The sequence below is a fragment of the Glycine max genome, chromosome 7, assembly GCF_000004515.6.
Source record: "Glycine max cultivar Williams 82 chromosome 7, Glycine_max_v4.0, whole genome shotgun sequence".
In the NCBI taxonomy this organism is placed as follows: Eukaryota; Viridiplantae; Streptophyta; class Magnoliopsida; order Fabales; family Fabaceae; genus Glycine; species Glycine max.
Window position 1 is genome coordinate 27400464 of NC_038243.2, and position 72089 is coordinate 27472552.

Here is a 72089-nt window from a genome sequence, read left to right on the forward strand (position 1 = left end):
AACAATCTAAGTGCCAAAAGTTGCCCTTATGGATTGAAATCTTCATCTAATTTTTTCTTGTTTTTGGCCACTTGGTTCATGCATTTTTTTTATCTCACTTACAGGTCGAATTTATTTCATACCCTTATCTACTCATATTAGGGAATCCGATGCTTTACACCCTCATTTATTCAAGCCAAGGAATCTAATGCTCCAAATCCTAACCCTTACCCTAGGTAGTAAACCCTTAAGCCTAACACCAGACCCTACACTTAAGAGGAGATAAAGCCTTTTTTGTATGATGTTTCTTAAGCTCTTCTTTTTCTCTCCCTCACAAATGTATTTTCAGAGCCTTATCTACTCATGTCAAAGAATCCAAATTATTTCATACCCTTATCTACTCACGTCAAGGAATCCATGTATTTCAAACCCTTATCTACTTAAGTCAACGAATCTAATGTATTTCAAACCCTTATCTACTCACGTCAACGAATCCAAATTATTTCAGACCCTTATCTACTCACGTCAACAAATCCAAATTATTTCAGATCCTTATCTACTCGTGTCAACAAATCCAAATTATTTTAGACCCATATCTACTCACGTCAGAAAATCCAATGTATTATACTCATGTCAGGGAGTCCAATGTATTTCAAACCCTTATCTACCCACGTTAGTGAATCCAAATTATTTCATACCCTAATCTACTCATGTCAGGGAATCTAATATATTTCAAACCCTTATCTACTAACATCACAGAATTCAATGTATTTCAGACCTTTATTTACTCACATAAGGGAATCCAATTTATTTCATGCTCCAAACCCTAACCTTTAACTTGACCCATATATATAGAACTTATATCCACCTTCGTTGAACACATCCAAAGAACACTTCCTTACTCTTTTAGTTTCTTCCAAGTTTGCAAACACAAACCTTGTGTCACATTTGTTTCTCTGTTCTTTATCTATTACACAATATGTCTTCCTCATCTATCAACCACTATGATGGTCAAATCATCAAAACAGATGAAAGGGGTACTTTTCAAAGCTCTAACACATTGTTCTTTGAAACAAATCCAGGCCTTACACTTTGAGGCCTTGAAAAGAAAAATCCACCAACCCCTCCGTCTTTAAGCATTGGATCAAGTATGCAATATTTCATTTTGATACCCACGAGTAGTGGGGCGCAAAATGTTGAAATTTACAGCAATCTAACTTGTTGACGACGAAGATGTGAAAGGTATGGCTTTAGTTATTCACCAAACTAAGATTCTTCAAAATTGCAAATTGTATGCAAACATCGAGCGCAATACAATTCCCACCCCAAACCCTGAACCAATACCTTATCGACCACAATATTATCTTCAATCTCATTATTCACAATTATCTGATACAACCCAAGAAACTTTAGCTTTATCCCAACAAGAACAAAATATATTTGAGTCAAACACATCTTCTTTTTGCACTATTTTCCTCTAATTTTTTTGAATCACAACCATTTGATGCTACTAAGGATCATCTTCACATGTACTTCAATGCCCCTGCAGTAGAGCCTTCCTCATCAACCCGACCAAACGAGCTTGAGTTCACAACTGAGCCAGGATTACCTAACAAAGAACTTGGTCCCTTTAGTGAGAATGAAGGCAAAGTTCTTCACAATCAACCCTATGAGGAAGATTATAAGAAAGATGCTCGGCTTGTTTCACTAATCACAACCACAACACTCCATATGAAAATTTTTGAAGAAACCTATTTTCAAGATTTTGAATACAGGCATAGCTTGGATCATGAAGAAGTCCAACATCCGGTGGGAACTCTCTTCGAAGGGATGCATCTCTTGACAAAACAAGACGTACAAAATGCTTTGCAACAGTATCATGTGAGCAAAAGAGCTAACTATATGACACAACTATCAAACTCCACTAAGCTAATTTTCATTTGTAATGATGATAGTTGTGCTTGTTAGAGATAGGGGGAGCAACATGAAGACTTAGCCTTGAAGCTTGAAGAAGTTTTTCCTTTTACATGCCCAACTCTCTTGAGTGGCATTTGTATTGATTGTTGTATTATGTGTTGCATCTTAGTCTCTATCTTTTGATATGTGCATCATGCATCATTGTGTAGGAGTAAGAAAAAAGGTTCTAAAGTTAGAAAATTTCTTTTGTGTTTAAAGCTCTATGTTTTAATCAATTATAGGCTGATCGTAATCATTTACACAAGTGTTTGTAGCTTGTGGAGAAGTTTTCGTATCAGTTTCATCGATTACAAACTTATCATAATTGATTACACAGTTCTTTTTGAGACAATGATTGGTTTTTCAAGAGTCTCTTCTTTAATTATGATTATGCTTTGTTTGTTTGTGTCTCTGATTAAGAAGTTAAGTTTTATGATAATAGTTTAAGGTTTAAGATGTAATGTTTGAATTTGTGGAGCCAAAATTTCCCTAATTATGATTAGTGAATTTTAGCTATGGTTCAGTCCACTAATCCAAGATCAAGTCCAAGATTTTCCACTAAGTGTGCTTAGGTGTCATGAGGCATGTAAAGCATGAAGGACATGCACAAAGTGTGACTATATGATGTGGCAATGGGGTGTAGCAAGCATATGCTCAGCTCCCCCTCTAAAATATAATTGGATTGGGCTTCTCCCAATTAAATTAAATTTATTTCCCAACACACACATCAAATATTCACTTAATGCATGTGAAATTACAAAACTACCCCTAATACAAAAACTATAGTCTAGGTGCCCAAAAATACAAGGGCTGAAAAATCCTACATTTCTAGGGTACCTTACCTACATTATGAAGCCCTAAATACAAGGCCAAAAAATAATGAAACCTTAATCTAATATGTACAAAGATAAGTGAGCTTATACTTAGCCCATGGGCCTGAAATCTATCCTAAGGCTCATGAGAACCCTAGGGCTTTCTTTTGCATCTCTGGCTCAATCTTCTTGGAGTCTTCTATCCAATGCCCTAGGGGGGTAGGATTGCATAATTCCCTCCCCCTTGAAAAGGATTTGACCTTAAATCCAGAGGTTCTTGAAACTCTGGGCTTCTTTCCTCAACACTTGTAAAAAGAATAAAAACATATATATTAGTGGTGTTTGGTATGTTGGAGTAAGGTAAGGTCTGAAAACCCATTTCCTGGGCATCTTCCCATGAGGGAACATGGTTCCTCACCAACTCAATGAGTGGTGCTACAAGTATAGAAAAATATGGGACAAACCTTTTGTAAAAGTTTGTTAAGTCATGGAAGCCCTAAATTTTCCTTATACTTGGTGGAGTGGGGCACTCAGGAATGACCTTTATTCTCTTAGTGTTTGTGGAACCCCTTGATTACTATTTAAAAAATTAAAGAAAGTAATGCAATAAAACATACCTTTTTCTATATTTTCATGTTGATTATTCCTACCAAAAAGTATGCCAAACCTAAGGTATCCCATATGAGCACCTAAGTTTGTATTGAAACTAAAAATAAGAACAAACCTATCTAATGAGTCACTATCTACACAAATCTTGAAGATGTTGGGCGCATGAGTGATTTTACAAAAGAGGGTTGCACCACTCAACACATTCATCATATCACCTATTTTAGGGATTTGATGCCTAATAATACCTATTTTTGGCACCAACAAAGCACAAGGATTTAAGCTCTTACGAATCGAACCCTCATCCAACAACTCCTTTACTTGAGGAATAATATCAAGCCCAAGAGGTGTGGCAGTGCTAACAAATGTCTTTTTACAAAGGAAAAGATGTGGAGGTTGTCTAAGAGAGGAAGATTCTTTAATATTGGTCTTTATTTCAAAATCACTTTCCTTATTAACTAACCTCTTGGAGGACACACTTACCTCCTTATACTCCTCCTTAACCATTAAAGGTTGTCCTTCTTCTTGGGGGTAGATTTCTTCACTAGATTATCCCCTTTTTGCTTCTTCACTTTCACTAAAGGAAGGTGAAGTAGTAGCCTCATCTTGGCTACTATAAATGTGTTGGCCCCTCATAATCATGGTTTTCTTGGTGGGGCATTGAGAAGTAATGTGTCCTCTTCCAAGACATTTAAAGCATATTATAGAGCTAGTCTTCTCTTGCATATTAGCCTTAAGGGGTTACTTTTCTATTGTCTTCCCCTTATCATCTTTGGGCTTAGAAGGTGTCTCCCCTAAGATGCCTTGACCTTGGTCTTTCTTTGAATAAGAGTGAGAGCCATAAGATTTTGAAGTAGACTTCCTTTTAAGTTGTTGCTTTACCCTTATTTCCTAATCTAAGTAAGCCTCTATGTTGTCCATCCCATGGAAGTATAGGAGGTTAATGTTAGCCTCTTGAGGCTTTCTTTCCTTTTTTTCTCCTATGGGAGTGAGGTCTAAGATGTGACCTATGCCTTCCTTCATAATATTCACGAAGTTCTTCACTTAGGCTCTTGCAAGAGTTATGACTACTATAGGAGGCATGTTTTTCTTTTCTTAACTCTTTCAGTATTTTCCTTCTTTCTTCTTTCCTTATTTGTTCCCTCTCATATTGATTTATTTTTACCCTCTCTTTTCCTTTTTCTTTTCTTTCTAGTTTTTCTTTCCATAACTTGAGGGAACTCAACTCATCTAAGATTCTAGATAGAGGGTCCTTATGACTAGTACCCTCGCCATTAACACTAGATGAATGATGACTCATGTTGGTTCCTAAGTTGTGGTTCTTTTTCATTCGGGGTTTGAAAAAAGGTAAAAGCAAGGGTTCCAAAAGAACTCGAGATAAGCGTGATAAGCAAGAAGAAAGTATTATGCAATAACAAGATAAGCTAGGTGTGACTAGTAAAGAAAATAAGCTATGAAAGTAAGCAAGAAATTAAAGTGAAAGAAATGTAAACTAGGCGGTTCCTAAGAGTGTTTGGATGACCTTATTTATGGTTCCCAACAAAACACTCACTATCCTAAGGAAAAATTGGCTAAAATTATTACACACAAATGGAAGTAAGGTGACTTATTGGAGGTTCCCAACTTACTTCCAATGAAAGGTCTTTTTGTTACAAAATTTTAAAGTAATGAAGGTAAGTAAATTGTCAATTACAAAATTACAAAAATGTCCTCAATTTCGGTGGTTGTTCTCTCTTTGGTGATTCACTCAATTTGGAGTGTTTCTTAGTCCAATAGCTCTTATGGTGGTTGGCCCCTTGCTTCTTGACTCAAATTCTTAAAGGGATGACATCAATCCTCCTTTGCAATTCCCTATATGGCAACTCACAAACAAGAAAACAAAGAGACAAGCAATAACCAAAGACCAAAAAGAATGAAATGAAAGCTAAACCAATAAAGTTTTAACAAGACATTTTCAAGGATTATTCAACAATTAAAGCAATGAAAAGCACATAAAAGCAAGCTAGGACTCAAAGGGAAACCTAAAATGGCTCTAGAGTAGAGTAAAAAAACTAAAAGAAAAATAAGACTCAAGAAACCTCTAGTTTTGGCACTTGTTTTCACACTTCCCTTTCACTTTTTTTTCCTAGACACTGATTTTCCTGCCAACTTGTGTGATTTTTCATATTTTTTTCTTTTATCTAAATCACTTGGTTCTTTTTTATAATTGTTTTCCAGATTTATAGAAAATGAAGTAAAAATTTAAGCTCAAACTTCGTAGTGACCAATTCCCATTAATTTTTACAAGGTCGTATGTTCAAGCTTCCACCACCAGTGATTTCAACCTAGAAATCAAGAGTAGTGTTTATGTTGCTTAAGGCTTGGATAATTACAATTTTTGTTTGCTTATGCTCAAATGTCTTGAATAACACAATTCAAGAGAGCTTAAGACTCATTTTGATTCACAAATCCAGCCACAACTTGGCACCACAACTCAATTTCTTCATAGGCATCGTATAGGAAACTTAGAAAACAAAACAAAGTTCAACAACAAGACTACTTCTAGGAATTGATTTAGAACATGTTATGAACTAAATAACATGCATGACTTAGACTCAAAATTCAAAAGATAGGCTAAGAATGACAAGAATACATGAACAAATGTATCTAGAATTCAATCAACAAAATCAAAATTCAACACAAACTTAGAACATAATGAGACAATTATTATGACTAAACATGAATCTAAGACAACATGAATTAAGTGATTTACACTTAGATTTTTGTGTTTTTTTTTTCTAATCAATATTTTGGAAGAAAATTTAGATCTAAAGGTTCAGGACAATAAGATTATGACTGAAAAATGATAGAACCTAAAATCAACACAAAAACATGATTCAAGAGTAGATCTATAAAATTTGAATCATAGAAATGCAAGAACAAGTGTATATCTAAGACTTAATCAGTTTAATTTTTTGAATCTACTCTAAACAGCACCAAACCACAAGACAATGGAGGATATACATGGAGAATAAGATAAAGAACAAGGAATTAAAGTGAATTGACCAAACAAAAAGATAGAGGAAGTAAAAGAACATCACCTAGACGAAGATGCTCTTGATACCACATGATATAGCTCCATGTGGAGCTTGTAGGCCTTCGATCTTCTTCACCAATGGAGTCCTTTGCTTCTTGAAGATCAATGACAGCAGAATTGGAGATGGAATAAAGATGATTGGAGATGCCACTTCGAGGTGAAGATGAGTCAAGAAAAAGCTCACCATCATAGGAAGTCATTGATAAGAGCTTGAAGGTAAGAGAAGAGGAGTGGAGGGAGAAGGAGAGAAGGAGCACGAAATTTTGTGCCTCAAAAGAAGTCTGAACTTTTAAGTTTAATTCTCAAATGATCAAAGTTGAAAAATGCACACACATGGCCTCTATTTATAGCCTAAGTGTCACACAAAATTAGAGGAAAATTTGAATTTTTATTCAAATTTGACTTGAATTTGAAATTGAATTTGTGGAGCCAAAATTTCACTAATTATGATTAGTGAATTTTAGCTATGGTTCAGCCCACTAATCCAATATCAAGTCCAAGATTCTCCACTAAGTGTGCTTAGGTGTCATGAGGCATATAAAACATGAAGGACATGCACAGAGTGTGACTATATGATGTGGCAACGGGGTATAGCAAGCAAATGCTCACCTCCCCCTCTAAAATTTAATTGGATTGGGCTTCTCCCAATTAAATTAAATTTATTTCCCAACACACACATCAAGTATTCACTTAATGCATGTAAAATTACAAAACTACCCCTAATACAAAAACAATAGTCTAGGTGCCCTAAAATACAAGGGTTGAAAAATCCTACATTTCTAGGGTACCCTACCTACATTATGGATCCCTAAATACAAGGCAAAAAAAATAATAAAACCTTAATCTAATATGTACAAAGATAAGTGAGCTCATACTTAGCCCATGGGCCTGAAATCTACCCTAAGGCTCATGAGAACCCTAGGGTCTTCTCTTGCATCTCTGGCCCAATATTCTTGGAGTCTTCTATCCAAAAGGGGGAGATATATAATTGCATTAGTCTTATGTAGGGGGAGATATATAAGTGTGTTAGCACAGGGGGACCCTCCTTGTAGCAGTTGCACAAGATGACAACAATAAAATCCTTCCAATAGTCTTTGTTGTTGTTGAGAGTGAATTAGCAAAAGCATTGTTGTTCTTCCTCTAACATCTAGAAAGGCATGTCACCCCACAACATGGTCTGTGTTTGATCTCAGACAAGCACGAGTCAATCAAAAGTACCTACTCAAGATGTGATAGTTGGTGGATGACATAGAATTTTGTGCATGTGCTCTATATTCAACTCATTGCACAAAATTACATAAGGTACAAGAACAACTCCCATTAAAAAATTAACTATCAATATGGGTGAGTGTCAAACTTCTTTCTCTTCATATTAAATTTCATTTCATTTTGTATTATTCACAATAATAAAATTGAATGTTTATAACTACTCAGCATATGCAAAGACGGAGCCTATGTTCAACTACTATTACAACATGCTGAGGGAGGAAGCAGATGTTGACCGAGCAATTAGTTAGCTCGGTGAGATTTCACGATAAAGATGGACTCTCACATGGGATAGTGGCTGACGATGGGGACACATGACCACCAATCTTGCTAAGTCGATTACTTTCATACTCAAGAAATTAAGAAATATGGCAATAGGCATGCTAGTAAATCCACATATATAAGGTGTAATGCATTGTTCAACAAAAGAGGGAGAGAAGCTGCAACAATGCTTGCATCTAGCTAAGTTTATAGGAAGTACTAAACAAGGTCATCGAAGACGCACTTAGAAAGGCAAACACTCACAATATTCTTGAGTTCGATCGACGCGACACACGGTTCTTGGTGAAAGAGACAATAAACCTGAGAGAGGTTCAACCCGTTGGAGATTTCACGGTCAAGTTGGATGAAAGGTGATGTGGCTGTGACAAATTCCAAAATTTGCAAGTGCCTTGTTCTCATGTTGTTCCTACTCATAAGCTGGCTCATCATGAGTGTCATACCCTAATTTCATCCGGGGACCATTGTTTGGTGGCATGCAACCTTCGCTTGACCGCTTCGAGGTACTTAACACCCATCGTTAGGCAATCCGTGAAGTTCCGCGACATGTCGGGAGTCGAAAGGAAGCATTGTTGCGCAATCCGTAAAGTTCCGTAACATTCCGGAAGTCAAAGAGGGGATGGTTGCGTAATTCGTAAAGTTTCGCAACATTACGGAAAGAAAACAAGTGTCGTTACGTAATCCGTAAAGTTTCGTAACGTTACGAAAAAGAATCAGCAAAAAAGGCAAAAGGGGGTGTATTTAGTAAAATGGGGGTGCAAATAGCAATTATCAAATCTGGGCCCTTCCAGAGGATTCTGGGCATTTTCTTACTTAAGGTGGAAGCAACCTAGCTCGCCTGGGCGAGCTGGGCAGCAACCACCTCCCCCGTTTTGTTAAAATATGGCTTCCGGGGCTTACGGGACTTCCGTAATGCTTCCGTAAAATTCCCATAACCCTAAATAAGCATATTTCACTTAATATGGGTGAGAAGAAAGAGAAAAAAAGAAGAAAATCAAGTCCTATATGCTTCCGTAAGGCTTCCGTAACATTTCTGTAAACTATGAAAGAAGGGGGTGAACTTATCAAAATGGGAGGGTGAAAATAACAATTTTTGAAATTTTGAATTTGGGCCTTCCAGAGTGTTTCCGAAGCAGGGTTGCTTCTGGAGGAAGCAACCTAGCTCGTCTGGGCGAGCTGTGCGGCAACCTCCTCCCCCTTTTTCCTATAAAAAGGCAAAAGGGGGTTGTTCCAATGAACCCTGATCCCCCTGGCTATGCATTTCAGCTGTTTTGGGTGAAAAAAATTGTTTCCGTGAAGAAAATTCAAGCCAAGGTGCTTCCGTAACGCTTCTGAGACGTTTCCGTGAGCAAATCCGTGAAGGTTTTCCGTCGTTCTTCATCCGTTCTTCCTTCTTCAACGGGTAAGTTTTCGAATCCGAGACTTTCAATTCATTTCTTGTTTTTTAGATGTCATCTTTATTTCGTTGATTTCCGGTTTTATTTTCTTCCGTTTTTAATGAGCTTTAACCGATCGTTTAAGCCGTTTTTCAGCTAATAAATGATAAAATGAATTTCAACCAGTCATTTGTGTTGTAATCTCGTTTAATCACTGTTAAAACAAAATCTAATCGATCATTCATGTTGTAACCTCGGTTAAACAAAAAAAAAGTAAAATAATAATAAAATAATCAAAATATCATTAAATAAAATAATAAAAAAATCAAACGGATGTTTTTCTTTGGAAGTTTCCTTGAATGAATTGACTAATAACCAAAGTAAAACAAAGGCTAAAATCAACTCACAAATCAAGCTTGTCCGCAAAAAATCACTAAAAACCGTTTTAAGGTCTGACGCCTTAAACGGTCCTCTTTGCTTTTATCAGTTAGCATGGACCGTTCAAAAGCATAAAATCAACACATCACTTTACTGCCTTCTACGAGAACTACGTAATTCTGATTTCCTCTTTGATGGAGGATACGTAGGAGCAAAAGCCCCGCTTTTGTCGACCTCGTGAGATGGTTAGAGGTCCAATGCCTTAGCTTTTCTCACCAAGTAAAATGGATCATTTTAAGGTCCAACGCCTTAAATGACCACCTTCCAAGTAAAAAGAATCACTTGATTCGCCCATTTTGAAAGAACTACGTAGGTCTGATTTCCTTATCACAATTGAGGAATACGTAGGAGCAAGGGAAACACCCTTGTTGACCACAAAAAGATAAAAAATACAAAAGGCATAAAAAGACATAAAAACATAAAAGGGAAAATAAAACAAATTGAAGTCATGTTTGCACACTCGATCAAAGGCTGTCGTCCCTTGTGACGGACGTGTGGGGTGCTAATACCTTCCCCGTGCGTAAAAACAACTCCCGAACCTTTCACGATTAAAGTTCGTAGACCACACCTTTTCCGGTTTTTTTGACGTTTTCCTCGAATAAACGTTGGTGGCGACTCCGTGTATTTTCCTTTCTTGGAAGACGCACCGCCTTGCCTTCCCGCCGAAGGGTGGGTTGCAACAGTTGGCGACTCCACTAGGGACTGTTTTTAGAGAGTTAGGCCAATCAATCAGTGTGCTTTCCTTACCATGACTTCCCTTTTGTTCTTTTTCTTTGTCTTTTTTCGTATGTTCTTGTATATATAAACTCTTTTGATGCTTTTATTGTGTTTTTTTAAATGTGTGCATGAGGTAAATATTTATTCATTTGATGCACACAAACACTAACACTATTTGCACACACGGTGAGTTGAAAAGGGGCCCTATACCCGGGTCTGTGGGAACATAAGGAGTGGAGGTGAATCTGTGGTCATGCTAGGTCTCCGACTTGCTTGATAACTGTGAACCCTCATCTAGAGTTTTTCTCTTTGATAACATATCGATGCTAGTAGTCCCTACTGCCGCAATATGTTCTTCGAAGGGGATGATACCTCTAGAAACCATCAAGAAAGATATGACCACCTTGGGGATTATCACTAAAAGCCTTTTAGTTCCTCCTGTTTAGGTCCCTAAAATATGGGCGCGAAGCGAACACGTTGCGTGCGTTTTAAACACTTCCATGCATATAACCTAAATGTCATGTACGCCTTTGTTGTATGATTATTTGAGGATATTGCCATGTTGTGTACATCCCCCTGTTGCGCTTTTGCGCATCTACATCATGTTGTCACACATGCGTTGCATGTTTGTCTCGTCTTTTGTCACGGGAAGCTAGAAGGTCCATATCACCTTCTTAACTGCACACATGGGGCACTACGCCCCCAAATGCGCAAGTAAGAAGAGATAATTTTCCGAGCTCTCACGTCTGTAAATGCATTTATATCATGCATCGCATAAGCATCTCTTCATGGCATCGTAATGGACGTATCGTTCCTACATTTGTCACTTATCATTTCATGCATAAGTCATTTCATCACCATGCATCTAACATGTTTTTTGCATACCATTTGTTTTCATGTTTACTCATGCATGATTCTTGCATTTTCCTCTGCAAAACAAAAACAAAAAAAGGAAGCATGAAAATTCATGATGCATTCTTAGTTGCATATGTTCGGTACCATGAGCCAACCATGTTGGGATCATAAACCCATTTCTAAAAAAAAGAAAAACAAAATAAACAAAATGATTGAGCATGGTACCTAATGCGTGGTTAACTAGGAAATGATGTTTCTTGGGGCATCTCAATCTCATAATTACATTTTCCATGCGTAGCATGCATATTCCCGAGTCTTTCATCTCTATGAAATATTGTTGAAGTATTGGTGATCAAAATTGTCATTCCTTGGATTACGGGGTTGAACCAAGCTCATGCTTTTACGAAAAGGTTCATCAAGTCAAGTTGAAGCATGGAAGTAACCATCTTGCAAAAATTGGGGCAAAAGATGGATCGAGTTACATTGCTGTTTCGTCTATTGCCAAACACATTTAGGACTGTTGATGTCCTTGTTACTTCCAGCTTCACCTTGACAAAGATGTCATGGACCATGTTGAAAATCTAAATTGATTCAACCCCATGTCCTATGTAAAAATTCTCAATACTTCAATTGTGCATCATTCGCATACATCCATGTTGTTCATTTGTTGCATTGCTCATTGCATTCTTTCCTTGAAAAAAAAATGAACTTAATCATTGTTACCAAACGAAACGGAACCCGCTTTACGACGCCCTTACCGAACTCGTGCTAGAGCTAGAGTAATGGGTAAAGCGGAGGAGGTACAAGAGAAGATGAAGGCCGACATGGAGGCCATGAAAGAGCAAATTGCCACGATGATGGAGGCCATGATGAGCATGAAGAAGATAATAGAAGCCAATGCAGTTGCAGTTGCCGGTACCAGCACTGTCGCTAAGGTGAACCCGATGCCCCCATCTGGCCTCAACAAATGAATCATCCAACCTCAGATATGGTAGGCAAATATTTGGGAAGTACGGATGACCCCATGATGTGCAAATTTAAAACGAGCACGCCTTCCCGCCATACGGCTTGCCTCCCAACCATACACCACCCAATGTGGCATACACTCCCAATGAGAATGCCAATAACTCCACTCCGATACTCATTGAGAGCCAATAACCTCAATCTGATCAGGCACATGTCTCTCAAACCATGGGGGAGACACATGAAATTCCCCACCACAATCTAGCCGACTTCGAACCTTGCCTCGGATATGCCACTGAAGGGAAAGCATTTGGTGGTATACCCCTGCAAAACACTTTGGAGAGCCCTCAGTATCACCCACAACCACACCCCTTGCATTCCACAGCGGGTAAAAACCCTCATGCTATGGCAGAAACGGGAGAAATTGGATCATATAGAGGAAAGGCTCAGGGCCATTGAAGGAGGTGAAGATTATGCCTTTGCTAACCTAGAAGAGTTGCTCCTAGTACCCAATATCATCACCCCTCCCAAGTTCAAGGTGTCGGACTTTGATAAGTACAAGGGGACTACTTGCCCCGAGAACCATCTAAAGATGTGTTGTCGAAAGATGGGGGCATACACAAAAGATGAGGAACTATTGATACATTTCTTCCAAGAAAGTCTTACTGGGGTAGCTGTTACCTGGTACGCTAACTTGGAACCTTCTCGAGTCCATTCTTGGAAGGACCTAATGGTTGCCTTCGTTAGGCAGTATCAGTACAATTTTGATATGGTTTTGGATAGGATGCAACTACAGAACATGTGCAAAAAGGGGCACGGGTAGCTGTTACCTAGTACGCTAACTTGGAACCTTCCCGAGTCCATTCTTGGAAGGACCTAATGGTTGCCTTCGTTAGGCAGTATCAGTACAATTTTGATATGGTTATGGATAGGATGCAACTATAGAACATGTGCAAAAAGGGGCACGGATCTTTCAAAGAATACGCCCAAAGGTGGAGAGACCTGGTAGCTCAAGTGGCACCTCAATGACGGAGAAAAAAATGCTAACAATAATAGTAGACACATTACCAGTGTTTTACTATAAAAATGGTGGGTTACACACCTTCAAGCTTTGCAGATTTGGTCTTCGCAGGCAAAAGGATTGAAGCGGGTCTGAAAGAGGCAAATTTAATCATCCTGCTTTGATGAATGAGAAAACTGGGGCAAATCAAGAGGGTGAGAATGAGGGAGAAACCCATGTTGTGACTGCCATTCCTATACGGCCAAGTTTCCCACCAACCCAACAATGTCATTACTCAGCCAATAATAACCCTTCTCCTTAGCCACCACCCAGTTATCCACAAAGGTCATCCCTAAATCAACCACAAAGCCTATCTACCAAACTTCCAATCACGAACACCACCTTTAGCACGAACCAAAACACCAACCAAGGAAGGAATTTTGCAGCAAAAAGCCTGTAGAATTCACCCCAATTCTGGTGTCTTATGCTAACTTGCTCCCTTATCTACTTGATAATGCAATGGTAGCCATAACCCCTGCTAGGTTTCCTCAAACTCCATTTTTCTGAGGATACGACTCGAATTCAATGTATGCTTGTCATGGAGAAGCCCTGGGGAATTCCATTGAGCATTGTATGACCTCGAAGCATAAGGTGCAAAGTCTAATTGATGCGGGCTGGCTGAAATTTGAGGAGAATCGCTTGTGAATCCTAACGTTGACAAGCGACACCACACATGGGGAGATTTTGAAAGCTGTTGTTAGATGTCTCTAATGACTCATCAGGATTTTCAAGTTTACTCCATTATTATAAACCACAGTTACAATGCTAAATAAAATGGATAAATTTGACTTTTTTGTCCCTCATCCTCTCACAAACACATATTTGCTTCCACTAGCATGTGGGTGCAAGCCATTGGTTTGTTTGCTCAAGCGACCTGCGCTCCTGAGTTTGGACTTCCAAGACCGTTCAATAAGAAATTACTCGTGCTACACATTTGGTGAGGGTGCCATAAAACGACGAGTAAAGCAAAAAAAAAAAGTTCAAAAAGAAAAAGAGAAAAACATTTGATTGACTGTGTTTTCAAGTAAAAATATAGACATTCATGTGAGCTCATTTTATCATTCCTGAAAGTTTGAGAGAGAAGTGAGTTGTCAAGAATAAGAGTCATTTGACTTAATCCGTCAATTGAAAAATCCTTCAACTATTTCTCGTCCTTGAAAGTCCTTTTTGAGAATCAGTCGCTTCTTTCATTCTTCCTTGCTACAAGGTTGTGAAAACAAGACAACGATTGATACCTCAAAGCCCAACACTGGAGCAATGAAAGGCACCATGCATAAACCTTAAGTGAACCTAGGGGCAGATTAGAAGTTCTCACCCAATAGGTTCCCTGCTACAAGGTCATGATGAGAGACAACGATTGGTACCTCAAAGCCTTACACTGGGCAATAAGGGGCATCATGCATGAGCCTTAAGTGAACATAGGGGCAGATCAAAAGTTCTCACCCATCGATGTTTTTAAACAAAAGAAAGGGGGACAAATCCTGGAATTTCAATGGATTGTTTAAACGTCAAACGGCTCCATTGTCGTCACTCCAAAATGGTCAAGTGACTAAATCAAATAGAACATACACTCTGAGGGAGTTCCCGGAGGGATTTGCAAAAGATAGGATAAGGTTGCATGAATTATCACCTCTTTCAAAAGGACAGTCAATCTGTGTTTTCCAAAAAAATTAAAATCATAAAATAGGGAAAGAATGTCATGAACATTGTACAACATTCCATTACATTGCATTGTTTCATATGAAGTCCGCATTTACCAAATTGGAGAAGAAAAGATTCATGGTGAATCAAAGGTGATTCAAAGATGCTTTGATGATAACAAAGGTGATGACAAAAAGCTCAAAGATCAATCAAAGAACAACTCAAGTGAATCAAAGATCAATCAAATAACAACTCAAGTGAATCAAGAACAATTCAAGAGTTCAAGATAAGAATCAAGAAGAATTCAAGACTCAAGAAGAAAGTTTAGAGTCAAGAATCAAGATTCAAGGTTCAAGATCTCAAGAATCAAGATCAAGATTCAAAACTCAAGATTCAAGAATCAAGAGAAGGCTTAATCAAGATAAGTATAAAAAGGTTTTCTCAAAAATTGAGTAGCACATGATTTTTCTCAAAACATGTTTACCAAAGAGTTTTTACTCTCTGGTAATCGATTACCAAATTGCTGTAATCGATTACCAGTAGCAAAATGTTTTCGAAAAAGTTTTCAAATTGAATTTACAACATTCCAATTAATTTCAAAAAGCTGCAATCGATTACAATGTTTTGGTAATCAATTACCAGTGTGTTTGAACGTTGAAATTCAAATTCAAATGTGAAGAGTCACATCCTTTCACATAAAAGCTTTGTGTAATCGATTACACTTATTTGGTAATCGATTACCAGTGACTGTTTTTGAATAAATCAAAAGATGTAACTCTTCAAAAGGTTTTTGACTTTTTCAAACTGGTTTTAAGTTTTTTCTAAAAGTTATAACTCTTCTAAATGGTCTTCTTGACCAGACATAAAGAGTCTATAAAAGCAAGGCTTTGGTTTGCAATTTAATTCATTCATTCAATCTTGAACACTTATTCTTACAATCCTTTACAAGTCTTGTATCTCTTTGAACTTCTTCTTCTTCTTCTTTGTACCAAAAGCTTTCTGAAGTTTTCTGGTTTTCTAAACCTTGAAAACTTGTGCTATTCATCTTTTCATTCCCTTCTCCCTTTGCCAAAAAGAATTCGCCAAGGACTAACCGCCTGAATTCTTTTTGTGTCTCTCTTCTCCCTTTTCCAAAAGAACAAAGGACTAATCGCCTGAATTCTTTTGTGTCTCCCTTCTCCGTTGTCAAAGAATTCAAAACGACATAGTCTGAGAATTCTTTTGATTCTTCCTTTTCCCTAATACAAAAGTGTTCAAAGGACTAACCGCCTGAGAATTCTTTTGTATCCCCATTCACAAAGTATCAAAGGTTTAACAGCTTGAGATCTTTGTCTTAACACATTGGAGGGTACATCCTTTGTGGTACAAGTAGAGGGTACATCTACTTGGGTTTGACTGAGAACAACAGAGGGTACATCTCTTGTGGATCAGTTCTAGTGGAGGGTACATCCACTAGGTTCAAAGAGAACAAGGGAGGTTACATCCCTTGTGGATCTTTGCTTGTAAAAGGATTTTTACAAGGTTGAAAGAAATCTCAAGGACCACAGGTCACTTGGGGACTGGATGTAGGCACGGGTTGTTGCCGAACCAGTATAAAAACTCTTGTGTGTTTGTTTCCCTCTTCCCTACTCTTTTACTTTCCGATGTGCATTTAATTTCCGCTTTTACTTTCTGTTAAGTTTCTCTTCTACTCCTCATTATGTTAACAATTTAGTAAAAGTCTTAGAAGAGTAATTTTTTAATTAGTAAAGGTTTAGGAATAATTAATTCAACCCCCCCTTTCTTAATTATTCTGAGGCCACTCGATCCAACACAAATTTCAAGACAAAGGTTGCATGCATCTGCATCCCTAAAAATCATGTTAACTGCATAGATTTCTTACATCTAATGTCCAATATTTTTGAATGACCGACCCTCTCAATGAGTCAATCTCTTGCTTTCTCATAAGGGTGGACCCTTGGGTACTACTACCTATCGCCATCAGAGGACTAGACATCCTCGCCTTCAGAGGGCTGCACACCCTCGCCTTTGTAGGGCTACACGCCCTCACCTTTAGAGGGCTACATGTCCTCGCCTTTAGAGGACTACACATCCTCGCCTTCAGAGGACTGCACGTCCTCACCTTCAGAGGACTGCACGTCCTCACCCTCAGAGGGCTGCACGCCCTCGCCTTCAGAGGGCTGCACGCCCTCGCCATCAGAGGACTACCCGTCCACGCCTTAAGAGGACTACACGTCCTCACCTTTAGAGGGCTACGCGCCTTCCCCTTCGTAGGGCTACATGCCCTCACCTTTAGAGGACTACACGTCCTCGTCTTTAGAGGGCTGCATGCCCTCACCATCAGAGGACTACACGTCCTCGCCTCTAGAGGACTACATGTCCTCGCCTTTAGAGGACTACACGTCCTCGCCTTCAGAGGGCCACACGCCCTCGCCTTCAGAGGGCTACACGCTCTCTCCTTTAGAGGACTACACGCCCTCGCCTTAAGAGGACTACACGTCCTCGCCTTCAGAGGCCTTCACGCCGTCGCCCTCACCTTCAGAGGGCTGCATGCGCTTGCCTTCATAGGGCTACACGCCCTCACCTTTAGAGGACTACATGTCCTCACCCTCAGAGGGCTGCACGCCCTCGCCTTTAGAGGGTTACGCGTCCTCACTTTCAGTGGGCTCCATATCCATACCTTAAGAGAATTTAAGGTCCTCTGCCCTTAAATGCTTAACCGAGACTTGCGCTCCCGGTTAAGGGGCCAATAGTTTCCTTTTATCAGTTCCTGGGCCACCCCCTGATATTGGAGGGTGGCCAACTGTGCGAGCACAACCAAAGAGGAAGGCTATCACGCAGCTACTATGCATACCGGGGCAAGATTTCACCCGCGCCGCTGCAAGGAGACGAGTGCAAATCATACACACCAACATGACCACTCTTACGCAGATATAGATGACGTTGCTACTTAGCAACATTCTGCCCAGCGACCGCAATGCCGATCTCCCCCTGCGGAAGTATCAGTTGGTCTGTGTCGTCCCGACATAGGTAAGTATGCATATGGTTCAATTGATTTCTGATGCCATCTACTTTTTGTAGGGATTGCGCCCACAAGACACCCAGTGGACCCGAAGGAGCCCAACAGGGCCCTGGGGTTTCCAGCTCTGGTTATGGGCCTCTATCAATCCTACAGGGTGCCCGTCCCCCCAGCAAGGTCATGCCATCGTGACATAGGTAAGTATGCACTTCTCTTAACTAATTTCTGATGTCATCTATTGTTTGCAGGGATCGCGCCCGCAAGACACCCAGTGGACCCGGAGAAGTCCAACAGGGTCTTGGGGTTTCCAGCTCTGATTACGGGCATCTATCAGTTCTACGGAGTGCCTGTCGCCCCCAGCAAGGTCATCAAGCACCCTATTAGCCGGGCTTTCATCAAGAAAGTATTGTGCCCCCCAGGCAGGCACAGGGCGAGACACCACAGCAACCTAGAGATGACCGGCAGTAGGTAATAGATGCACCGCCGCCACCTCCAGAGCCCCTCAGCTCATCTACAAAGGCTGGAGCGTTGCCTACGACCCATCGCCGACCAGTAGGTGACCAAGTCCAAAGCCAAAGGTATGCAAAAGTACTAGGTCTGTGATCAACAAGTCATCACGCGTCCAGCTCAAGACGTTAAAGAAGCGCTACTAGGAGGCAACCTAGTACCCTTTAAATTTCTGCTTGTTATTTGATCACCCTTTGTTTCTCAAGTCATAGTAGGACACACCTAGTTGCTCATGATCCTAGGAATTTAAATAAAACAAGCACAAGCTTGGAAGGTAGTCATACCTCACAAAATATATGTATGTGTGTTTAGGTAGTGAAAATACCTTAGATGTGCATGTATGTAATTTAGGTAGCAAAAGATACCTCACAAAATATATATATATATATATATATATATATATATATATGTGTATGTATTGTTTAGGTAGCAAGATACCTTGGATATGCATGTATCTAGCAAAAATACCTCACAATATATATATATATATATATATATATATATATATATATATATGTATGTATGTTTAGGTAGCAAGATACCTTGGATACGCATGTATATAGCAAAAATACCTCACAAAAATATACATATGTTTTGGTAGCAAAATACCTCATGGAAAAAAAAATAGAAAACAGAAAAGTAAAATATTGTCTAGCTAAAAAGCCAACATGCTTTTGAAGAGAAATAACTTCCAGCTTTTCTTTGAAAAAAGATTCACTGATCATAACCATTTTTTGAACAAAAATGTGTATACACCTGAAGGGTGAATGTTGTGAAAATTTTCCCGAATGCCCAAAATAGACTCGGATGAATGCATGAATTGATAAAAGAACATATTTTGAAAACACAGGGTTGACTTAAATACGGAAAATGAATCTTGAGCCCTAGTGTAACATAACCATAAAAACTTGATGCTTGAGTGTCCACATGGGTGCATGCATGACCAGTTTTGCATAAAATTTTCTAATCATCATTGTTCCATGTGTATCATGGAAATAATGTGGCACATCCCCTTTATCCCCGAACCACTGGCCAAACCTTGACATATATCATGTCCAGCCGTTCTACAAGTCTTGAGCCAAAATCCCAACTTACCATAAATCTTGACCCAGGGTGAGAATGTCAATCCTTGCCCTCGAAAGAAAACAAAAAAAAAAGGAAAATTCCCAATCAAAGAGTGGGAGAAAGCAAAAAAATAAAGAAAATTCCCAATCAAAAGAGTGGGAGAAAGCAAAAAAGAAAGAAAATTCCCAATCAAAGAGTGGGAGAAAGCAAAAAAGGAAAGAAAATTCCCGATCAAGGATCGAAAGAAAACAGAAGAAACATCCAGAAAGGTCTTTGGACTAGACAATATCTGAACAATACAGAATTGTCACCAAGTAAACAAGAAAAGAAAGGAAACCACGACCTAAAGTGGTCCTCTCCCTTTGATTGCCAACCAAAATCCTGTGCATCGGTGACTTGTTCGCCTCACACTAAACAAAAACAAAAAAGGAAAAGGCCAAAAACACTCAAAGCCAAATTTCCCACCAAGAAAACAAACAATTCCCAAGAAAAAGTCCTATTGATCCACGATCACGCATGTAATCTTTGATTTGATAGGAAATGATTTGCAAAATCAAGTCATGACATACCTATGGTTCAGAATTAGGATAAAACACCTACCTATGTGAGATTGATACACTTTGAGAGATTTTCTCCTGTTTTTGTTGAACCCAGTGTTTCCTCTAAATGGTCGTTTAGAAACGAAATGCTAACATCCAAAATCTCATTTATGGTTATGAGAAAATTTCATCAGCATACTCTCCTTCCCCAATAGCCACATTGTTTTCATAAAAAAAATCATATGTTGCTCTGATCAGTTGGAGGTTTTGTTTCTTTACTAAAGCATGTTCGCATTTTAGTAAAAAAAATAAAAACCAAGACCGTTTTAGTCTCACAGTTATCAAGAACTACGTAGGTCTGAGTTCCTCATCACAAATTGAGGATACGTAGGAGCAAAAGCCCTGCTTTTGTCGACCACCCCACCTTTTGTTACCGTGACCCAAGAGTCCGGTGGCATGCGGAGCCACATGACCATGGGATCCCCAGATTCGTATTCTTTTCATTTTTATGTTTCATCATTTATCATTTGTATGTTATCTTGTTTCTATGACTTGAGGGACTAACGTTTGTTTCTGTTGCTTTTTTTTTTCGATTGTCATTTGTTTTGTGCATACATTTTGTTTGGATTGTTGCGTTAGTGCTTATTTCGTTATTGTCAATTATATTTGTTGAAATTCTGGAACTGTGTAGAGTTTTCGTTAAGAACGTCATCCTAAAATAAAACGAACAAACGTCGTAATAACGCCAAGAATAGAAAAAGAAAGAGACGTTGTGAACAAAATGTCATATCTGTATATAAAGAAAAGAAAAGAAATTTTTGTATATAAACAATGTGTGAAAAGAAATTCTTGTATATAAGCAATGAGTGTGTATAAAGGAAATTTTTATATAAACAACGAGTGTATATTGAAAAAGGAAAAAGAAATCTTTGAAAAGGAATAGAGATTTTATATAGACCATGTTGGTATAGAGAGAAAGAGTTTTTCAATGCGTGTGTATACAGAGAAAAAAGTTTTTTTTCGTGTATAGGAACGTAGGTGTACAGAGAAAAAAAGCTTTTCTCATAGATAGCGATGGATGTATAGTTTTTTGCAAACATGCATAAGAAAAAATGAAACAAAAAGAAAAGAGAAAGAAATACCTCGAAGGTCAGCATGTTATGGTCATAGGAAGCACAAATCATTCGTAGAGAGCAAACATATCTTTTGGAAACAAGAAATTGACGCTAAGAGTTTATTTTCCAAAATAACCGAGATAAGAATGGATGGATTCGTTGAACCAATGAAAGAACATAATTTGGAAACATTGGGTCTACTTGCGTAAATCCCAAGCCTTAGTATCATAATGCCATAAGCTGGATGCTTGAGTACCCACCTAGTTGTATGCATGACTAATTTTGCGCATTGTTTCCAAATCATCATTGTTACGCATGCCTCGTGGAAATAATATGGGAGTTTAACCCGAAACCGACACCCTGACACATGAATTTTTTTTGCCCCAAATATCAAAATCGGGCACGCACGATGAAAAGACCATGTTGAGACACAACCTTAAGCTACCTTGAACCTTGGCCCATGAAGAGAATCCTCATCCTTTCCCCCGAAGAAGAGGACAGCAGAATCTCCTCAAGGGAGAGCGAATAACGAATGCTAAAACCCGAATTCCCAATCAAAGAAAAAAAAGGAGAGAAAGAAATCAAAAGAAAGAAAAGAAAAAGAAAAGAAGGATTCCCGATCAAAGATCGGAAGAAAGTAAAAAGGAAAAGATCGGAGGAAAACAGAATAATTCCCAATAAATAAAGGAAACCAAGAAAGAGAACAGAAGGTCTTAGGGTAAAACACTTACCAGTGTGAGTTTTTATACACTATGAGTGACTTTATTCCCAGTTTCAGTTTGACCCGACGTTTTCCTTGAATGTTCATTTAAAAGCTAAACGTTAACATCCTACCCTTCATTTCGGTTACAAGGAAAACTATTTTGGCATAAGCATATTGTTTCTCTAAAATATGGTGCTCTCGTGAATGATTTATTTTTTTCCTTGCTAAAGCATGTTCGCCTTTTAGGTGAAAGAACCCGGTGGACCATTCGGTCCTAAATTCAGATCTTATTCGGAGCCCCATGAATTGATTGCCTAGCGCTGTTCATGCATCCTCCACCATCAAGTCCGGAGCCCCACAAATTGATTGCCTAGCGCTGTTCGTGCATCCTCCATCATTGAGTCCAGAGCCCCATGAATTGATTGCCTAGCATTGTTCATGCATCCTCCACCATCGAGTCCGGAGCCCCACGAATTGATTGCCTAGCGTTGTTCGTGCATCCTCCATTATTGAGTATAGAGCCCCATGAATTGATTGCCTAGCGCTGTTCATGCATCCTCCACCATTGAGTCTGGAGCCCCATGAATTGATTGCCTAGCGTTGTTCATGCATCCTCCACCATCGAGTCCGGAGCCCCACGAATTGATTGCCTAGCGCTGTTTGTGCATCCTCCATCATTGAGTTCAGGGCCCCGTGAATTGATTGCCTAGCGTTGTTCATGCATCCTCCACCATCAAGTCCAGAGCCCCACGAATTGATTGCCTAGCGCTGTTCGTGCATCCTCCATCATTGAGTCCGGAGTCCCATGAATTGATTGCCTAACGCTGTTCATGCATCCTCCATTATCAAGTACGGAGCCCCCAGTGAGGGGAAAATACAGTTTTTGTTATTTTCCCAATCGGTTCCTTCACCAAAAAATGTGTATGCGTGTATATTATGTTATTTTTTTGTTTTGTGTTGTTCAGAGAAAAAGAAGGAGAGACGGGGGTCAATTATTTCAAATTGTTTTGGTTGGAACTATTGTAATTAAGAGAAATTAAATCCCCATGATGGGCAAAGGATGGCCTTCGGGAATCATCATAGATTAATTACGGAAGAGGCTAAGACAGACGAAATCAATGTCTTATCTTTACTTTCCTCCTATCTCCGATAAAAGGTAAGTAAAGAGGGGCAACTGTCATACCCTAATTTCGTCCTGGGACCATTTTTTGGTGGCATGCAACCTTCGCTTTACCGCTTCGAGGTACTTAACACCCATCGTTAGGCAATCCGTGAAGTTCCACGACATGTCGGGAGTCGAAAGGAAGCATTGTTGCGCAATCCGTAATGTTCCATAACATTCCGGAAGTCAAAGAGGGGATGGTTGCGTAATTCGTAAAGTTTCGCGACATTACGGAAAGAAAACAAGTGTCGTTACGTAATCCGTAAAGTTCCGTAACGTTACGAAAAAGAATCAGCAAAAAAAGGCAAAAGGGGGTGTATTTAGTAAAATGGGGGGTGCAAATAGCAATTATCAAATCTGGGCCCTTCTAGAGGATTCTGGGCATTTTCTTGCTTAAGGTGGAAGCAACCTAGCTCGCTTGGGCGAGCTGGGTGGCAACCACCTCCCCCGTTTTGTTAAAAAATGGCTTCCAGGGCTTCCGGGACTTCCTATAAAAAGGCAAAAGGGGGTTATTCCAATGATCCCTAATCCCCCTGACTATGCATTTTAGCTGTTTTGGGTGAAAAAAATTGTTTCCGTGAAGAAAATCCAAGTCGAGGTGCTTCCGTAACGCTTCCAAGACGTTTCCATGAGCAAATACGTGAAGGTTTTCCGTCGTTCTTCACCGTTCTTCATCCGTTCTTCATTCTTCAGCAGGTAAGTTTTCGAATCCGAGACAGGCAATTCATTTCTTGTTTTTTAGCTTTCATCTTCATTTTGTTCATTTCCGGTTTTCTTTTCTTCTGTTTTTAACGAGCTTTAACCGATCGTTTAAGCAGTTTTCTCACCTAATAAATGATAAAATGAATTTCAACCGGTCATTTGTATTGTAATCTCATTTAATCACTGTTAAAACAAAATTTAACCGATCGTTCACGCTGTAACCTCGGTTAAACCAAAAAAAGTAAAATAATAATAAAATAATCAAAATATCTTTAAATAAAATAATAAAAATAATCGATCGGACATTTTTCTTTTAAAGTTTCCTTGAATGAATTGACTAATAACCAAAGTGAAACTAAGGCTAAAATTAACTCACAAATCAAGCTTGTCCGCAAAAAAACACTAAAAACCGTTTTAAGGTCCAACGCCTTAAACGGTCTTCTTTGCTTTTATCGGTTAACATGGACCGTTCAAAAACATAAAATCAACACATCACTTTACTGCCTTCTACGAGAACTACGTAGGTCTGATTTCCTCTTCGATGGAGGATACGTAGGAGCAAAAGCCCCGCTTTTGTCGACCTCGTGAGATGGTTAGAGGTCCAACGCCTTAACTTTTCTCACCAAGTAAAATGGATCATTTTAACATCCAACGCCTTAAATGACCACCTTCCAAGTAAAAAGAATCACTTGATTCGCCCCTTTTGAAAGAACTACGTAGGTCTGATTTCCTTATCACAATTAAGGAATACGTAGGAGCAAGGGAAACACCCTTGTCGACCACAAAAAGATAAAAAATACAAAAGGCATAAAAAGACATAAAAACGTAAAAGGGAAAATAAAACAAATTGAAGTCATGTTTGCACACTCGATCAAAGGCTACCGTCCCTTGTGACGGACGCGTGGGGTGCTAATACCTTCCCCGTGCGTAAAAACAACTCCCGAACCTTTCACGATTAAAGTTCGTAGACCACACCTTTTCTGATTTTTCCGACGTTTTCCTCGAATAAACGTTGGTGGCGACTCCGCGCATTTTCCTTTCTTGGAAGACGCACCCGTGAGCCCCGCGAGCCCTCCCGCCGAAGGGTAGGTTGCGACAATGAGTACAAAAACTATATACATTTCGTGTATACATTGGAAAGTGTCTCCAACGTATATAAATCATTGTTTGGAAAATTGCACAACAAGCCTATTGGCCATCGTGTCACAAGCCAATGCTCTCCCCTGACCCAAAAAAGAAAAGAAGTACTAAGAATCGTCTTGTCTCCACATGTATCTACACCTAAATGGATATCCGAGAACCAGGTCAACCAAAGTGATGTTCTGTGTGTCGCATGACAGGTCATTCAAAGAAAAATTGCCTTTACCATGTAGGTTGAAGCCAACAACATTGAATGTATGTCATATTGTTTGTATTTGTAAAATTTTGTTGTATTAATTCAAATTTAATTATTTTACTTCAATTGAATTTGTTTCTATATTTTTAATCTCCCTTTGATATTTTGCTACATGCTCTTTTCTTTTTTTATTATCATTTATATTTTTTCACTTATTTTCAATAAGCTAAATATTTTTATTAAATTAAAATTTGAAAATAAAATAAAATTAATTTTATCATTAACTTAAATTTATTTTCTAATTTAAAGAGTGACTTTTAAAATTTTATTCAATGTTAATCTCTTCTCAGTAATTCAAATCATTTAATATGTATAAATATCATCAGTGCTATCATTTCATAAGAAAATATATTTGATGAACATTCACAATGTTATTACCAAACATCTGGGGAGAAAAAAAAATTATAAAATGATGCAATCCTACCCCGCAAGGGCATTGGATAGAAAACTCCAAGTAGATTGGGCCAGAGATGCAAGAGAAGGCCCTAGGGTTCTTATGAGCCTTAGGATAGATTTCGGGCCCATGGGCTAAGTACGAGCCCACTTATCTTTGTAAATATTAGATTAAGATTTCATTATTTTTGGGCCTTGTATTTAGGACTCCATAATGTAGGTAGGGTACCCTAGAAATATAGGATTTTTCAGCCCTTGTATTTTAGGGCACCTAGACTAGTTTTTGTATTAGGGGTAGTTTTGTAATTTCACATGCACTAAGTGGATATTTGATGTGTGTGGTTGGAAATAAATTTAATTGAATTGGTAGAAGCCCAATCCAATTAAATTTTAGAGGGGGAGGTGAGCATTTGCTTACTACACCCCATTGCCACATCATATAGTCACACTTTGTGCATGTCCTTCATGCTTTTCATGCCTCATGACACCTAAGCACACTTAGTGGAGAATCTTGGAATTGATCTTGGATTAGTGGGCTGAACCATAACTAAAATTCACTAATCATAATTAGTGAAATTTTGGCTCCAAAGTTTGGCTCCACAAATTCAATTTCAAATTCAAGTGAAATTTGAATTTCCCTCCAATTTTGTGTGACACGTAGGCTATAAATAGAGGTCATGTGTGTGCATTTTTTTCAACTTTGATCATTTGAATATTAAACTTCAGATCTCAAAGCTCATTTAGAGCACAAAATTTCGTGCTCTTCTCTCCCTCTCCCTTCATTCATCTCCTTCTTCCTCCAAGCTCTTATCCATGGCCTCCTATGGTGGTGAGCTTCTTCTAGACTCATCTTCTCCTTGAAGTGGCGTCTCCTCTCTCTCTTCCTTTCTCCATTTCGCTGTCATTCATCTTCCAAGAAGCAAAGGAATCCATTGATGAAAAAGATCCTAGGCCTACAAGCTCCAATGGAGCTTGCATCATGTATGAAGGGCTTAAGATGACTAGAATATATAAAGGGGTTTCGGGCTGTGAAACTTCGCGTGACTGATTCATCAAATCCAGAGGATGCTACGAGAAGATTGGTGCATGAGGGTCTCCTCCCATACCTATAGAGAAGGAAACAGAAGTGCAGATGCTTTGGCGAGTATTGCTTGTGAGGCTGACAGGGGTATATGTTATATGAGCAACTTCCCAGATTTCTGATATCGTTGCTTTTAGAGGAGTTTTAACTTGTTTAGTTTCGTTGATATAAAAAAAAAATCAAGAATATTTTAAAATCTAAACATCGTGCTTAAGATATTTTCTAAGAGAAATTGCTAGCAAACATACTATTGGCAGAAATTTACTACAATTTATAATTTTTGATAGATTTATTTTTTATTTAATGACTAATAACTTATCTAATCACTTAAACTTAAAATCTAAGTTATTAATGAGATGAAGGTTGTACAAAATTCTCGGAGAGATTGGCCCAAAGATTGTCCTTGATGCGGTTGCCTGGTCGCCCAAAATCTAAAGGTACAAATATAATATTATACTGCCTATACATAATAATATTATGAATTTGTCTAATCAAGAATAATTATTTTATGTTAAAACATTTGAAATTAGGATAATATTAAACAAAGAGGCCTTCGGGATCAGATTTTTTGAACTGGAGACTGAATTGTGATGTCAATCCTTGATGCTTTATGAACGTAGAGGATTTATAATTGTGCAAATGAATATAAATAAATAAAACGATACAAAATATAAAATAATATCTTAGAATAACAAAAACAATACTTAGTTTCTCTTGTTATTTGTTTATTAATGATTATTGTTTAGTTTTTGTATTAAATTAATTCTAACTTTTAGTTTCCTTTTTTCTTCATATAGTTTTTCTATCATTGAAAAAAAATACTAAGTTTGAATTATATAGTATAATAATTAAATATATTTAATATTTATTTATTAGACATGTTATTAAAATTATATTGTTTATCAATTAGATTAAGTTTAACGACAAATTTTATTAAATATTTTAACTAAATAAATTAGTTTTCAAATTTTTATTGTATGCAAGAATCTCAGAATTAAGGACTAAACTCTCACATTTTTAACATTTTAGAAAGTAAATTCATAAAATCCAAAATTAAATGCTAAGATACATTTGTTAAAAGTCAAAAAGGAGAAGGGAGCATACAAAAATTGATGATTATATTACGGTACTTGTAGTATATAATATTGCGTTAAAATTTAAATACTTTTTTTCCCAATCGTTGAAATAGCTTAAATTTTATACGTTGTAAATTTAAATTTTTGATATTATCATATATATGAACACTCCAATTACAAAGTTCTGCCTCCCTTGATGAAATTACTCTTCATGTACCAATTTTTGTTTTATTTTGTGCAAGTTACATTTTTCTTTAATTTGTTTTTTTATTTTTTTAATCTGTTCAAAAGTTATGAAATTATAAAACATGTAAGAGAAAAAACACACACATTGATGATTATTAATATACTACTGTGATTGTCATTTGGACAATAAAAACATTCTTGTATTGTGTGCAAAAGGAGAGTTTTTATTATAATCCCTGATTTTAACTTCTCTGAAACAATAATTTAAAAAAAAAACCATTATTGTGAGATTTGAAAAGCACATTGACATTGACAAATATGTTCATGCTTGACATATGCTTTTAGAGATGTTTGTGGCGGGGTTTTATTAAGTTTTTATTCGGTTTGACTATTTTAATTTTTTATTTTATTATCGTAATTTAAAATCAATCAATTAAACCTATATAATTGTTATATTATTTTAAAAAAGAATTTTATTTTTTATTAATTTTTTATATATTTTAGTTAAAATTATTATTTTCATTTATATTTAGTATTAATATAAAATAATATTATCAACTTATTTTTATAATATAATAATAATCAGTACTTCACTCGATATTTAATATTATTTTTTAATAATATTAGTATATTATTTTAAGATATGAAAATAAAATATTCATTTTGGTTATAAAAAAAGGAAAAATAATATATTATTTAATACTAATTATTAATTATCATTAGAAAAATAAATATAATTAAAATATATGATTTATTCAGTTTATTTATAAAAAAAATTCAAAAAATAAACCAAATAAAAAAAATGTGTAGTTTTTTACATTTTCTGTTTAAACAATTTTCAATTTTTTAGATCGTTTTGTCTGATTACTAACGCCTTGGTTCAATTTTTAACATCCTGTATGCTTTTGCTAAGAAACTATTTAAAAATATAATTATCCCCTCATACAACTCATCACTCTCACACAATATGAAACTTGCACTGCTCTGAGCCTATGGCAATTCTGATTTATGAACCATTGTAATTGTAACCAATTAGCTAGTTATTTGATTACACACTCGTTCGCCCAAATTCAATCTTCTCCGTTGGCAGCAAACACATTCCGAGTTCTCAAAACCAGACGGGATTGGTTGATTCAATCAGTTGAATCAGTTTGTCATTTGATCAAGATGACCCTCAAACCGAATGAATGCGAGAAGTTATGGTAAATTAAAACAACCCAAAATAATTTAATTTTGATATTTTTAAGTGAAATTTAACTTATAATATTATGAAAATTATAAATATTATATTATTTTACATATTTTACTTAAAAATATATATTATTTAATTATTATTTATTCAATCAGGATTCAACTACAATAAGATTCAAGTATAATTAAACTATTAAATCTTGAACCATTCAATGATAGATTTAATTTTAAAAACATAGATAAAACAAATGAGGAGATTAGTAGACTTTTTAACACCAATAATAAAAAAAATATTTATCCAAATGATACAAGTTAACAATTATTTATATTTATGATATAAATCACTATTCATAGATAGGGTGAGAATAGGCCAGGTCGGCTTACAAGGACCTACGACTTGGCCTACATAAAGTCTGGTCTGAACTGACTTATTTAATTAAAAAGTTAGACTCGGGCTTTTTTAAAAGTCTATTAAATTAAATAGAACAGGCTTAGGCTTATTAAAAAACTATATAAGCTTGATAGGTCGGTCTATATAGAACAGGCTTAGGCTTATTTTTTGGGTACCAATATATAATATTATTTTTTGGATACAATTAATTTTTTTTTAAACTATGAGACTTTGATTACACATTACTATTCCATAACTTCTATTCCTATAATCAAGGACTTTAATTACAATTTAGGTGTGAGTCATGTGCCCTTTTATATTTTTCATTATTTTGATTGACTTTCCTTTTTTTTTAACTTTCCTATTACGTTCTTACTCCATAAAATATTAAATATTTATTGTTAAGAAGACTATCAGGCCAGGCCAGACTTTTAAAAAGGTCAGGCCGAGCCAAAATAAAAGTCTTTGATAGGCTATAGGCCAAGCTCAGGCCTCAAAGATTCATCGTAGGTTAGGCTCAGGCCTTTCAAAGCCTGGTCTGTCCTAGCCTATTCTCACCCCTATTCATAGGTGAGAAATTGATTCTCCCAAAACGACTTCTCACCTCTTTCTTATTTATTTGTTATTTTTTCAAATTTGTGTTAAGGAATAGATTTCTGAAAAACTAATTTTTTAACGTCTTATATTTTTTTTCGAAACGACCTTACGTGATCGATTCCCGAGAACCAAAAGGCTTTTTCTTTTAACATAGGTGAGGATGTGTTTTTTTTTTTCATTTTTATATTTTTTTTTACTTATTTCAGTTTTTTTAAATAGTTTTCTAATTTTTTGTTACCCTTTGTTTTAAAAAAATATGTTTTTTTTTTGTTTAAATGTTTTTAGTTTACTAATTTATATATATTAATTTTAAAAAAATATAATTTATCTACATTTATGTTAAAACTTGAATATAAAATACATATTTAAATTGATTAATAGACAAAGTTAAACTTTTAAATAGATTAAATCAAAGTTGAAAATAAAATCTATAAATGATTATAGATCAAAGTCAAGGGTTACATTTTTTTTATCTACTTATTAACATATTTTATTTTCTCACATGTTTATTTTGTCATCATATCATAAATCCTTTAAAATTTATATTTTTTATGATGCAAGCTCCATTGGAGCTTGTAGGCCTAGGATTTTCTTCATCAATGGATTCCTTTGCTTCTTGGAAGATGAATGGCAGCGGAATGAAGAAAGGAAGAGAGAGAGGAGACGCCACTTCAAGGAGAAGATGAGTCTAGAAGAAGCTCACCACCATAGGAGGCCATGGATAAGAGCTTGGAGGAAGAAGGAGATGAATGAAGGGAGAGGAAGAGAAGAGCACGAAATTTTGTGCTCTAAATGAGCTTTGAAATCTGAAGTTTAATATTCAAATGATCAAAGTTGAAAAAAATGCACACACATGACCTCTATTTATAGCCTAAGTGTCACACAAAATTGGAGGGAAATTCAAATTTCACTTGAATTTGAAATTGAATTTGTGGAGCCAAACTTTGGAGCCAAAATTTCACTAATTATGATTAGTGAATTTTAGTTATGGTTCAACCCACTAATCCAAGATCAATTCCAAGATTCTCCACTAAGTGTGCTTAGGTGTCATGAGGCATGAAAAGCATGAAGGACATACACAAAGTGTGACTATATGATGTGGCAATGGGGTGTAGTACGCAAATGCTCACCTCCCCCTCTAAAATTTAATTGGATTGGGCTTCTACCAATTCAATTAAATTTATTTCCAACCACACACATCAAATATCCACTTAGTGCATGTGAAATTACAAAACTACCCCTAATACAAAAACTAGTCTAGGTGCCCTAAAATACAAGGGCTGAAAAATCCTATATTTCTAGGGTACCCTACCTACATTATGGAGCCCTAAATACAAGGCCCAAAAATAATGAAACCTTAATCTAATATTTACAAAGATAAGTGGGTTCGTACTTAGCCCATGAACCCGAAATCTACCCTAAGGCTCATAAGAACCCTAGGGCCTTCTCTTGCATCTATGGCCAAATCTACTTGGAGTTTTCTATCCAATGCCCTTGCGGGGTAGGATTGCATCAATACAACCCCCACAACTCAGCTACAAAGACATTAGCACGCCCCACGCGTTTAGAAAAACCACACTTCCAAAATACCAATTGTGTCCCTCATCAAACCACCACACCTAGCTAGTCCATCATGACCTCGAACCACTCCATCAGTGTTTAGATTCAAATTAATTGAAGTTATGTACAAGCACTGCAGCGTTTACAAAAATAAGCACTGCAGCTTATTTAAGGCAGAAATTCTGCAGCATCTGCAGTATGTGGGTGGAAAACTAAGCACTGCAGCTTTCAAAATTAAATTAATAAACTTATGTACAAGCACAAGTTCAAATTAATAAGGTTTGACAGAAGGTATTTTCAACTTCAAATTTTTGTTGTGTATTTTCAACTTTCTATTGTGTGTGTGTGGGTGTGTGTGTGTGTGTGTGTGTGTGTGTGTGTGTGTCACAGTTTGTGTGTGTGTCTGTGGTTATGTATGTGTATGTGTGTGTCGTTGTGTGTGTGTGTGTGTGTGTGTGTGTGTGTCGTTGTGTGTGTGTGTGTGTCGTAGTCTGTGTGTGTGTGTGTGGTTGTGGTTATGTATGTGTATGTGTGTGTCGCCGTGTGTGTGTGTGTGTGTCGCTGTGTGTGTGTGTGTGTGTGTAGTTGTGTGTGTGTGGTTATGTATGTGTATGTGTGTGTGGTTGTGTGTGTGTGTGTGTGGGTGTGTATGTGTGTGTGGTTGTGTGTGTGTGTAGTTGTGTGTGTGTGGGTCTGTGGGTGTGTGTGTGTGTGTGTGTGTGGGTGTGTGTGTGTGTGGCTGTGTGTGTGGCTGTGTGTGTGTGTGTAGTTGTGTGTGTGTGGGTGTGTGGTTATGTATGTGTATGTGTGTGTGGCTGTGTGTGTGTGTGTGTGGGTCTATGGGTGTGTGTGTGTGTGTGTCTGTGGTTGTGTGTGTGTATGTGGGTGTGTGTGTGTGTGAACAACACAACCTGCATTTCAAAGATACCTTTAGGGGAGGACTATTCACAGATACTCATTAGATGTTAGATAAGTTAGTCAAACAAATACAGCAATTTATCTACCAAACAATGGTATTGGGCTTGCGAATTCATTATTTGTTATTTACTTTCCAAATTTTTAAATAAATACTACTTTCATGGCATTGCAATTTATGCTGTACAGGACTAACAACTGGTGATCCTATATCAAACAGTTCTAAAAGTATACCAGTAATGCATACAAATAATTTGACAGTAGTTTTCGAATAAATCATATAAATACCTGACTTCGAGGCTTCAACACAATTCACTTTCCAGCAATTAATGAGGCAACAGAGGTCTATGGAGCAGAAGAAAATCAAAATGCAACTGCAAATCACATACTCAACAATTAACACGCGTGGTTAATTGGAGATTAGTTAGATACACATGTAATTAGTTACCCTTTCTACTTTCACTCAATTCTCTCTAGCTCTAACTATATTTCTCAACACAAAAATCTGGAAATGCCTTAAAGGTTAAATATTTTCATGTCAATATATATAGAGATAGACATTATCAACTGAACAGTGCATGAAAGGTTGTAGAAATTAAGTAACATGTGTATTGAGATGCTGAAATACCATAAGATACTTACTTTCAACCCATAGAAAAATCCACGCATGAGAATCAAAACTCTGAAATGATCATCACGAGTATTCACACATATCCATTACTTAGTTAGTTAGCTACATACTCTAGTTACTAGCACCAAGATGTTCAAAATTAAAGTGTGTTGCCTATAAATAGGAAGACTGGTTGAGGGGGAGAGATATTTGATCATTGTGAAATAATCAAGTCTCTTGAAATGGTTTTTAATCAACACCTCAGAAAGTATTAAAATGTACAAAGTCTATCTTAATGCAAAGCTTTTACTTTCCCTTAATTTCTCACCCATACCAACGAGGGTAATAATGCAACACTCAATGTCTGCACCCTAAGACACCAAAACTAAAACACACTACATGAGCTTGAAATTAATCAGGTTAAAATGGAGAGGGTAAAGATCAACCAGATCATCAAATAAGTGAAACTTCACAATACCCAACCCTATATTCCTAGGATGCAAACTTTAATCCGGATAGTTTAGTTTTTATTTGGTTTATCAGACCATTGAAAGAATGGTCCCAAACAAAGGATTAGTTAATTATAGATGCAAGACACCCAATGGACTTTTTGGCAAGAACATGACACTGAACACTAGAAAAAATAAGTAACTTGGTCAGCTTTAGATTAATTTCATGATTCATGACAGTCAAGATATAGTTTTGATTTTTATGTTGTCTTTTAGTTTGACACTGCAACTCTTTTGTGAGAAAGTTTTGGTGGAGAGGACAAAGAGTTACAAAAGCAAGAAATGAGAGTTTTGAGTCTCATTTGTAGTGCTACTGGTGCGAAAGAAATTGGAGCACATTTGATCAAGTCCATATTAAGAAATAAGAAAAGAAATTGCTTAGAGCAACAAAGATTAAATGTTCTTGTCTTCATTAAGTTTTAAGTTCAAATGAGACAAGAGGCTAGATAGGAGAAAAGAGATACTAATGTTCCTATGGCAGAAACATCTTTGGGCAAGAACTTTAATGTCCAAATATGGTGGATGGAATGATTTGATCCATGGCAGAAACTGTACAGGCTTCTCTAATTGGTGGAAGGACTTAAAATCTATTTTCCAACAGCAGCACAGTAATAGCTTGACCAATAATTTGAGAGGATAAATGGAGGGAGGATGACTTAACTCTTCAAGAAAAAAATCCCTTCAAGTCCAATTGTGGGAGGCAGCTTATGCATATGAATCTATGTTGAGACAAAATGCTAGAGTTAAGTGGTTAAAAGAAGGGACAACAACTCTACCTATTTCCATAGATTGATCAATCATAGAAAAAGAAAAAATGCTATTCAAGGTATCTTCATGGATTGTGTGTGGGAGTTGGCTAATAATCACAATCAACCTATTATAAGGAAGTCTGAAGCCAAACTTGCAAAATGGAAGCAAAGAAGCCTATCTATGGGAGGCAGAATCACTCTTATTAATTCAGTTTTATCAGCCTTACCTATCTATTTACTATCTATGGGGGGCAAAATGGAAGCAAAGAAGCCTATCTATTGTGTGGCTGGGGGATAATTTAACTCTACAACCAAAATATCCTACTTTGTATTTAATAAGCAATCAACAGACCTTTCTATTTTTTACACATTTAAAACTCAAACATATAAAATAAAAAATATATAACAAACTAACAAAGATAAAGACAAAAAAAAGGAAATATAAACTCACCTCACTTATTGCTGTTGCCCATCATTTCACTCTCACAACAAATAGGAATCATGTACCTGCATGGAAGAAATAATCACACAACACACAATGATCAGAATAAGCAAATGCATATAATTAAGCATGATACAATATCAATATTGATGGAAGTAACAATGACTTGTCAAAAATTTGGATGAAATTCAATATGTAAATCAAAGCTTTGCCCCTGAAACCCTCTGTGTAATATCTCGGGGCCTGATTTTTACCAAATTAAGGCACCAGAGAAGAAGATCCTAATCTAAATGACTGATTCCCAAAAACACAATCAAAACCAATGTAAAAACTAAAAAGCAATTTGATAGATACCAACTGGTAAGGGAATAAAGACTGAATTTTATTCAAAAGAAATAGAACAGAAATTACAAATTACATAGGAAACTGAGTAAACCAGTTAATACATAGGTTTCCCCCAAGATGTTTGAGAGCCTGGTCTCTCCCTTCCTGAAAACCCACTAAAAACTGCCTAACCCCCCCTGTTGTTACTCCATAATTTATTCTGCAATAACTACTTAAGGCAGTTACATATGGTCCTAAAAACACACACATAATTTATTCTGCAATAACTGCTTAAGGCAGTTACGTACACACACACCTAATTTCCCATTCGAGACTGCCCTAGTCTGCCCTTGGGAACCATCTTATTGGTCTCTTTGTATTGGTACCTCTGGTACTCAATTTCATATATGATATTATATTATCTTTGCTGATAAAAAAAAAAGAAGCTAAATCACTACAGATTCAGTTACGATTAACCCTTTGTGCCTAACTAGGGTTTCGAAACATCACAACAGAGACAGACCATTGAACAATGGATTTTCATCATTAACATACAACAGAGGCATACCTTCGATGGAAGCGCAGACACGAACTCCACAAACGCGAACTCGACAATGTGGTTGCAGTCACGAAAGCACAGCCCAATTTGCGACAAACACGAACTCAGGCAGAAGGAGAAACAACAAGAATGCCCTGGGAGTACCCTTTCCGGGACTCTTTCCTTTCCTAGTTTTCTTCGACCTGCGAAAGTGAGCAAATGTTAAAACGGCGAACGCCTAATGTTAAAATGAAAGGACGTACCTCAATCGATAAGTGGCAGAGACGATCTCCACAATGTGGTTGTAGTCACAGAAGCGCAAGCCAGTTTGACAAAAAGACAATCTCAGGCAGAAGGAGAAAGAAGAAGAACGATAGGGTTCAAGCGCGCGGGTTGTGCAATTTCAGAAGTTTAATATATAATGATAACAACATCGGTTTTTTAAAAATAACCGATGTTAACATCAAATACGTGACATCGGTTTTCTTAAAACCAATGTTAACATCGACTCGATAACATCGGTTTTTACAAAACCGATGTTAACAACGGCATACTAACATCGGTTTTTCCAAAACCGATGTTAACTACTCCATAGTAACATCGGTTATTAAAATAACCGATGTTAATATCGACTAGTTAACATCGGTTTCGGAAAAACCAATGTTAACTAAGTCTACTTATTTACAAAAATGCCACCGTGCTTTTGTTAACATCGGTTTTGTGAATAACCGATGTTAAAGGTCCGATGTTATATGTAAAAATTGTAGTAGTGAACGGAGGAGTCCAAATATTCTTCATTCTTAGAGTAACGTCTTTTGGATGAATTCGCTTACCTTATTAAGGTAGAATAAGAAGGGTCCATTTGTTATACATTTTTTTAATTATCAGCGAAAAGCAATATATTATAGATATAGAAGGGCATAAGAAATACCTAAACTAAAATGCAAGATAAAGGAAAACAAAAAGAGAGGCCAGTCTAGAGCCACTACCACCAACAATTAGTGGTTACAATGTATTTGGATAAACATACCCAAATACTAGGTAACCACCGTATCAAAGTAACAAAGAAGTAATAAATAATGCACTAACTCACATCCCCAAAATCCGTGTAGACCATAAAAAGCTATAACAATTAACGGTGGACCAAAGTTACTCCACTAAGATAGCTCTGTAAAAATTTGAAGGGTTTTTTTGATTAATAATGACAGAAAATCAATAGAATTTTGAAACTTATGATTTTCACAAATAATATATAAATAATGTGTACTTTTCTCCATAACAAGATTATTTTCGGTGTATTTTGATTTCTTGGAAAATGAGAGAAACAAAATTTCACTCCCTTGACAATTCTTTTTGTCTCTCTACATTTGTGATGACCAGAGATTAGAGAAAATACCGTTCTGTCGGAAAGGGAACCTTGTTTCACGTTAGTGGGCATTAATAATCCCCTTTTATAACCACTACTCTCATCAAGTAACAATTACTTTTAGAAACTTCTCCTATTTAACCCAATAACAATTTAGTCCTTAATTATTAATTATTTATTTATTAGTCCCTACATAAGTCACATGCCTCTCACATGAGACATTAATTCTAACATTCTCCCACTTGGCTCATGTGACATTACTAAACATTATGGACTAAATAACTAAATAGATTAAACTAACATAATGCACGTTAAAATGACTAAATCGTTCTATACATTGGGTACATCATGATTTCATGATTAAGAATAGAAATCAATTCGAGTCATGACGATTGTACATCACTTAATCGACATAGTCCCTTCCATGTATTACAAATTAGTCTTCTCCTTAATATGACCATTTGTTAGGAGTACATGATTGGTCCAACATAATGTCTTTATTCAAGACAAAACCTGTTAACATTACTTTAACACAAACATGCATGCAAACATAGAGAACAAGTAATCAGAAACATATCATAATTGAGCTTAGAGTGTCACTAAAATGCATAAGATAAAATACACTTAATGATCATTGTCATACCCTAATTTCGTCCGGGGATTATTACTTGATGACATGCAATAAATGAAGTTCCGAGACGTCTCAGAAATCAAAAGGAAGCAGGCTTGTGCGATCCGTGAAATTCCGTAATGTGGCGGAAGTCGAAAAGAGGTTTTTTGCGCAATCCGTGAGTTTCCGTAGCTTCTTCGCAAGGTAAAAAAGAGTAAAATATATAATCCGTGAGGATTCGTAACCTTGCGGAAGGAAAATAGGTATCGTTACGAAATTCGTAAAGTTTCGTAACGTTACGGAAAAAGAATTACAAAAAAATAGAAAGGGGGGTGCATTTAGTAAACATGGGGGGTGTAAATAGCAATCTGGCCCACTTTGGCCTTCCAGAAGATTCCTCCAGAAGGCTGTTGCTTCTGGAGGAAGCAACCTTGCTCGCCTGGGCGAGCTGGGCGGCAAGCTCCTCCCCTATTTTGCTATAAATAGGGGAAGAAGTGGAGAAGAAAAGGGTTCAGCCCCTTAGGCACTCTCTCTCTTTCGAATTTGCTTGGAAAAATTGTTTCCGTGAAGAAAATTCAAGCCGAGGCGCTTCCGAAACGTTTCCGTAACATTTCCGTGAGGAATTACGCGAAGATTCTCGACCGTTCTTCAAGATTCATCGTTCGTTCTTCGTTTTCTTCAGTCTTCAACGGGTAAGTACCTCAAACCAAGCTTTTCAATTCATTCTATGAACCCGTGGTGGTCCACATTTTGTTTCATGTATTTTTCTTCTCATTTTCATTTACTTTTTATACCCCCTTTTGACGTGCTTAAGCCATTTATTTAAGTCATTTCTCGCTTAATGTAAAAATAAAATAAATTTCCACCGATCGTTTGAATTGTATCATCCGTTAATTTTGGTTAAAATGAATTCCGACCGTTCGGTCGTGCCGTAACCACGTTGGAAATCAAAAAAGATGTAAAATAATAATATAATAATAAAAAAAATATCTTTTAGTAAAATAAAGTGAAAGATCAAATCGGACGTTTTCTCTTTGGGATTTCTCATTTTTAATTGAATTGACTAATAACTAAAGTGAAACTAAGGCTAAAATCAACTCGCCTAGTCAAGCTCGTCCACAAAAATAGGGTTTTGAAATTTTATCATTTCAGTTTTCTTACCAAGTAAAATGGATCATTTTTAAGGTCCAACGCCTCCAAATGATCACTTCTCAAGTAAAAAGAATCACTTGATCCACGCTTAAGTAAGAACTACGTAGGTCTGATTTCCTCTCCAAAGGAGGGTACGTAGGAGCAAAAGCCCCGCTTTTGTCGACCTCAAAAAATAAAAAGAAATAAAAGGTAACATAACACAATTTCCACAATTCTAAAAAATAGGCTGTTGTCCTTTGAGACAAACGTGAGAGGTGCTAATACCTTCCTCAAGCGTAAATACAACTCCCGAACTTAGAATTTTCATTTTGACCAGTTTCCTTCGGTTTTCCCGACATTTTCCACAAATAAACGTTGGTGGCGACTCTGCGCACATTTCCTCCTTTGGAAAGCGCACCCGTGAGCCTCGCCCTCGCTCGCCCGCGAAGGGCACGTTGCGACAGTTGGCGACTCCACTGGGGACTTTTTTTGTGAGTTAGGCCTATTTTAAGGAATTGTGGATTTGTGAAACTTTGTGTGTGCATTTTGTTGAACTGTGTAAAATGTAAATAACTGTTGTCTATTTTGTATTCTTTACACTGCATTCTAAGCACCCACGGGTTTGAGTAAAAAAGGGGCCCTATACCCGGGTTCATGGGAATTTAAGGAGTGGAGGTGAATCTATCATCATGCTAGGTCTCCAACTTGCTTGATAATAGTGAAACCTCGTCTAGAGCTTTCTCTCTTTATAATGTGTTGTCGCTGGTATTCCATACCGCCACAATATTATTATCTTGAGTGATGATACCTCTAGAAAATAGTCGTGTGAGTTATGAATTGTTGGGGAATAGTTATTAGAGACCCCTAGATATTGTCCTATAGGTTCCCAAATAGGGGCAAAGAGCAAACATGCTCCGTGCCATTCGTTCTCATGCATTTTTTGGTAAATAGCACTAGTTTATAGTTTTGCTAGTGATGTTTGGTTTCTTTAGAGTAATACGTAACCTTTTTAATACTACGTTGAGGCGCCATCATGCCCAAAACGTAGCATTAAAGTTGGATCTCTACAGTCTCGTATGTGTGAATTACCCCTTTGTGTTGTTTTCTTTCCGTTTCATGCATGTGCATCTACATCATACCGTCACCCATGCGTTGTATGTGGGTCTCGTCTTTTGTCATGGGAAGCCGGAAGATCCATATCGTCTTCTTAACTGCACACATGGGGCACTGCGCCCCCAAATGCGCAATTAAGGAGAGATGATTTTCCGGGCTCTCGTGTCCGTAAATGCATTCATATCATGCATCGCATAAACATCTCTTCAGCATCATAATGAACATATCGTTCCTACATTTGTTCGTTATCATATTCCAGCATCACATTTTGCATGAGTCATTGCATCATCATGCATATGCGTTCAACAAACTTTTTTGATCTACAAATTGCATACTAATTGTTTTCATGTTTGCTCATGCGTGACCCTTGCATTTTCCTCTACAAAACAAAAACAAAAAAGAGGGAAGCATGAAAATTCATGATGCATTCTTAGTTGCATGTGTTAAGTACCATGAGCCAACCATGTTGGGATCATAGACCCATTTCTAAAATTAAAAAAAACACACAAACAACAAAACAAAATGATTGAGCATGGTACCTAATGCGTGGTTAATTAAGAAAGGATGTTTCTTCGGGCATCTCGATCTCATAATTACATTTTCCATGCATAGCACGCATATTCCCGAGTCTTTCATCCCTATGAATTGTTGATGAAGTATTGGCGATCAAAATTGCCATTCCCTGGGTTATGGAGTTGAACCAAGCTCGTGCTTTTACGAAAAGGTTCATCAAGTCAAGTTGAAGCATGGAAGTAACCATCTTGCAAAAATTTGGGGCAAAAGATGGATCGGGTTACATCGTTGTTTCGTCTACTGCCAAACACATTTAGGACTGTTAATGTCCTTGTTACTTCCAGTTTCACCTTGACGAAGATGTCATGGACTATGTTGAAAATCTAAATTGATTCAACCCCATATCCAGTGTACAAATTCGCAATACTTCAATTGTGCATCATTCGCATACATCCATGTTGTTCATTGGTTGCATTGCTCATTGCATTCTTTCCTTGAAAAAAAAAAAGAACTTAATCATTGTTATAAAAAAGAAAAAAAAACATGCATTACGGTGCCCTCACCGAACTTGTACGGAGCTAGAGTAATGGGTGAAGTAGAGGAGATACAAGAGAAGATGAAGGCCGACATGGAGGCCATTAAAGAGAAAATGGCCACAATGATGGAGGCCATGATGAGCGTGAAGAAGATAATGGAAGCCAATGCGGTTGCAATTGCCGCTACCAGCATTGTTGCTAAGGTGAACCCGAAGTCCCCATCGGGCCTCAGCCAAATGAATCATCCAACCTCAGCTATGGTAGGCAAAGATTTGGGAAGTACGGGCGGCCCCCATTATGCACAAAGTCAAAACAAGCATGCCTTCCCGCCATATGGCCCGTCTCCCAACTATACACCGCCCAATGTGGCGTACACTCCCAATAAGAATGTCAATAACTCCACTTCTATACCCATTGAGAGCCAACAACCCCGAACTGATCATGCACATGTCTCTTAAATCGTGGGGGAGACACATGAAATTCCCCATCACAATCTAGCCGACTTCGAGCCTTGGCTCGAATATGCCACTGAAGGGCAAGCAGTTGGTGGTATACCCCTTGAAAACACTTCGGAAGGCCCTCAGTATCACCCCCAGCTACACCTCTTGCATTCCACGACAAGTAAAAACCCTCATGCTATGGCAGAAATGGGAAAGTTGGATCATCTAGAGGAAAGGCTCAGGGCCATTGAAGGAAGTGAATATTATGCCTTTGCTAACCTAGAAGAGTTGTTCCTAGTACCCAATATCATCACCCCTCCCAAGTTCAAGGTGTTGGACTTTGACAAGTACAAGGGGACTACTTGCCCCAAGAACCATCTAAAGATGTATTATCGGAAGATGGGGGCATGCACAAAAGATGAGGAACTGCTGATACATTCCTTCCAAGAAAATCTTACTGGGGTAGTTGTTACCTGGTACACTAACCTGGAACCTTCTCGAGTCCACTCTTGGAAGGACCTAATGGTTGCCTTCATTAGGCAGTATCAGTACAATTTTGATATGGTTCCGGATAGGATGCAACAATAGAACATGTTTAAAAAGGGGCACAGATCTTTCAAAAAGTACGCCCAAAGGTGGAGAGACCAGGCAGCTCAAGTGGCACCTCGATGACGGAGAAAAAATGATAATGATAGTAGACACATTACCAGTATTCTACTATGAAAAGATGGTGGACTACACACCTTCAAGCTTTGATGATATGGTCTTCACCAGTGAAAGGATCGATGTGGGTCTGAAAAGAGGCAAATTTAATCATCCTGCTTGGACGAATGAGAAAAATGGGGCAAATGAAGAGGGTGAGGATGAAGTAGAAGCCCATGCTGTGACTGCCATTCCAATATAGCCAAGTTTCCCACCAACCCAACAATGTCATTACTCAGCCAATAACAAACCTTCTCCTTACCCACCGCCCAGTTATCCACAAAGGCCATCCCTAAAATCAACCACAAAGTCTGTCTACCGCACTTCCAATGACGAACATCACCTTTAGCACAATCCAAAAACGCCAACCAAGAAATGAATTTTGCAGCGAGAAAGCCTGTAGAATTCACCCCAATTCCAGTGTCTTATGCTGACTTGCTCCCATGCCTACTTGATAATTCAATGGTAGCCATAACCCCAACCAAGGTTCACCAACCTCCATTTCTCTGAGAATACGACTCGAACGCAATGTGTGCTTGTCATGGAGAAGCCCCGGGGCATTCCATTGAGCATTGTAGGGCTCTGAAGCGTAAGGTGCAAGGTCTAATTGATATGGGCCGGCTGAAATTTGAAGAGAATCGCGTGTCAATCCTGACATTGACAAGAGATGCCACACATGGGGCAATTTTGAAAGCTGTTGTTAGATGTCTCTAATGACTCATCAGGATTTTCAACTTTCACCGGAAGTGGGTGCAAGCCATTGGTCTGTTTGCTCAAGCGACCTGTGCTCCTGAGTTTGGACTTCCAAGACCGTTCAATCAGAGATTACTCGTCTTGCGCGTTGGTGGGGCTGCCGTAAAACAACAAGTAAAGTTCAAAACAAATAAGTTTCAAAAAAATAAAAAAAATATAAAAAAAAAGAGTTCAAAAAAAAAAGAGAAGCATTTGATTGACTGTGTTTTCAAGACGTCCATCTGACCTCATTTTATCATTACAGAAAGTTTGTCTTTTTAGAGAGAAGTGAGTTATCAAGAATAGGATGTTGGATAAATGGCCTCAGTTACCTTAAGAAAAAAAAGGGGGTTAAATTAAGATACGAAGATTATTCCCCAATTAAACTTTCACTCTCTCTTTTCGGATTAACAATTCACACAGGGACAACCCTTCCCTTGTGTTCAAGAATCCCTTACAACAAGAGACCCACGGTCTCTTAATCCCTTTTCAGAAATAAGAAGAAGAGAAGAAGAAATATCTCTTAAAAGAGGTAGATTGTAAAATGAAGATCAATCAAAATTCCTTATTGAATATGCAAGTGGTTGACCAAGGAATCTTTTTGAGAGGATAAAATATTTCAGTTCAGAAAAACTCTTAATCCTTTAAGAGGATAAAACTTTTTGGGCAATGAAAACTCCCTTTAAGTTCGTGTTTCCAAGTCACCTTTGATGGTCATTCATAAAAAATTTGAATACGTGTGACTCTTGGCAATTATTTTCTGAAAATCCCCTCTGGTAATCAATTACACATTATAAATTTTGAATTCAAATTTCTAGTGACTGTGATAAACATTTTTCAACTGCCGGTAATCGATTACCATAGAGAAAATATCAATTTTGAAATGATAGAATTCTTTGGTCAAACCTTTTGTATTTTCAATTTGGAAACTTCTTCCTAAAGATTCTAGAGATCAACTTGATCATATATCTTGATTTTCTTGGATTCTTGTCTTAAGTAAAACTTAGAAGCACTTGATCCTTTAGCATCATCAAGACATCAAAACATCTTGCTTCTACATAGGAGTCATTTGACTTAATCCATCAACTGAAAGATCCTTCAACTATTTCTCGTCCTTGGAAAATTCTTTTTGCAAGAATCAACTGCATCTTTCATTCTTCCTCACTGCGAGGTTGTGAAAACAAGACAACAATTGGTACCTCTAAGCCCTACACTGGGGCAATGAAAGGCCCCATGCATAAACCTCAAACGAACCTAGGGGCAGATTAGAAGTTCTCACCCGATAGGTTCCCAGCTACAAGGTCATGACGAAAGACAACAATTGGTACCTCAAAGCCTTACACTAGGGCAATGAAAGGCCCCATGCATAAACCTCAAACAAACCTAGGGGCAGATTAGAAGTTCTCACCCGATAGGTTCCCAGCTACAAGGTCATGACGAAAGACAACAATTGGTACCTCAAAGCCTTACATTGGGGCAATGAAAGGTACCATGCAAAAACCACAAGCGAGCCTAGGGGCATATTAGAAGTTCTCACCCGATAGGTTCCCAGCTACAAGGTCATGACGAAAGTGATCGAGGCCGTACCCGAATCAAATAAACATGAAAATGCAGTAACTAGGAAGTGATCCTAGGTCGTTTCCCAACGAGCAGTGACAAGCCAAATGTTCATAATATACTTGCAGTAACAGTAACAGTAACGATGGGGGGGGGGGTTGTTTGCTTTTGTAAATTAAACAGCGAATATATGTGAATTAGAAAATATCAGAATTAAAACACGTTGCTTCCCCTTGATTCACAAGCAAGTCTCTTATCCTAGGTTACGAGAGTTTATCCTTTATCAGTTTAACCACTTAATCCAACCCTAAATTAAATTACTAAGCGAAATTCAACATAAGGCATTCATTATGTGATTAAGCATCACATACACCAATTACTCATAAACGATCATTAAGCATGAACGTGAATTAAGCGCAGAGACAATTAATCAAGCACTAAGCATGCATGAATTAAAAGCAACAAATTCAAAGTAATTAGTGAAGAGGAAAAACTAAACAGAATTTAACAGTAATAATAGAACCTCAAAGAGAACTGTGCTTGATCCTCAAGGGAAAACAACGCTGCGGACTTAGCCTTCCATTAATCAAATAGAGAATGAAATTTTATTGATAAAACTAAAAGTCTGAACTGGAATTGAAAAAAAACGAAAATAAAAGAGAAAGAGAATAGAGACTAAAACTAAAAACGAAAAATAGAAGAGAGAGAGGAGAGAGAGAGAGAGTCTCCCGCGAGGGAGAGAGGGGGGGCCCCTAAACTAGAACCTTGGTGCTGTTATATAGTTTTTTTCAGCCCCAAAGCTTACAAATATGTTTTAAATCCAAGCCCATAAGTAAAATCAAATCAAATCTAGATAAGATAAGATAAGATAAGATCTAGATGAAATAATATCTAGATGAGATCAAATCTAAATAATATCTAGATAAGATAAGATCTAATTTTATAGAATAAATTAGTCTGCCCTCTTCAAGTCCAAGCCCAATTCTAGATTCAAGCCCAATGCTAGATTCAAGCCCAATGCTTCATTAATTCCTGAAATTAGATTAAAAACATCAAATTAGCTGAATGGGCCCAAATAATAAAACTGCCTAATTAATTGACAATTAAGACCAATCAATAATTAAAATGGTGCAAAAAGGATTTAGAAAATAGAAGAAAATGATGACACATCAAAACCCCCCATACTTAGCCTTTTGCACTCTTGGGCAAAATGAAACAAAGAACAAAATCCAAGGATATCAGAGGGAGACAAACAAAAACATTCACATATTTCTCAATGAACATCAAGGAATAAAAGGAATGGGTAACATCTAACATAAGGAGATCCAAAAAGTCAAGACATTCATGAAAATCATCCAAGCAACCCAATCATGGCAAAATAGTTAATCAGCTCAAGAATGAAAAGTGATAAAGCCTCACAAGATATACACTCTATCTCTCAAGTGTCTAGGCTACTATTTACCCTCAAAGCACCCATGAAAGCAAACACCACATAAACTTGGCAAGATTCTAAAATTGACAATCAACCATAAACACAAGCACATGAGGATCAAAAGGTCTTTTAAGGTTGTAATGGGGCCAAGGACAAGGTATGGAGAAATATGGAATAAGTGGCTAAATCCCAAAGGAATAGAGGAGCAAAGGGGAATAAGTGCATATTAAAAAAAAATAAGAAAATAAAAAGAAGTAAAGATAAAAATTAAACATGAAGAGTAGAACCAAGAGTTTCATCATTCTTGTGCCATTTAAGATCTTATTCACTCAACTTTATTGCTTTTCTCTCTTTTTTTTTTCGATTTTTTTTTTTTTTTGATTTTTTTTTTTTTTTTTTTACCTTTGAGAAACAACATTTCATTCAGCATGTCCAACATTTAACCAATATACAATGTACATCAAGTATGACCCAAAATACATCATGAAGCATAGTCAACAAAACAAGTTGTCCAATGAAACAAAAACCCCCCACACTTATTCCCAAAACAATTCCAAAGCTCCAAAATTCCTTAAGGATATGGTAATATCATGGTTTTTCACTTAAGGCTTGTAGTGAGCTTCAAAACAAGGAAAGGGAAACAAGGCTCAAAAGGGCTATCAAAGGAATTAATTCAAGGTAAGTCCATTTGGCTAGAAGCTTATAAGAACAAAATTGCCTTAATCATTTCCAAATATGCATGCGAATTAGGACGCATCAACAAGAATCAAGCCAAGGCTATTGTTTCATATGAGGTCAGCGTTACCAAGTTTCACAACAAAGGTTGCATGTGTCTGCATCCCTAAAAATCATGTTAACTGCATAGATTTCCTACATCTCGTGTCCAATCTTTTTGGATGACCGGCTCTCTCGATGAGTCGATCTCTTGCTTTCTCATAAAGGTGGACCCTTGGGTACTAGTACCTATCACCTTTAGAGGACTGTATGTCCTCGCCATCAGAGGACTGCACATCCTCGCCTGCAGAGGGCTGCACGCCCTCGCCTTTAGAAGGCTACGCGTCCTCGTTTTCAGTGTGCTTCATATCCACACCTTAAGAGAATATAAGGTCCTTTGCCCTTAGATGCTTAACCGAGACTTGCGCTCCCGGTTAAGGGGCCAGTAGTTTCCTTTTATCAGTCCCTGGGCCACCCCCTGATATTGGAGGGCGACCAACTGTGCGAGCACATCCAGAGAGGAAGGCTATCACGCGTTTACTATGCATACCGGGGCAAGATTTCACCCGTGTCGCTGCAAAAAGACGAGTTTGGATCATGCGCACCAACATGACAACTTTTACATGGATATGGATGACGTTGCTATTTAGTAACATTCTGCCCAGCGACCACAATGCCAATCTCCCCCTGCAGATGTACCGGTTGGTCTGTGCCGTCATGACATAGGTAAGTATGCACATGGTTCAATTGATTTCTGATGTCATCTATTGTTTGCAGGGATCGCGCCCACAAGACGCCCAGTGGGCCCGAAGAAGTCCAACAGGGCCCTGGGGTTTCCAGCTCTGGTTACGGGCCTCTGTCAGTCCTACAGGGTGCTCGTTCCCCCAGCGAGGTCATGCCATCGTGACATAGGTAAGTATACGTATGGTTTAACTGATTTCTAATACCATCTATTGTTTGCAGGAATCGCACCCACAAAGACACCCAGTGGACCCGGAGAAGTCCAACAGGGCCCTGGGGTTTCCAGCTCTGGTTACGGGCCTCTGTAGTCCTACAGGGTGCCCGTTCCCCCCGACAAGGTCACATCATCATAGGTAAGTATGCACATTACTCAACTGATTTCTGATTTCATCTATTGTTTGCAGGGATCGCGCCTGCAGGACACCCAGTGGACCCGAAGAAGTCCAACAGGGTCTTGGAGTTGTCAAGCTCTAATTACGGGTCTCTGTCAGTTCTACGGAGTACCTGTCACCTCCAGCAAGGGCATCAGGCCCCCTACTAATCAAGCTTTCATCAAGAAGTACTGCGTCCCCAGGCAGGCGTAGGGCGAAATACCACAACAGCCTGGGGATGGCCGACAGCGGGCAACAGACGCACCACATTCACCTCTAGAGTTCACCTCAGCTCATCCACAAAAAGGTTAGAGCGTTGCTTACGACCCATGTCTGACCAATAGGCGACCAAGTCCAAAGCCAAAGGTAAGCAAAGTACTAGGTCCGTGACCGACAAGCCATCGCGCGTCCAGCTCAAGACGTTAAAGAAGCGCTACTAGGAGGCAACCTAGTACCTTTTAAATCTTTGCTTGTTATTTGATCACCTTTGTTTCTCAAGTAATAGTAGGACACACCTAGTTGCTCTTGATCCTAGGAATTTAAATAAAACAAGCGCAAGCTCGGAAGGTAGTCATACCTCACAAAAAATATATGTATATATGTATGTTTAGGTAGAAAGATACCTTGGATATGCATGTATATAGCAAAAATATCTCACAAAACATATATATGTATGTTTAGGTAGCAAGATACCTTGATATGCATGTTGTCATACCCTAATTTCGTTCGGGGACCTTTTCTTGATGACATGCGACCTTTCTTTGGTCCTTGTGAGGTGCTTGGCACCCATCATTAGGCAATTTGTGAAATTCCAGGACATGCCGGAAAACCAAAAAAAATATTGATGCACAATCCGTAAGTTTCTGTGAGACACCGAAAATCAAATGGAAGCATCGTTGCATAATTAAGTGAGATTCCGTAACATTCCGTAAGTCAAAAAGGGGATGATTATGTAATCCGCAAGGTTCCGTAACATTACGGAAAGAAAACAAGTATCGTTACGAAATTCGTAAGTTTCTATAACTTTACGAAAAAAGAATCACCAAAAAAAGCAGAGGGAGGTGTACTTAGTAAAAATGGGGGTGCAAATAGCACCCAGGCCCACTTGGGCCCTCCAGAATATTCCTCCAGAAGGCTGTTGCTTCTGGAGGAAGCAAGCTGGCTCGCCTGGGCGAGCTGAGCTCGCTTGGGCGAGCTGGGCGGCAACCACCTCCCCTATTTTGCTATAAATAGGGGAGGAAGTGAAGAAGAAAAGGGTTCAGCCCCTTAGGCACTTCTCTCTCTCTTTCGAATTTGCTTGGAAAAATTGTTTCCGTGAAGAAAATCTAAGCCGAGGTGCTTCCGAAACGTTTCCGTAACGTTTTCCGTGAAGAATTTCGCAAAGGTTTCAACCGTTCTTCGACGTTCTTCATTCGTTCTTCATCGTTCTTCGATCTTCAACGGGTAAGTACCTCGAACCAAGCTTTTCGATTCATTCTATGTACCCATGGTGGTCCACATTGTGTTTCGTGTATCTTTATTCTCATTTCATTTACTTTTTATACCCCCTGTTGACGTGCTTAAGCCATTTTACTTAAGTCATTTCTCGCTTAACTTAAAAATAAAATAAATTTCCACCGAACGTTTGAATTGTATGATCCGTAAACTTTGGTTAAGATAAATTCCGACCGTTCGGTCGTGCCGTAACCACGTTGAAAATCAAAAAAAGAGATAAAAAATAATATAATAATCAAAAAAACATCTTTTAGTAAAATAAAGCAGAAAATCAATCGGACGTTTTCTCTTTGGGATTTCTCATTCTTAATCGAATTGACTAATAACTAAGGTGAAACTAAGGCTAAAATCAACTCGCCTAGTCAAGCTCGTCCATAAAAAATAGGTTTTTGAAGTTTATCATTTCAATTTCTTACTAAGTAAAATGGATCATTTTCAAGGTCCAACACCTTAAAATGATCACCACTTAAGTAAAAAAGAATCACTTGATAAGAAAGAACTACGTAGGTCTGATTTCCTCATCGCAAATTGAGGAATACGTAGGAGCAAAGGGAAACACCCTTGTCGACCACAAAAAAGGAAAAATATAAAAAGGGTATAAAGGATATAAGGACATAAAAGGGAACATAAAAATCAAAGTCATGTTTGCACATTCGATTAAAGGCTGTCGTCCCTTGGGACGGACGTGTGGGGTGCTAATACCTTCCCTGTGCGTAAATACAACTCCCGAACCTTTCACTTAAAAGTTCGTAGATCGCGTCTTTTCCGGTTTTTCCGACGTTTTCCTCAAATAAACGTTGGTGGCGACTCCGCGCGTATTCCTTTCGTGGAACACGCATCCCGCGAGTCTCGCGTCGCCCTCCCACCGAAGGGTAGGTTGCGATAGTTGGCGACTCCACTGGGGACTGTTTTTAGAGAGTTAGGCCATTTAATTTTGTGCAATGTTTTACCATGACGTATCCCTTTGTTAGTTTCCCTTCATTATGTTCTTGTGTGTATAAGCTCTGTATTGCTTTTAGTGCATTTTAAAATGTATGCATGAGGTAAATATTTATTCATTTGATGCACACAAACACCAACACTATTTGCACACACTGTGAGTGAAAAAGGGCCCTATACCCGGGTTCGTGGGAACATAAGGAGTGGAGGTGAATCTGTGATCATGCTAGGTCTCCGACTTGCTTGATTACAGTGAACCCTCATCTAGAGCTTTTCTCTTTGAAAACTTATTGTTGCTAGTAGTCCCTACTGCTACAATATGTTCTTCAAAGAGGATAATACCTCTAGAAACCATCAAGAGAGATATGACTACCTTAGGGGGGTTATCGCTAAATGCCTAGTTAGTTCTCTCCCTTATAGGTCCCTTAAATAGGGGCACGGAGCAAACACGCTGCGTGCCATTTTTCACACTGCCATGCATAAGTATCATATACCCTTTTGCTTATGATCAGTGAATATTGTCATACTATGTACATTCCCGCATTGCGTCTTTTGCATATGCATCACATATGGGTTCTGTCTTGATCCCCTCTGTAAACAAACCAACGGAGGGTCCGTGTCGCCTTCTTAAAAATGTACGTTGGGGCACTTTGCTACCCCTAGACGTTGTATCTAAGAAGGAGACAATTCCTCGGGCCCCCGCATTCCTAGGTTACATCTGTGTCATATGCATTCCTTCATGCATTCATCCATTCCATTCATGAGATATCGGAGTTTTGATTTGCACCAGCTTTTTGTCTCACTTTAGTAAGCATGGGGACAAATCAAACTGGCAAGAGGTTTTACCAAGTCAAGGTTAAAAACCTAGATACCACCAGCATCAAGGAATTAGGGCGGTTGATGGGACCGCTCCAAATGCAAGCCTTCCGCAAGACTTATGGAAAGATCTTAGAGTTGACCTTAGCAGAGGTATCCATAGAAGCCATTGCATCACTCACCCAATACTACGACCAGCCTTTGAGATGCTTCACATTTGGAGACTTCCAATTAGTACCAACCATTGAAGAATTTGAGGAAATTCTAGGATGTCCTCTCGGGGGAAGAAAACCATATCTTTCATCCGGGTGTCTCCCCTCTTTGAGCAGAATTGCAACTGTGGTCAAGGATTCAGCAAGAAGTTTGGACCGCATAAAACAGACTCGGAATGGCATAGCGGGCCTACCACGGGGGTACCTAGAAGACAAGGCGAGGGGTATGGCCAATCAAGGAGATTGGGTCCCGTTTATGGATGTGTTAGCTTTGCTAATTTTTGGGATCGTCCTCTTTCCAAACGTGGATGGTTTGGTGGACCTAGCAGCAATCGACGCTTTCCTTGCATACCACCATAGCAAGAAAAGTCCGGTGGTAGCTGTCTTGGCAGATCTGTTTGACACATTTAACCGAAGATGCGAAAAGAGTAGCGCACGGATCATCTGTTGCTTGCCCGCCCTCTGTGTTTGGTTGGTTTCGCACTTGTTCCAACAAGACACAAGGCATCCATGTCCGCTCCTGAGCCATCGCTCGTGTACTGAAAAGAGGAGAATAGATTGGGACCAGCTTTTGGCTGGGATAGGAGGTAGAACAGTCAGTTGGTTCCCCCGATGGAAGGAAGGAAAAGAAGGAGTCCTTTTCTCATGTGGAGGATACCCAAACATTCCGCTGGTAGGAACGAGGGGTTGTATTAACTACAATCCCGCGCTCGCTATAAGACAACTAGGGTACCCCATAAGGGGAGCCCCGACGGAAGAAAGCATGTCTCCTTTGCTTGTAAGGGATTTCGGCGCACAAAATTTCAAGGCTATACAAAGAATCCATAAGGCATGGGAAACCCTGTTAAGTAAAGATCAAGAGCTTAGGGGCATTCGTAATGGCATCATTGGTGGGTACCACGAATGGCTGAAAGTTCATATACGAGGTTTAGATTGGCTCGCCAAGTTAAAAGTCGTCAGCGAAGAGAGTTTTGAAGCACCGGAAGAGGACGAAGAAGTCCAAGCTCTCAAAAGCGAGTTAGGAAAGGCGAAACTTGCCAAGGAGAAGTTCAAGTTGGCCGCTACACACATTCGGAAGGAGTGTGTCGGGTTACGGGAAGAGAATGCAATTACTGCAAGAGCCCTTGAACAAGAGACCAAGAGGGCTCGCAAGGAAGAGTATGGCCGGAATAAATTTCGCGGAGCTCTATGGGGTAGCAATAGTGAACTCAAGCTGCGAAGGGAAGAGAGGGACCAGTCGCGAGCACATAGCATGGTTCTGAAAGAGGAGTTAGTTGCTTGTTCAAGGTCCAAAAGAAGCTTGTCTCAGCGTTTATGCGAGACGGAGACCAACATGCTAGCTATCATCGCCAAGTACCAAGAAGAGTTAGGTCTAGCCACGGCCCATGAGCATAGAATCGCGGACGAGTATGCTCAAGTATACGCGGAAAAAGAGGCTAGAGGAAGGGTGATCGACTCTTTACACCAAGAGGCAACCATGTGGATGGATCGGTTTGCTCTTACCTTGAACGGGAGTCAAGAACTTCCCCGCTTGTTAGCCAAGGCCAAGGCGATGGCAGACACCTACTCCGCCCCCGAAGAGATTCATGGGCTTCTCGGCTATTGTCAGCATATGATAGACTTAATGGCCCACATAATTAGAAATTGTTAGGAAACTTGTATGGTCTCTCAGACCTTGACTAGATACGACTTTCTTTTTGAAATAAAATGAGTTGGTCCCATGTTTCTACTCCAAAAAGCTTGTGCAAATCAAATCACTCCTACATTTCATCTCTAGCATGCATTTTTTCTTTACCTACTCCTCACGTTTGGTTTTTTAGGGAAAAACACCATAACTAAACGCGCCACAAGGCATCCCTATCGCACCAGATCCAAATCTAGAACGATGGGTGATCAAGAGGAGACACAGGAACAGATGAAAGCCGACATGTCGGCTCAGAAAGAACAAATGGCCTCCATGATGGAGGCCATGTTAAGTATGAAGCAGCTCATAGAGAAGAACGTGGCCACCGCTACCGCTGTCAGTTCGACTGCCGAAGCAGACCCGACTCTCTTGGCAACTGCGCACCATCCTCCTTCAAACATAGTAAGACGGGGAAGGGACACACGGGGGCACGATGGCAGCCCTCACCTGGGATACAACCGAGCGGCTTACCCTTATGGATTGCCGCCCAACTACTCACCACCCGTCTTGCAAGAAGATGCGGGCCACATTGCTTCTCCCGTCCTTGAAAGAGAGCCTCCTCAACAGCCCGACGAAGTCCACAAAGACCCTCAAGACTATGCTCGAAGGGATGTCGAGTTCTATCCCCCGATCCCCGAAGGGCCGGCACCAGGCACGTTGCCTCAACCCAACATCGCGGCACCACCAATAGTTTTGTCCACGGAAGGACCGCCCCCAGCAACTGAAGAAAGGAGGAAGCTCGATCTCCTTGAGGAAAGATTGAGGGCCGTGGAAGGATTTGGTGACTATCCGTTCGCAGACATGACGGATCTTTGGTTAGTACCCGATGTTGTTATTCCCCCGAAGTTCAAAGTGCCGGACTTCGACAAGTATAAAGGGACGACTTGTCCCAAAAACCATCTCAAGATGTACTGCCGTAAGATGGGCGCCCACTCTAAGGATGAGAAGCTATTAATACACTTCTTTCAAGATAGCTTGGCCGGAGCCGCGGTAGTGTGGTACACTAATTTGGAAGCTTCCCGTATCCGTACTTGGAAGGATCTGATTACTGCCTTCCTAAGGCAGTATCAGTACAATTCTGATATGGCTCCCGACCGCACTCAACTGCAGAATATGTTCAAGAAAGAGGGTGAAACCTTTAAAGAATATGCGCAGCGGTGGAGGGATTTGGCGGCACAAGTAGCTCCTCCCATGGTTGAGAGAGAGATGATCACCATGATGGTAGACACTCTGCCAGTGTTCTACTATGAGAAGCTAGTAGGTTACATGCCGTCCAGCTTTGCGGATCTAGTATTTGCCGGGGAAAGAATCGAGGTAGGATTGAAAAGAGGAAAGTTTGATTACGTTTTCTCCACAAATGCGAATGCCAAAAGAATCGGGGCAACAAGGGCAAAAAGGAAGGAAGGAGATGCCCATGCTGTCTCTTCAACACCCGCGTGGGTCAAACCCCAGCAAACGTCTCATGGTACCCATCAGTACGCGCAACATCACCCGAGCATCTCGGCTCATACCGGGAACGCCTCTAGTTCAACACCCGTGCAGCCTAAGGCACCCACCCAGAGGGAAGCTCCCCAAATTCCAACTCCGAACACGACTCGACCGGCCGGTAATTCCAACACGACAAGGAACTTCCCTCCGAGGCCATTTCCGGAATTCACCCCACTCCCAATGACGTACGAAGATCTTTTGCCATCCCTCATCGCCAATCATTTGGCCGTGGTAACTCCCAGAAGGGTCCTCGAACCCCCTTTCCCGAAGTGGTATGACCCTAACGCAACCTGCAAGTACCATGGGGGTGTCCCGGGGCATTCCGTTGAAAAATGCTTGGCCCTTAAATACAAGGTCCAACATTTAATGGATGCTGGATGGCTAACTTTCCAAGAGGATCGGCCCAATGTGAGAACCTACCCGCTCGCCAATCATGGAGGGGGAGCGGTTAATGCCGTTGAGTCCGATAGGCCACACAGGTCTAAACCTTTAAGGGATGTGGCAACCCCTAGGAGGTTTATCTTTGAGGCCCTACAAAAAGGAGGTGTGATTCCCCATAGTGGGTGTAAGGAGGATTCCTGTTTGCTACATTCCGGCGAGCTGCATGACATGGAGACGTGTTTGGGAGTAGAGGAGTTGTTACAGCGGGTGATAGATCAAGGTCGACTGGAAGTCGGCAGTGAAGGAAAAGAAGAGCAGCATATGTGCATGCAGTCCACGGATGGGAGCAGTGTTGCGAAGCCCAAACCCTTGGTGATATACTTCACCAAAAGCGCAGCTTCGCAAAAGCCCGGACACCCCTTAGTAGCCAAACCTGTTCCTTTCCCATACCAAAGTAGCCATGCAGTACCATGGAGATATACACCTCCGAGGGAGAAGGAAGAAGAAGCCACCGACGTCAGCTCGTTGTCAGCTAAACAAATATCACGGGACTGAGTGGTGTGACCCATAGTGGTCGTGTGTTCGCGCCTCCGGACCTACCAGTCCAACCCGCGGACGTCAAGGGAAAAGGAAAAGTGGTGGAGGAACAAGATGGCGAAGCACCCCACGCTTCGAATAAAGATATTCCGGCAAAGGGCCTCCCGGAGAAAAAGGATGGTAAAAAGGAGGTGTCGCTAGAGGAAGCCAGCGAGTTCCTCCAGATAATTCAGCAGAGCGAATTCAAGGTTATTGAACAGCTCAACAAAACCCCGGCCAGGGTCTCGCTGTTGGAGTTACTTATGAGCTCCGAGCCTCATCGAGCTCTGCTAGTAAAAGTTCTGAACGAGGCCCATGTGGCCCAAGATATCTCGGTAGAAGGTTTCGGAGGGCTGGTCAACAATATCACTGCCAACAACTATCTTGCCTTCGCCGAAGAAGAAATCCCTGCCGAGGGGAGAGGGCATAATAAGGCTTTACACGTATCAGTCAAGTGTATGGACCATATCGTAGCCAAGGTGCTCATCGATAATGGTTCCAGTTTAAACGTGATGCCTAAGAGCACTTTGGAGAAATTACCATTCAATGCTTCCCACTTAAAGCCGAGTTCAATGGTGGTTCGTGCCTTCGACGGCACTCGCCGAGAGGTTAGGGGAGAGATCGATCTCCCAGTACAAATAGGCCCTCACACCTGTCAAGTCACCTTCCAAATAATGGATATTAACCCCCCTTACAGCTGTCTGTTGGGGCGCCCGTGGATCCACTCAGTGGGAGTTGTGCCCTCTACACTCCACCAAAAGTTGAAATTCATAGTGGAGGGGCACTTGGTCATCGTGTCAGGCGAGGAAGACATCTTGGTAAGCTGCCCATCCTCTATGCCTTATGTGGAAGCCGCAGAAGAATCGTTAGAAACCGCTTTCCAGTCTTTTGAGGTGGTCAGCATTTCCTCCGTGGACTCCTTCTCTGGGCAGCCTTGTCTGTCCGATGCAGCAGTAATGATGGCCCGAGTTATGTTGGGGAACGGTTATGAACCCGGAATGGGTTTAGGCAAAGACAACGGCGGCATAACTAGCCTGATAAATGCCCAAGGAAATCGTGGGAAGTATGGTTTAGGCTATAAGCCCACTCAGACGGACATGAAAAGAAGCATCGCGGGAAGGAAGAGCAGTGGTCAAAGTTCGCGTTGGAGACAAGAAAGTGAAGGAAGCCCGCCCTGCCACATAAGTAGAAGCTTTATAAGCGCGGGTCTGGGAGACAAAGGTCAAGTGGTCGCGATATACGAAGATGATGTTCCGAGTACATTAGATTCGGTACGACCATGCCCTCCTGATTTCCAGCTGGGAAATTGGCAAGTGGAGGAACGCCCCGGCATTTACGCAACGAGCATAATGTAAACCTTTACGGTTTTAAAAGCTCTATAGTTGGGCCTAGGCTTTAGAGTTTTTCCTTTTGTTAAGGCTTTGTGTCTTTTGTTGTTGATTTTATAATACAAGGATCTTTCTTCATCTGTTCCTACGTCTCTACCCATTCTCATTCATTTGCATGTTTACTTCTTTTTCTGAAACGGCAGATTCGATGACGAGTCCCCCGAAGGTACTAATACCTGGGACCCGCCTATTGACTTCGAGCAAGAAATGAATCAAACGGAAGATGAAGGAAACGAGGATGTGGGACTTCCCCCAGAATTAGAAAGAATGGTCGCCCATGAGGACCAAGAAATGGGGCCTCATCAAGAAGAAACAGAGCTGGTAGACTTAGGAATTGGCAGTGGAAAAAGGGAAGTAAAGATAGGTACAGGTATTACCGCACCTATCTGTAAAGAATTAATAATCCTGCTAAAAGACTACCAAGACATCTTTGCTTGGTCATACCAAGATATGCCCGGTTTGAGTTCTGACATTGTACAGCACCGATTACCTCTAAATCCCGAGTGTTCCCCGGTAAAACAGAAACTGAGAAGGATGAAGCCCGAAACATCCTTGAAGATAAAAGAAGAAGTGAAGAAGCAATTTGACGCTGGTTTTCTGGCCGTCGCCCGGTATCCAGAATGGGTTGCCAACATCGTACCGGTCCCTAAGAAAGATGGGAAAGTACGAATGTGTGTGGATTATCGGGACCTGAATCGGGCCAGTCCCAAGGACAATTTTCCTTTACCACACATCGATATCCTCGTAGATAACACGGCCAATTTCGCTTTATTTTCCTTCATGGACGGTTTCTCTGGTTACAATCAGATAAAGATGGCGCCCGAGGATATGGAAAAGACTACTTTCGTCACCCTGTGGGGGACGTTCTGTTACAAGGTGATGTCCTTTGGACTCAAGAATGCCGGGGCAACTTATCAACGGGCCATGGTAGCTTTGTTCCATGATATGATGCATCAAGAGATCGAGGTCTACGTGGACGACATAATTGCTAAATCTAAATCCGAGGAAGAACACCTTGTCAACCTGCGGAAGTTGTTCGAAAGGCTTAAGAAATATCAATTAAGGTTGAACCCCGCTAAGTGTACCTTTGGGGTCAAATCAGGGAAATTGCTTGGTTTCGTTGTAAGCCAGAAAGGGATAGAGGTAGACCCCGAAAAGGTGAAGGCTATCCTTGAGATGCCAGAACCCCGTACAGAGAGGCAAGTCCGAGGTTTCCTGGGACGCTTGAATTATATTGCCAGATTCATATCGCAGCTCACCGCCATTTGTGAGCCGTTGTTCAAACTCTTACGCAAAAACCAAACTGATCGCTGGAATAAGGATTGCCAAGAAGCTTTTGGAAGGATCAAAAAGTGCCTTATGAATCCTCCCGTGCTTATGCCACCAGTACCTGGAAGGCCTCTCATTTTGTACATGACAATCTTGGACGAGTCAATGGGGTGTATGCTGGGGCAACATGACGAATCCGGGAAGAAAGAGCGCGCTGTTTACTACCTAAGTAAGAAGTTCACGACCTGTGAGATGAATTACTCCTTGCTCGAAAGAACGTGTTGTGCTTTAGTATGGGCATCCCATCGCCTAAGGCAGTACATGCTGAGCCATACTACCTGGTTGATATCCAAAATGGACCCGGTTAAGTACATCTTTGAAAAGCCAGCTCTCACAGGACGAATCGCCCGGTGGCAAGTCCTGCTATCCGAGTTTGATATAGTCTACGTCACCCAAAAGGCGATAAAAGGAAGCGCCTTAGCAGATTATTTGGCTCAACAGCCTCTTAACGACTACCAGCCCATGCATCCTGAATTCCCGGATGAGGACATCATGGCCTTGTTTGAGGAAAAATTGGACGAAGATCGGGACAAATGGACCGTATGGTTTGACGGAGCGTCAAACATTCTAGGTCATGGCGTTGGGGTAGTGTTGGTCTCTCCGGACAATCAATGTGTACCTTTCACAGCCAGGCTAGGATTCGACTGCACCAACAACATGGCCGAATATGAAGCATGTGCCCTAGCCGTCCAGGCAGCAATTGACTCCAATGTCAAACTACTCAAGGTGTACGGCGACTCAGCGTTGGTAATCCATCAGCTGAAAGGGGAATGGGAAACTAGAGATCCCAAGCTGATACCCTACAAAGCTATATCAAGGAATTGGCTAAGACCTTCGATGAGATCTCCTTCCATCATGTTCCCCGCGAGGAAAATCAAATGGCGGATGCACTTGCTACGTTGGCGTCTATGTTCCAGCTAACACCGCACGGGGATCTACCCTACATTGAATTTTGGTGTCGTGGCAAACCCGCGCATTGTTGCCAAGTGGAAGAGGAACGGGACGGAAAGCCTTGGTATTTCGACATCAAGCGATATGTCGTAAGCAAAGAATACCCGCCAGAGATTGCCGACAATGATAAAAGGACATTGAGAAGGTTGGCAGCCAGTTTCTTCATGAGCGGAAGCATACTGTATAAGAGAAATCACGACATGACACTCCTGCGGTGTGTGGATGCCAGGGAGGCAAATCACATGATCGAGGAAGTCCATGAGGGCTCGTTTGGAACACATGCCAATGGGCATGCTATGGCCAGGAAGATCCTAAGAGCAGGTTATTACTGGCTTACCATGGAAAGTGATTGTTATGTCCATGTGAGGAAATGCCACAAATGTCAAGCATTCGCAGATAATGTCAATGCTCCACCACATCCTCTGAATGTCATGTCCACCCCTTGGCCTTTCTCCATGTGGGGAATAGATGTCATCAGGGCCATTGAGCCCAAGGCCTCGAATGGTCATCGCTTCATCCTCGTAGCGATAGATTATTTCACCAAGTGGGTCGAGGCGGCTTCCTATACCAGTGTCACGAGGGGTGTAGTGGTCAGGTTCATTAAGAAAGAGATCATCTGCCGATATGGTTTGCCAAGGAAGATTATCACGGACAACGGCACCAACCTGAATAACAAGATGATGGGGGAAATGTGCGAGGAGTTTAAAATCCAGCATCACAATTCCACGCCCTACTGAGTGGGCTCAAACGCGCTATGACCAGCTCAACCTCATTGAGGGTAAGCGCTTAACAGCCATGAGTCATGGGCGTTTGTACCAGCAAAGAATGAAGAGTGCATTCGACAAGAAAGTACGTTTGCGCAAGTTCCATGAGGGAGACCTTGTGCTAAAGAAAATGTCCCATGCTGTCAAGGACAATCGAGGGAAATGGGCCCCGAACTACGAAGGGCCTTTTGTTGTGAAGAGGGCTTTCTCCGGAGGAGCCCTGGTGCTTACCAACATGGATGGTGAAGAGTTACCTTCACCCGTGAATTCTGATGTCGTCAAGCGATATTATGCTTAGAAGCTGGGGCAATTAAGGATGTCGCTGCATGTTCATTATCTTTATGCATTTTCTGGATTTCCCCCAAGGATTTCCCGTCTGCTGTATCTTTCGTTACAATCTTTCAAAGAAATGAACGTGGATGCGAGGCTTTAGTCCTCACGTTGGTTTCAAACCTTGCATTTGATTTGTGATCACCTGAGCCCTTCCGCTCAGTTCGTGGGATGCCCCAAGCGCTTAATTAAAATTGAACCTAAACCAACTTGTGCTAAGATTCGCTGCGTTTGAAAACATTCATGCATACGCATACGCATGCATATTGTTGTGGTAAGACAGGGGCAGGATCATCTTGAGCTACCTTCTGGGGTGAGGACAAAATGTGGACGGCAGAAACCAATCAAGGTAAGACAATGACGCGGTCAAGATTGGCCATACCTGGTTGTTTATTACTTGCAGGTACTTAGGGACGGATGCAAGTGGGGATGGGGTCACGACCGACCGATCGTTGCCCCTTCTCTGCGCGAAACAAGCAGAGAATGTCGCTGCATGGCAGCCCCGTATCCTTTGTATTCGCAGTTTTCTTTTACTATTTGTTTGTTTTAAAAAGTAAAAATAAGTAATCAACGCCTAATTCTAACCTAAGTAAGTTCAAGTTAGGCAAGACGCTAATCCATGAGAAAGGAGGGGACATGGTTAATGTTCCCCTAAAAAAAAAAATGCAGGTTAGCTCGCCTGGGCGAGCCACCCCTGCACCAAATTATAAGAATGACGAAAGGGGGGACGTTTTTGCATTCAAAAACTTCTTTTCCCCCCTTTCAAAAGCCATACCCACGGGATTTACGAGCTGGCAGCCCTAGGGTCATCATTTTTTGCATTTTTTGATTCCGTTTCGCGCTGTTGTTCATCACCAACAGGTAAGTATTCCATCCCTAAGCTTTCTAGCTTTTCATTGGTGTATTTTGATCTTCTTTTTGTGCTCTAAAGTGTGGGAATGTGCTCAGATATGTGGGGCAATTTTGGTTTGTTTTCTTGCTTGATTGGGTTGGATTGGGGGTTTGTATGGGATGGCCCTAGGCCTATAATGCATTTTGAAACAATGGGACATGCCACATTGTCCCCGTTCTCTTGCTATTGATACCTAAACGCGCGCCCACCAAGTGTTCGGTGAAATGCCTCAATGTCATTAGCGCGTGACTTTTGTAAGGAAACAACCCATGGGGCATTTTGGTTTGCACATATTTTCTATTTTTTGGGACATGCATTCATTCCCGAAAAAGGCTAGATTAATTGCCCCACATATATCCTAGGCCTAGGAACTAAAATTTTATGCAAAAAGAACACAAGAGGACGTGTACCCTTTTTGGCCAGCAATCAGCTATGGGCCACGCTACAATAATTTCCCTACGCCTAGATGTTTAGGAATTTTGCTCATCATAAACGTGTAGGTTTAGAATAGGTAGCAAAATACCTTTGGCAATTTACACTTTGGGTGTGGTAGCAAAATACTTGGATGTATGTACATGTAATTTTTGGTAGTCAAAATGTCTCACAAAAAAAATATATAAATATGTTGCATGTTATGTAAAGAAAATACATTACTAAAAAAATATACCTTTTAATTTGAATACAATTTTAGTCAGCAAAAGAAAATATACTTGAATTTGCATGCGACTTTAGGTAGCAAAAACAGCATGAAATGTAGCACCTTATTGTGTAGATAGTCAAGATTCATCATGAAGTTTGTATATGCATAAATATTAGAAATACCGGAATGTGCACATGTGCAATTTTTGGTACCCCAAATGCTTTGAGTATGCATGTATGTAAATTTAGCCAAGGAAGTGCATGTGATGTAGGTAGCAAATACACCTTGGAAGTACATATAAATAATCTAGGTAATGGATGTGTCTTGATTGTACATGGGTACATTTTTTTTCTTAGTTATAAGAATGTCTTGTGCAAGTGAACATTCGTAAAGAAGTATGTGCATAAGTTTACTCTAAATTTACATTGATGTTTGTATTTATTGGAGGAGGTTGTATGCCATTTTTGTTTTAAGGGTAGCATTTCTTGGTAAAACTAACTTTCCAAATGTTTGCCTTCGCAGGAAATGGCCCCGAGGAAGCTTGCCTCAAAGAGGTCCAGGAAGGACAAGGCGGCCGAAGGAACTAGTTCCGCTCCGGAGTATGACAGTCACCGTTTTAGGAGCGCGGTACACCAGCAGCGCTTCGAGGCCATCAAGGGATGGTCGTTTCTCCGGGAGCGACGCGTCCAGCTCAAGACGTTAAAGAAGCGCTACTAGGAGGCAACCTAGTACCTTTTAAATCTCTGCTTGTTATTTGATCAGCTTTGTTTCTCAAGTCATAGTGGGACACACCTAGTTGCTCATGATCCTAAGAATTTAAATAAAACGAGCACAAGCTCGGAAGGTAGTCATACCTCACAAAATATATGTATGCGTGTTTAGGTAGTGAAAAATACCTTAGATATGCATGTATGTAATTTAGGTAGCAAACAACTACCTCACAAAATATATATATGTATGTTTAGGCAGAAAGATACCTTAGATATGCATGTATGTAAACAAAAACACACTTCACAAAATATATATATGTATGTTTAGGTAGAAAGATACCTTGGATATGCATGTATACAGCAAAAATACCTTACAAAATATATATATGTATGTTTAGGTAGAAAGATACCTTGGATATGCATGTATATAGCAAAAATACCTCACAAAAATATACACATGTTTAGGTAGCAAAATACCTCATGAAAAAAAAAGGAAAAAAAACAAACGAGAAAAAGAAATGAACAAATGAAAAACAAATGAAAAAAGAGAGGAAAAAGAAAAATAAGTTATCTAGCTAAAAAACCAACATGCTTTTGAAAGAGATCACTTCCAACTTTTCTTTGAAAAAATTCGCTGATCATAGCTAGTTTTTTAAAAAACGTGTATACACCTGAAGGGTGAATGCTGTGAAGATTTTCCCAGACGCCCGAAATGGACTCGAATGAATGCACAAATTGATAAAAGAACATATTTTGGAAACATTGGGTTGATTTAAAATAGAGGAAATAAATCCTGAGCCCTAGCATCACATGACCATAAAAATTTGACACTTGAGTGTCCGCATAGGTGCATGCATGACCAGTTTTGCATAAAATTTCCAAATCATCATTTTTGCATTGGTGTCATGGAAATAATGTGGGGCATCCCTTTTTATCCTTGAACCAAACCAAACCCTGACATGTATCATGTCTAGCCATTCTACAAACCTTGAGCCAACATCCTGACTCACCATAAACCTTGACCCAGGGTGAGAATGTCAATCCTTACCCTCGGAAGCAAAAAAGAAAAGAAGGAAAATTTCCAATCAAAGAAAGAAAAAAAAAGAGGAAAGGAAATTTCCAATCAAAGAGAAAGAAAAGAAGAGGAAAGGAAATTCCCAATCAAAGAGTGGGAGAAAGAAAAAGAAAAGAAAGAACAATACAGAATTGTCACCAAATGAACAAAAGAAAGAAAAGGAAACCATGACCTAAAAGTGGTCTTCTCCCTTTGATTACCAACCAAAATCCTGTGCGTCGGTGACTTGTTCGCCTCGCGTCAAACAAAAACAGAAAAGGAAAAAAGCCAACAAAAAAATCAAAAGCCAAAAACACACAAAAGCCGAAAAACCCATCAAAAGAACCCATTCCCAAGGGAAGTCCTATTGATCCATGATCACGCATGTAATTTTTTATTTGATAGGAAATAATTTGCAAAGTCAAGTCATGACATATCTATGATCCGGAATTAGGATGAAAGACTTACCTGTGCGAGATTGATACACTTTGAGTGATTTTCTTCTATTTTGACGAACCCAGTGTTTCCTCTAAATGGTCATTTAGAAACGAAATGCTAACATCCAAAGTCTCATTTATGGTTATGGGGGGGTTTCATCAGCAGACTCTCCTTCCCCGGTAGACGCATTGTTTTTCACTCCAAAAAGCATATGCTGCTCTAATCAGCTGGAATATTTGTCTCTTTACTAAAGCATGTTTGCATTTTAGTGGAGAAAACACCAAGACTTTTTAAGTCTCACAAGTTATCTAGAACTACGTAGGTCTGAGTTCCTCATTGGAGGATACGTAGGAGCAAGAGCCTTGCTTTTGTCGGCCGCCCCATAATCTTTGTCATACTGACCCTGAGGTCATGTGACATGCACCCTTGTGTCATCCAGAGGCGGCAGGCCCGATGACATGCGGAGATAACTTACGGTTATCCGCACCCTTGTGTCATCCAGAGGCGGCGGGCCCGATGACACGCGGAGATACCTTACGGTTATCCGCACCCTTTTTGTCATCCAGAGGCGGCGGGCCCGATGACACGCGGAGATACCTTACGGTTATCCGCACCCTTTTTGTCATCCAGAGGCGGCGGGCCCGATGACACGCAGAGACAAAATTTGGTCATTCTGCACCCTTGTGTCATCCAGAGGCGGCGGGCCCGATGACATGCGGAGATACCTTACGGTTATCCGCACCCTTGTGTCATCCAGGGGCGGCGGACCCGATGACACGCGGAGATACCTTACGGTTATCCGCACCCTTTTGTCATCCAGAGGCGGCGGGCCCGATGACACGCAGAGACAAAATTTGGTCATTCTGCACCCTTGTGTCATCCAGAGGCGGCGGGCCCGATGACACGCGGAGATACCTTACGGTTATCCGCACCCTTTTGTCATCCAGAGGCAGCGGGCCCGATGACACGCGGAGATACCTTACGGTTATCCGCACCCTTTTGTCATCCAGAGGCAAAATTTGGTCATTCTGCACCCTTGTGTCATCCAGAGGCGGTGGGCCCGATGACACGCGGAGATACCTTACGGTTATCCGCACCCTTTTGTCATCCAGAGGCGGCGGGCCCGATGACACGCAGAGACAAAATTTGGTCATTCTGCACCCTTGTGTCATCCAGAGGCGGCGGGCCCGATGACACGCGGGGATACCTTACGGTTATCCGCACCCTTTTGTCATCCAGAGGCGGCGGGCCCGATGACATGCAGAGACTGACATAGTCTTCTGCACCTTTTGTTCCTCCGGGAACAACAAGTCATTTACATGCGGAAATTTTATGGTCACCCGCGACTCTCGTCAACCGAGAGGAACGAAATTAGTGTCATACCCTAATTTCGTCCGGGGACCTTTGCTTGATGACATGCGACCTTTCTTTGGTCCTTGTGAGGTGCTTGGCACCCATCATTAGGCAATTTGTGAAATTCTGGGAACAACAAGTCATTTGCATGTGGAGATTTTATGGTCACCCGCGACTCTCATCAAATCGAGAGGAACGAAATTAGTGTCTTATCTTTACTTTCCTTTTATCTCCAATAAAAGACAAGTAAAGAGGGGCAACTGTCATACCCTAATTTTGTCCGGGGACCTTTGCTTGATGACATGCGACCTTTCTTTGGTCCTTGTGAGGTGCTTGGCACCCATCATTAGGCAATTTGTGAAATTCCAGGACATGCCGGAAAACCAAAAAAAATATTGATGCACAATCCGTAAGTTTCCGTGACACACCGGAAATCAAATGGAAGCATCGTTGCATAATTAAGTGAGATTCCGTAACATTCCGTAAGTCAAAAAGGGGATGATTATGTAATCCGCAAGGTTCCGTAACATTACGGAAAGAAAACAAGTATCGTTACGAAATTCGTAAGTTTCCGTAACTTTACGAAAAAAGAATCACCAAAAAAAGCAGAGGGAGGTGTACTTAGTAAAAATGGGGGTGCAAATAGCACCCAGGCACACTTGGGCCCTCCAGAATATTCCTCCAGAAGGCTGTTGCTTCTGGAGGAAGCAACCTGGCTCGCCTGGGGGAGCTGGGCGGCAACCACCTCCCCTATTTTGCTTTAAATAGGGGAGGAAGTGAAGAAGAAAAGGGTTCAGCCCCTTAGGCACTTCTCTCTCTTTCGAATTTGCTTGGAAAAATTGTTTCCGTGAAGAAAATCTAAGCCGAGGCGCTTCCGAAATGTTTCCGTAACGTTTTCCGTGAAGAATTTCACAAAGGTTTCAACCGTTCTTCGACGTTCTTCATTCGTTCTTCATCGTTCTTCGATCTTCAACGGGTAAGTACCTCGAACCAAGCTTTTCGATTCATTCTATGTACCCATGGTGGTCCACATTGTGTTTCGTGTATCTTTATTCTCATTTCATTTACTTTTTATACCCCCTGTTGACGTGCTTAAGCCATTTTACTTAAGTCATTTCTCGCTTAACTTAAAAATAAAATAAATTTCCACCGAACGTTTGAATTGTATGATCCGTAAACTTTGGTTAAGATAAATTCCGACCGTTCGGTCGTGCCGTAACCACGTTGAAAATCAAAAAAAGAGATAAAAAATAATATAATAATAAAAAAAACATCTTTTAGTAAAATAAAGCGGAAAATCAATCGGACGTTTTCTCTTTGGGATTTCTCATTCTTAATCGAATTGACTAATAACTAAGGTGAAACTAAGGCTAAAATCAACTCGCCTAGTCAAGCTCGTCCATAAAAAATAGGTTTTTGAAGTTTATCACTTCAATTTCTTACTAAGTAAAATGGATCATTTTCAAGGTCCAACGCCTTAAAATGATCACCACTTAAGTAAAAAAGAATCACTTGATAAGAAAGAACTACGTAGGTCTGATTTCCTCATCGCAAATTGAGGAATACGTAGGAGCAAAGGGAAACACCCTTGTCGACCACAAAAAAGGAAAAATATAAAAAGGGTATAAAGGATATAAGGACATAAAAGGGAACGTAAAAATCAAAGTCATGTTTGCACATTCGATTAAAGGCTGCCGTCCCTTGGGACGGACGTGTGGGGTGCTAATACCTTCCCCGTGCGTAAATACAACTCCCGAACCTTTCACTTAAAAGTTCGTAGATCGCGTCTTTTCCGGTTTTTCCGACGTTTTCCTCAAATAAACGTTGGTGGCGACTCCGCGCGTATTCCTTTCGTGGAACACGCATCCCGCGAGTCTCGCATCGCCCTCCCGCCGAAGGGTAGGTTGCGACACATGTATATAGCAAAAATATTATACGTATGTTTAGGTAGCAAAATACCTCATGAAAAAAGAGAGAGAAAAAAGAAAGCGAGCAAGAAAAGAATAGAAAAGAAAAGAAAAAAAAATAGTAAAGGTTGTCTAGCTAAAAAAACAACATGCTTGTGAAAAGGGATAACTTCCCGCTTTTCTTTGAAAAATTCACTGATCATAACCAGTTTTTGAAAGAATGTGTATACACCTGAAGGGTGAATGCTGTGAAAACTTTCCCGGATGCCCAAAATGGACTCGAATGAATGCACAAATTGATAAAAGAACGTATTTTGGAAACACTGGGTTGACTAAAATAGAAAAAATAAATCCTGAGCCCTAGTGTCACATGACCATAAAAACTTGATGTTTGAGTGTCCACATGGGTGCATGCATGACCAGTTTGGCATAAAATTTCCTAATCATCATTGTTGCATGTGTATCATGGGAATAAATGTGGGACATCCCCTTCATCCCCGAACCGCTGGCCAAACCCTGACATATATCATGACCAGCCGTTCTACAAGCCTTGAGCCAGAATCCCAACTTACCATAAACCTTGACCCAGGGTGAGAATGTCAATCCTTGCCCTCGGAAGAAAATACAAAAAGAAAAGAAAATTCCCAAACCAAGAAAGGGAGGAGACACAAAAAAAAAAGAAAGAAAATTCCCAATAAAAGAGTGGGAGAAAGCAAAAAAAGAAAGAAAAATTCTCGATCAAAGATCGAAAGAAAACAGAAGAAATATGCAGAAAGGTCTTTGGACCAGACAATAACTGAACAATACAGAATTGTCACCAAGTAAACAAAAAAAGAAAGGAAACCACGACCCGAAGTGGCCCTCTCCCTTTGATTGCCAACCAAAATCCTGTGCGCTAGCGACTTTCTTGCCCCGCACTAAACAAAAATAGAAAAGGAAAAGGCCCAAAAACACTCAAAGCCAAATTTACCACCAAAAGAACCCATTCCCAAGGAAAGTCCTATTGATCCATGATCACGCATGTAATCTTTGATTTGATAGGAAATGATTTGCAAAATCAAGTCATAACATATCTACGGTTCGGAATTAGGATAAAACACTTACCTGTGTGAGATTGATACACTTTGAGTGATTTTCTCCTATCTTTGTTGGACCCAGTGTTTCCTCTAAATGGTCGTTTAGAAACGAAGTGCTAACATCCAAAATCTCATTTATGGTTATGAGGAAATTTCATCAGCATACTCTCCTTCCCCGATAGACACATTGTTTTTCATCCAAAAAGCATATGTTGCTCTGATCAGTTGGAAGTTTTGTCTCTTTACTAAAGCATGTTCGCATTTTGGTAAAGAAAACACTGAGACTATTTTTAGTCTCACAGTTAGCAAGAACTACGTAGGTCTGAGTTCCTCATCACAAATTGAGGATACGTAGGAGCAAAAGCTCTGCTTTTGTTGACCACCCCACTTTTTATTACCGTGTCCCAAGAGACCGGTGGCATGCGGAGCCACATGACTGTGGGATCCCCAGATTCATGTTCTTTTATGTTTCATCCTTTATCATTTACATGACTTGAGGGACTAACGTTTGTTTTTTTTATGTCGCGATTGTCATTTGTTTTGTGCATATATTTTGTTTGGACTATTGCGTTAGTGCTTACTTCGTTGTTGTCAATAGTGTTTGTTGAAATTCCGGAACCGTGTAGAGTTTTTCATTTAGGGACGTCGTTCTAAAAAATAAAATGAACCAAAAATCCTAATAAAAAGAAAGAAGCGCTGTGAATAAAGTCATGTTCATAAAGGAAAGAAAAAGGTTTTTTATTTATGCATGTATGTAAAAGGAGAATGTGTATAGAAAGATTCTTGTGTGTAAATGATGCGTGGAAAGGAATTCTTGTGTGTATGAGCAACGAGTGTATATGAAGAAACTTTTTGTGTGAACCATAAGTGTGTGTTGGGAAAAATGAAAAAAATCTTTGAATGTAAGTAGGGTTTGTATATAGACCGTGTGACGTAAAATTCTAGTGCGTGTACAGAAACAGTTTGTCGTACAAAGAAAGACTTTCCTCATAAAGGACCACAGGTGTATAGTTTTAATGAACATATAAAACAAAAGAAAAAGAAAGAAAGACCGCAAAGATCGACATGTCATAGTTGAGGAGTATAAATCATTCGTAAAGAGCAAACGCATCTTCTGGAAACAAGGGACTGATGCTAAGAGTTTATTTTCCAGAATGAACCGAGATAAGGATGGATGAATTCATTGAACTGATGAAAGAACATAACTTGGAAACATTGGGTCGGTCTGTGTAAATTCCCAACCGTAGTATTACAATGCCATAAACAGGATGCTTGAGTGCCCACTTGGCTGTAGCCATGACTGATTTTGCACGTTGTTTTCAAATCATCATTGTCACGCGTGCCTTATGGAATAATACGGAAGTTTGGGCCGAGAGCGACACCTTGACCCCCAAATTTGTCTCGCCCCAGATATCAAGATTGGGGTTCCCACAATAAAAGATCCCATTGAGACACAACCTTAGACCTCTTTGAACCTTGGCCTATCAAAAGAATCCTCCTCCTTTCCCCGGAGGCAAAGGACAGTGAAATCTCCTCAAGGGAGAGCAAATAGAATGCTGAACCCGATTTCCCAAAGAAAGGGATGGGGAAGGAAAAGTGAAAAGAAAGAGAAGGAAGAAATAGAAAGAAAGAAAGAAAAAGAGAAAAATGAAAATCAAGAAAAGAACAAAAGAAAGGAAAGAAGGATTCCCGATCAAAGATCGAGAGGGAGTAAAAAGGGAAAAGAAGCAACTCTCGATCAACGAAAGAAAGAGGATAGAAAGTCTCCAAAGCCAGATTGCCACTCAGAATCATTCTTGACTAGCAATATCCCACCCCACATGAACGAAGAGGAAAAGACCGAAACACCCAGTCCACTCTCAAAAAACCTGACCTCGGGAAAATCCTATTGGTCTGTGATCGTACGTTTGATCTATGATTCGATAGGAAGTCACGTGCAAAATAGAGTCATGGTGCAGTTATTGGTTGGGAATAGGCTAAGACACTTGCCTTGTGAGTTTTATACACCATGAGTGATTTATTTTCAAATTAGCCCCATGTTTCCCCTGCGTGTTCGTTTGAAAGCTAGAAGTTGACGTCCTACTCTTCATTCTGGGTTACAAGGAAGATTACCCTTGGCACAAGTATATTGTTTCTCTAAGATGTGGTGCTCTCACGAATGATTTATTTTTCTTTGCAAAAAGCATGTTATCCTTTAGGTGAAAAAACCCGGTGGATCGTTCGGTCCTGCCAAACATCCTTTTCCGGAGCCACGTGAGTGAATTGCGTTGTCATTCACGTGTCCTCCACTTTTGAGTTTGGAGCTGTATTCCATGATTGCCTAAGAGAGGACCCTCAAGGCAATCCTCCATTCTCATCCTTTTCCGGAGCCACATGAATGTTATTGCTTAGGGCTGTTCATGTGTTCTCCACTTTTGAGTTTGGAGCTGTATTCCATGATTGCCTAAGAGAGGACCCTCAAGGCAATCCTCCATTCTCATCCTTTTCCGGAGCCACGTGAGTGAATTGCATTGTCATTCACGTGTCCTCCATTTTCGAGTTTGGAGCTGTATTCCATGATTGCCTAAGAGAGGACCCTCAAGGCAATCCTCCATTCTCGTCCTTTTCCGGAGCCATATGAATGTTATTGCTTAGGGCTGTTCATGTATTCTCCACTTTTGAGTTTGGAGCTGTATTCCATGATTGCCTAAGAGAGGACCCTCAAGGCAATCCTCCATTCTCATCCTTTTCCGGAGCCACGTGAGTGAATTGCGTTGTCATTCACGTGTCCTCCATTTTCGAGTTTGGAGCTGTATTCCATGATTGCCTAAGAGAGGGACCCTCAAGGCAATCCTCCATTCTCATCCTTTTCCGAAGCCACATGAAGGTATTGCTTAGGGCTGTTCATGTGTTCTCACTTTTGAGTCTGGGAGATGTGTTCCATGAATGGCCTAAGAGAGGACCCTCAAGGCAATCCTCCATTCTCATCCTTTTCTGGAGCCACATGAATGCTATTGCTTAGGGCTATTCATGTGTTCTCCACTTTTAAGTCTGGAGCTGTGTTCCATGATTGCCTAAGAGAGGACCCTCAAGGCAATCCTCCATTCTCATCCTTTTCCGGAGCCACGTGAGTGAATTGCGTTGTCATTCACGTGTCCTCCATTTTTGAGTCTGGAGCTGTGTTCCATGATTGCCTAAGAGAGGACCCTCAAGGCAATCCTCCATTCTCATCCTTTTCCGGAGCCACGTGAATGAATTGCGTTGTCATTCACGTGTCTTCCATTTTCGAGTTTGGAGCTGTATTCCATGATTGCCTAAGAGAGGACCCTCATGGCAATCCTCCTTTCTCGTCCTTTTCCGAAGACACATGAATGTTATTGCTTAGGGTTGTTCATGTGTTCTCCACTTTTGAGTCTGGAGCTGTATTCCATGATTGCCTAAGAGAGGACCTTCAAGGCAATCCTCCATTCTCATCCTTTTCTGGAGCCACATGAATGTTATTGCTTAGAGCTGTTCATGTGTTCTCCACTTTTGAGTCTGGAGCTGTGTTCCATGATTGCCTAAGAGAGGACCCTCAAGGCAATCCTCCATTCTCATCCTGTTCCGGAGCCACGTGAATGTTATTGCTTAGGGCTGTTCATGTGTTCTCCACTTTCGAGTTTGGAGCTGAGTTTCATGATTGCCTAAGTGCGGACCCTCAAGGCAATCCTCCATACTCCACCTTTGTTCGGAGCACCATGAATGTCATTGCCTAGCGCTGTTCATGTGTCTCCATTATCAAGTGCGAAGCTTCTGGTGACTGGGAAGCACGTTGTTCTGTTGTTTTCCAGATCGGTTTATTCGCCAAGTATGTGTATATGTGTGTATATCTGTATTATATTCGTTGTTCTGGTTGTTGTTCGTATGTTGTTTTGTGCAAAAGAAAAAAAGAAGAAG